Raw genomic sequence first — 72,089 nt, forward strand, 5'->3', positions numbered from 1 at the left:
AAAATTCGGACAGTTCTACTTGACCGACACGATTCACAGTTGGCACGTGGGTCAAGACATGAAGACAATGCAATCTGAAACTAAATTTGACTTAATTGGATGCCTAATTGATTTTTTATGAATTAATAAAAATTTGGACCGAATTAGTAGGCATGTCTAGCCAACCACACCACACGCGTCATCAATAGCTGCGCCATCACGACCACGTAATGGCTGCGTTCAAAAACCATTGCGCGCCTACTGAACGTGATGTTCAGTAGGCGCGCAATGGTTTTTAGTCATGTAACTCTATTGTAAATAAAACATGTAAAGTACTGAAAAAAAAATTCATAAAAAACGTTTTAATAACAAGCTTTTATGTAATGATGCACTAAAAAGTAGAAAATAAATTATAGACTACTATTTAAATAACTATAAAGAAAAGCGTGGGTGTCTTCCTTAACATTAGTAAAGGTATCCAATAGATACTAAAGTGACCCACGCTTTTCTTTATAGTTATTTAAATAGTAGTCTATAATTTATTTTCTACTTTTTAGTGCATCATTACATAAAAGCTTGTTATTAAAACGTTTTTTATGAATTTTTTTTTAAAAGTTTTAGTATTTAAAATGGATTAAAAATCATAACTATATCCCCAGTTACCATCCCCTTGTTGTTTTATATAAGAATATTCGAGAAAGTTTAGGGGAGATCACTACCGGTTTATTGTGCTTAATTCACATAATTTCAAAGTAAAATTTAACACCTTCCTTTTTGTTTGTAATTCACAAACATTTAACTAATAGATGTTTTTTTCCAGAACTGAGTTTAAAGTGAGGTAAATTATATATGTATGTATACATATATATATATATATATATATATATATATATATATATATATATATATATATATATATATATATATATATATGCGTGTCTGTGTGTTAAATGAAAAACTGTTTAATATTCAGCAAACAAACATATGCCGATGATGAAACTGAAATACTAAAGTGACCATTGCACGGTAATAGGTCGCTGTTGATTACAAGTCTGAGGCAACATAATTGCATATACTATATAATAGATTAACTAAAATGTGTATTTGTGCTTTTACGTTTCAGGTTTATTATTGTGATTTATTTTGTGCCTTTTCTGTTTCAAGAGAGACAACCTTTGTCTCTTTTCTCAGGGGTTAGTAATCTCTGGATTACTGCCCCACAGAGGCACATATGTCCCCGGGCGCCGACATTAGGGCAAAATATATATATATTATATATATATATATATATATATATATATATATATATATATATATATATATATATATATATATATATATATATATATATATATATATTATATATATATATATATATATATATATATATATATATATATATATATATATATATATATATATATATATATATATATATATATATATACGACCTTATTTAATTAACTCTGGAAAGCTGCAATATTCAAGATGTCATCCATAAATAACATCACCATTTCTTTTTGATCATCGCCACTCCCCCCCCCCCCCCCATCTCCCTAGCCTCCAACCCCACAATCGTTACACATTTATACAAAAGGCCCGACTCCCACCTCTAAAACATCACACTCAAACACAGATTATTATTTTTTTTACAATTGTTTCTAGAATAATTTCTACCTCGATCAACACTGAGTATAAAAGTCGATTTCTTTTGCAATGTACGAACTCAGCCTTTTAAAGACAGGAAATAACCCCTAAACGTCAGTTTCTAACATTACTTTTCAAATACGACGCACAATAGCCATCAAACTTTAAAGACACGAAATAACCCCTAAACGTCAGTTTCTAACATTACTTTTCAGTTTCTAACATTACTTTTCAAATACGACGCACAAGAGAGCCATCAAGCTTTCTTCAGCCGCCTCTCCTCACACATGGCTACAAAGTCCCGAAACTCCGCCCTTCTTTCTATGAGTGTGACGTCAATTATTGACGTCCTCTAAGCAGGGGCGGAACTACAGTGCCGCCAGACCCCGCAATGCGGGGGGGCCCAGACCAATTGGGGGCCCAAAAATCCTGGCTAAATTATTTTAAAAAAAAAATTAAAAAAAAAAAGGTGGAGGTCGAGTTATCTTTCTTCTACAGTTACAAACAAACACGATAGTCGGCAAACGTCTTTGAGAAAAATGCACTGACTATAGCTCGAGAGACCGCCAGACATATCGACAACTTCAAAGACGAAGCATCTGAAATTTTGACTGTGCCGGAACGCTTTGAAATCGGGCTGGGGAAATGTTGCGGCGAGGCGACTATCCTGGTCTTTTAGACTATCGGAAAAAGTCGGCACTATTGATGTAGATGTTTATCGGCGCTTTCTTGTCCCCTTCCCTTCCCAACTCTCTTCCCCCCCCCCCTCCCCCTACCCCTCACTTCTACCCCTCACCACACCCTTACTCTTACAATAAGATGTAATGCATAGATTAACGAACCGTCTATGAACTGTAAACTGACCACTTCTGCACATTTTGTTAAAGACACTAGTCAGTAGTTGTTCATTTACCTGATGAACAGGGGCGGAACTACAGTCCCGCCAGACCCCGCAATGCGCGGGGGGGGGGAGGCCGTTTAGGGGCCCACGGCTGACCAAATTTTTTTTTTTTTTAAATTTTGAATTTAATTTTTGCCTTAATATTTGGTTTGTAAAAGAAAAACACTGTAGCTGCGGTACGATTATCTTTATTTTACAGTCACTATACCACGCTCTTCCGCAAAAGATAAAATCCATTACACAAACTACAGTGTAAAATATAGGCAACTCTTCAAATTTCGAATGACTTCTTTGACTCGTTGCCCCCCCTCCCTTTGATAGCTAAATAGAGGACACGTAACTGTTTTTTATATTTTTATTTAGAAATTAATTAGAACGTTTAGAATTAATTGAACATTATTAATAGTCATTGAGGTGGGGGTGTGTGAGGGTCTGGCTTTTTGTTAATCCCCCCTCCCCTAAATCAGAAGGTTATCCAACGCGTGACCTGGCCACATACAGTTGTACATGTGAAAAACATTTTTCTCTCTAATATTATTATGCATTACTGCATCATTCACCCAATCGCCATGAAAACTTGGGAAGCTGTTGAGTACAGCCCCGCAAAGGTTTCTGTCATAGGCCTAACAGCTCTGCCGGAAGAAACAATGTGTCACACCCATCACCCGTGCAGTAATGTAACCGGTAGCTCCAAGAGCCCCGTGACTCCCCTGACACCTGGGCCGTCGCAGAGGGATTTACAGCATGCCTTGGCGTGTCTAGTTGGTAGTGTGGACAAACCCGCGCCCTAAGATCCAAGAAATGAACTGCCGACATTGTTAACATTTAATTCAACTTCTGGAAAACAGGGCACACGGTTAGTAACGTTTTGATGAAAGCCTCAGTTTGGTGTGTTGGACTAGATTTAGAAAGGGGCCAGCTCGTGTGTTGGAAAACCTCTGATTTATTCGTGTACCAGATGGAATTTTTTTTAAATTGAGAGCGAACCTTGTTTTATATATATATATATATATATATATATATATATATATATATATATATATATATATATATATATATATATATATATATATATATATATATATATATATATATATATATATATATATATATATATATATATATATATATATATATATATATATATATATATATATATATATATATATATATATATATACATATATGGGGGCCCAAAAAAAATTTTTGCGGGGTGGCCCATTTTTTCTAGATTCCGCCACTGCCTCTAAGGGGATATTAATAAATTATTAAGGACATGGACGCACTAAGTATCACTATAGGAATCTTAAATAATCAACTTCGCGCCTTTTTTGACGATTTTACCCCCTTCCACCACCCTTCGTAACACATCGGCACAAAAAGCCAGACCCCCACCCACACCTAAAATGACGTCACACCTCAGCCTACATTCCCCCCCTCCCCCTTATTCCGAATTTATTTTTGAACAGGAAGTCTCATGACCGACCATCGACATCAAGGTCAACGCTATGCTGATATAGAAGCATGCAACAATCCTTAGAATTGCATCAGATGAAATGTGTGTTGAGAATTAAATATTGGCGGTTAAAAAGTCTTGATCAAGAAGCAGATCTACCCATACTACAGAAGCAGTTACCACTTATCGAGACAGCTATCTGCACGCTACTGAAAGGATAGGGTTTGTACATTTAACATTAATTAAAATATCTGTGTATTGCTTATTATATTAGTTTAGTAAATCTAGAATCAAGATCTCGATTTAGTTTTAATTCACAACAAAACTACCAGCGTATTTTTGTGATCGTCATGGCTGAGGTATAGTCTAGATTTCTAGATCTAGATCTAGATTCTAGAATCTATAATAAATTTAATTTATGGTAATCTATCCCCCTATCGTTTTTACGGACGATTTTACGTACCTAAAACGATAGATTACCGATCTATATTAAATATTTAACAACAGTAATTTTTAGTATCAATTATATTTTTTATAATTGTGGAATGTAATTTTTTTTAACATTAAGACTAAGAGTGAGAGATCTGAGCCTGATCTGTTGACCCGCTATCAATGTACTGACTCAAACATTGATCTAGCTAGATCGATGTTCATGGCATATATGATATAGATCTAGAAATCTAGATCTAGGAAGAGAAATGTTTTTTTAAATGCATTAAAATAGCAATATAAAAAAGTTTATAGTATAACTCATCGTCATGTTTAGATGGTATCTACTTATGTAGCCACAATTATATGCAGCCTCAACTGTAGATAGCCAAACTGTAAGTAGCGAAAATTGTGGGTAGCCAAAACTGCTGGTAGCCAGTGGCGTAGCGAGGTTGGGTGTCACACGGTGCGGCATTTAATGGTGTCACCCCCAAGAGGCACTTAATGGTGTCACCCGGTGCGGTCCGCATCCCCGCCCCACTCCCCCCCCCCCCCCCCCGCTACGCTTCTGCTACAACTCTTGGTAGCCAAAACAGAAGATATCTAAAGGTTGTCACAACTCTAGTCAGCCATACATGTAGGTAGCCACAGTTGTAGTTGGCCTCAGCTGTAGGTAGCAAGAATAGTAATTGTAGATGGCCTCAACTGTAGGTAGCAAGAATAGTAATTGTAGATGGCCTCAACTGGAGGTAGCAAGAATAGTAATTGTAGATGGCCTGAACTGTAGGTAGCAAGAATAGTAATTGTAGATGGCCTGAACTGTAGGTAGCAAGAATAGTAATTGTAGATGGCCTCAACTGGAGGTAGCAAGAATAGTAATTGTAGTTGGCCTCAACTGTAGGTAGCAAGAATAGTAATTGTAGATGGCCTCAACTGTGGGTAGCAAGAATAGTAATTGTAGATAATAGATGGCCTCAACTGAAGGTAGCAAGAATAGTAATTGTAGATGGCCTCAACTGTAGGTAGCAAGAATAGTAATTGTAGATGGCCTCAACTGTGGGTAGCAAGAATAGTAATTGTAGATAATAGATGGCCTCAACTGAAGGTAGCAAGAATAGTAATTGTAGATGGCCTCAACTGTAGGTAGCAAGAATAGTAATTGTAGATGGCCTCAACTGGAGGTAGCCACAGTTGTAGATGGCCTCAACTGTAGGTAGCAAGAATAGTAATTGTAGATGGCCTCAACTGGAGGTAGCAAGAATAGTAATTGTAGATGGCCTCAACTGTAGGTAGCAAGAATGGTAATTGTAGATGGCCTCAACTGTAGGTAGCAAGAATAGTAATTGTAGATGGCCTCAACTGTGGGTAGCAAGAATAGTAATTGTAGATAATAGATGGCCTCAACTGTAGGTAGCAAGAATAGTAATTGTAGATGGCCTCAACTGTGGGTAGCAAGAATAGTAATTGTAGATAATAGATGGCCTCAACTGTAGGTAGCAAGAATAGTAATTGTAGATGGCCTCAACTGTAGGTAGCAAGAATAGTAATTGTAGATGGCCTCAACTGTGGGTAGCAAGAATAGTAATTGTAGATAATAGATGGCCTCAACTGTAGGTAGCAAGAATAGTAATTGTAGATGGCCTCAACTGTAGGTAGCAAGAATAGTAATTGTAGATGGCCTCAACTGTGGGTAGCAAGAATAGTAATTGTAGATAATAGATGGCCTCAACTGAAGGTAGCAAGAATAGTAATTGTAGATGGCCTCAACTGTAGGTAGCAAGAATAGTAATTGTAGATGGCCTCAACTGTAGGTAGCAAGAATAGTAATTGTAGATGGCCTCAACTGTGGGTAGCAAGAATAGTAATTGTAGATAATAGATGGCCTCAACTGTAGGTAGCAAGAATAGTAATTGTAGATGGCCTCAACTGTAGGTAGCAAGAATAGTAATTGTAGATGGCCTCAACTGTGGGTAGCAAGAATAGTAATTGTAGATAATAGATGGCCTCAACTGAAGGTAGCAAGAATAGTAATTGTAGATGGCCTCAACTGTAGGTAGCAAGAATAGTAATTGTAGATGGCCTCAACTGGAGGTAGCCACAGTTGTAGATGGCCTCAACTGTAGGTAGCAAGAATAGTAATTGTAGATGGCCTCAACTGTAGGTAGCCACAGTTGTAGATGGCCTCAACTGTAGGTAGCAAGAATAGTAATTGTAGATGGCCTCAACTGGAGGTAGCAAGAATAGTAATTGTAGATAATAGATGGCCTCAACTGAAGGTAGCAAGAATAGTAATTGTAGATGGCCTCAACTGTAGGTAGCAAGAATAGTAATTGTAGATAATAGATGGCCTCAACTGAAGGTAGCAAGAATAGTAATTGTAGATGGCCTCAACTGTAGGTAGCAAGAATAGTAATTGTAGATGGCCTCAACTGGAGGTAGCCACAGTTGTAGATGGCCTCAACTGTAGGTAGCAAGAATAGTAATTGTAGATGGCCTCAACTGGAGGTAGCAAGAATAGTATTTGTAGATGGCCTCAACTGTAGGTAGCCACAGTTGTAGATGGCCTAAACTGTAGGTAGCAAGAATAGTAATTGTAGATGGCCTAAACTGTAGTCTGTAGATAGCAAGAATAGTAATTGTAGATGGCCTCAACTGGAGGTAGCAAGAATAGTAACTGTAGATGGCCTCAACTGTAGGTAGCAAGAATAGTAATTGTAGATGGCCTCAGCTGTAGGTAGCAAGAATAGTAATTGTAGATGGCCTCAACTGTAGGTAGCAAGAATAGTAATTGTAGATGGCCTCAGCTGTAGGTAGCAAGAATAGTAATTGTAGATGGCCTCAACTGTAGGTAGCAAGAATAGTAATTGTAGATGGCCTCAACTGTAGGTAGCAAGAATAGTAATTGTAGATACTAGATGGCCTCAACTGTAGGTAGCAAGAAAAGTAATTGTAGATGGCCTCAACTGTAGGTAGCAAGAATAGTAATTGTAGATGGCCTCAACTGTAGGTAGCCACAGCTGTAGATGGCCTCAACTGTGGGTAGCAAGAATAGTAACTGTAGATGGCTTCAACTGTAGGTAGCAAGAATAGTAATTGTAGATGGCCTCAGCTGTAGGTAGCAAGAATAGTAATTGTAGATGGCCTCAGCTGTAGGTAGCAAGAATAGTAATTGTAGATGGCCTCAACTGTAGGTAGCTACAACTCTTGGTAGCCAAAACAGAAGATATCTAAAGGTTGTCACAACTCTAGTCAGCCATATATGTAGTTAGCCACAGTTGTAAATGGCCTCAACTGTAGGTAGCCACAGTTGTAGATGGCCTCAACTGTAGGTAGCAAGAATAGTATTTGTAGATGGCCTCAACTGTAGGTAGCAAGAATAGTATTTGTAGATGGCCTCAACTGTAGGTAGCAAGAATAGTAATTGTAGATGGCCTCAACTGTAGGTAGCAAGAATAGTAATTGTAGATGGCCTCAACTGTAGGTAGCAAGAATAGTAATTGTAGATGGCCTCAACTGTAGGTAGCAAGAATAGTAATTGTAGATGGCCTCAACTGTGGGTAGCCACAGCTGTAGATGGCCTCAGCTGTAGGTAGCAAGAATAGTAACTGTATATGGCCTCAACTGTAGGTAGCAAGAATAGTAATTGTAGTTGGCCTCAACTGTAGGTAGCAAGAATAGTAATTGTAGTTGCCTCAACTGTAGGTAGCCACAGTTGTAGATGGCCTCAACTGTAGGTAGCCACAGTTGTAGTTGGCCTCAACTGTAGGTAGCAAGAATAGTAACTGTAGATGGCCTCAACTGTAGGTAGCAAGAATAGTAATTGTAGTTGGCCTCAACTGTAGGTAGCAAGAATAGTAATTGTAGATGGCCTTAACTGTAGGTAGCAAGAATAGTAATTGTAGATGGCCTGAACTGTAGGTAGCAAGAATAGTAATTGTAGATGGCCTCAACTGGAGGTAGCAAGAATAGTATTTGTAGATGGCCTCAACTGTAGGTAGCCACAGCTGTAGATGGCCTAAACTGTAGGTAGCAAGAATAGTAATTGTAGATGGCCTAAACTGTAGTCTGTAGATAGCAAGAATAGTAATTGTAGATGGCCTCAACTGGAGGTAGCAAGAATAGTAACTGTAGATGGCCTCAGCTGTAGGTAGCAAGAATAGTAATTGTAGATGGCCTCAACTGTAGGTAGCAAGAATAGTAATTGTAGATGGCCTCAGCTGTAGGTAGCAAGAATAGTAATTGTAGTTGGCATCAACAGTAGGTAGAAGAATAGTAATTGTAGATGGCCTCAACTGTAGGTAGCAAGAATAGTAATTGTAGATGGCCTCAACTGTAGGTAACAAGAATAGTAATTGTAGATGGCCTCAACTGTAGGTAGCCACAGTTGTAGATGGCCTCAACTGTAGGTAGCAAGAATAGTAACTGTAGATGGCCTCAACTGTAGGTAGCAAGAATAGTAATTGTAGTTGGCCTCAACTTTAGGTAGCCACAGTTGTAGATGGCCTCAACTGTAGGTAGCCACAGTTGTAGATGGCCTCAACTGTAGGTAGCAAGAATAGTAATTGTAGTTGGCCTCAACTGTAGGTAGCCACAGTTGTAGATGTCCCCAACTGTAGGTAGCAAGAATAGTAATTGTAGATGGCCTCAACTGTAGGTAACAAGAATAGTAATTTTAGTTGGCCTCAACTGTAGGTAGCCACAGTTGTAGATGGCCTCAACTGTAGGTAGCAAGAATAGTAATTGTAGATGGCCACAACTGGGGGTAGCAAGAATAGTAATTGTAGATGGCCTCAACTGTAGGTAGCAAGAATAGTAATTGTAGTTGGCCTCAACTGTAGGTAGCAAGAATAGTAATTGTAGATGGCCTCAACTGTAGGTAGCAAGAATAGTAATTGTAGTTGGCCTCAACTGTAGGTAGCCACAGTTGTAGATGGCCTCAACTGTAGGTAGCCACAGTTGTAGATGGCCTCAACTGTAGGTAGCCACAGTTGTAGATGGCCTCAACTGTAGGTAGCCACAGTTGTAGATGGCCTCAACTGTAGGTAGCAAGAATAGTATTTGTAGATGGCCTCAACTGTAGGTAGCAAGAATAGTATTTGTAGATGGCCTAAACTGTAGGTAGCAAGAATAGTAATTGTAGATAATAGATGGCCTCAACTGAAGGTAGCAAGAATAGTAATTGTAGATAATAGATGGCCTCAACTGAAGGTAGCAAGAATAGTAATTGTAGTTGGCCTCAACTGTAGGTAGCAAGAATAGTAATTGTAGATGGCCTTAACTGTAGGTAGCAAGAATAGTAATTGTAGATGGCCTCAACTGTAGGTAGCAAGAATAGTAATTGTAGATGGCCTTAACTGTAGGTAGCAAGAATAGTAATTGTAGATGGCCTCAACTGTGGGTAGCAAGAATAGTAATTGTAGATGGCCTTAACTGTAGGTAGCCACAGTTTTAGTTGGCCTCAACTGTAGGTAGCAAGAATAGTAACTGTATATGGCCTCAACTGTAGGTAGCAAGAATAGTAATTGTAGTTGGCCTCAACTGTAGGTAGCAAGAATAGTAATTGTAGATTGCCCCAACTGGAGGTAGCAAGAATGGTAATTTTAGTTGGCCTCAACTGAACGTAGCTAAACTTTAGGTAGCTGAAAATTGTATGTAGCCAAAAATGTGTGAATTTCTCTTCAATGCAAAATTTCTTTCAGTTTCGTCTTCTCCGACCAGATCTTGTTATGCTAATCATTCTTATATGTTGGTACTTGATAAGAATTTTTTTTAAAAGTTATGAGTTCATTTTCAAACTATCATCAGAAGGTACGAAATCATAATGTTAACTGATGATTAAAATAAAAGTTTTTGTTTTCATTTGTTAAAATTTGCCGATTAGCAGTGTGACGTTCTAATCCCCTCCCCCACCTCCACCTTGTCACACACCTAGCAGTGTGACGTTCTAATCCCCTCCCCCACCCCCACCTTGTCACACACCTAGCAGTGTGACGTTCTAATCCCCTCCCCCACCCCCACCTTGTCATACACCTAGCAGTGTGACGTTCTGATCCCCTCCATCACCCCCACCTTGTCACACACCTAGCAGTGTGACGTTCTGATCCCCTCCCCCAACCTTGTCACACACCTAGCAGTCTGACGTTCTGATCCCCTCCCCCAACCCACCTTGTCACACACCTAGCAGTGTGACGTTCTGATCCCCTCCCCCAACCTTGTCACACACCTAGCAGTGTGACGTTCTGATCCCATCCCCCACCCCCACCTTGTCACACACCTAGCAGTGTGACGTTCTGATCCCATCCCCCACCCCCACCTTGTCACACACCTAGCAGTGTGACGTTCTAATCCCCTCCCCCAACCTTGTCACACACCTAGCAGTGTGACGTTCTGATCCCCTCCCCCAACCTTGTCACACACCTAGCAGTGTGACGTTCTGATCCCCTCCAAAACCTTGTCATACACCTAGCAGTGTGACGTTCTGATCCCCTCCCCCACCCCACCTTGTCATACACCTAGCAGAGTGACGTTCTGATCCCCTCCCTCACCCCACCTTGTCACACACCTAGCAGTGTGACGTTCTTATCCCCTCCCCCACCTTGTCACACACCTAGCAGTTTGACGTTCTGATCCCCTCCCCCAACATTGTCACACACCTAGCAGTGTGACGTTCTGATCCCCTCCCTCACTCCACCTTGTCACACACCTAGCAGTGTGACGTTCTGATCCCCTCCCTCACTCCACCTTGTCACACACCTAGCAGTGTGACGTTCTGATCCCCTCCAAAACCTTGTCATACACCTAGCAGTGTGACGTTCTGATCCCCTCCCCCAACCTTGTCACACACCTAGCAGTGTGACGTTCTGATCCCCTCCAAAACCTTGTCATACACCTAGCGGTGTGACGTTCTGATCCCCTCCCCCACCCCACCTTGTCATACACCTAGCAGAGTGACGTTCTGATCCCCTCCCCCACCCCACCTCGTCACACATCTAACAGTGTGACGTTCTGATCCCCAACCTTGTCACACACCTAGCAGTGTGACGTTCTGATCCCCCCTCCCCCACCCCAACCTTGTCATACATCTAGCAGTGTGACGTTCTGATCTCCTCCCCAACCCCCACCTTGTCACACACCTAACAGTGTGACGTTGTTTATAGGTGACCCCAATGTTGAGTTTTTAAAAATAAATAATCATTTGATTGCACTGTGGCTGTTAATTTATTTCTCTATATTAGTAAAGAAGTATGTAGACCGATAGACTGATATGTTGGCAATAACTTCTAACACAACCGATCAAATGCCTGATACACTGAAACTGTGGGCCTGACTTTCGTTTGAAATATACTTCCTGCAGTCCATCTAGTCAAATGTGACACTCTCCCGAAAGCCAAATATCTGATGGATATTTTCCCTAAGAAAAATAACTGATCAAAATAAGAAAAAAAATTATGATTGCTAGCAGTGACGTCATGAGATCGGATGGCACTCGGTGCAGTCATTTTTAGTGTGTGACTACAACTCTGGTTGATAGTGTCATGCCTTGATGGATGATACATTTAATAATCTTCCCTTTAAGGTTAACAACTGTCTCCCTTCTTACACCCAGCTAGATAATATCAATGTGACTTTTCGATTTATGAAACAGTAATCAGTAGATTTATCAGATAAATATGCACTGCTTCACGTTTGTGTATTGTCGTATGTGGTGTCACCCGTTGAAGTCCGAAAAAAAGCGCCACTAGTTTAATATAAAGATGCCAAGGCTTTTTAAACCTAACTGCATGTACCCACACAATCTTTTTGTATACAATCTATATATATAATTCTCTTCTTCGAGCCGTTAGAAAACAAGCTGCAAACGCTCTCCCTACCTCCCCACCCCTACATGGTTTTAGTGAGCTGTGTTCACTCTAAATGTTTACAAGCAGAGCCAACAATTTTAAAGGTAGGGGGGGGGGTATGGTCCTTAACGAGCTACTTATAGTGTTTTAAAGAAATATTTTCAGTGTCAGCGTTGGTACTGTCGAATTCACAAATTATGAATTATTGAAAATTAGAAACAACTAAATAGCGGCGTATGATACGCAGCGGGTCGGCTCGTTTGATTTATTTTTATAAGAAAATATCTTGTATCGCATATATTGTGCGTGTGGGATACGTCTCCAAAAGTTAACTTTCTTAATGGATAATTGCCTGAAGAAATATTAAAGCCCACATTTAGTGTGTACATTTTAAAAAAATGCTTCTTTAAAAGTAAAAATTAATTAAAGTATATTTTGTTAATATTTACAAACTTCTGTTTTTGTATGCGTAAATGTAATGCAATTATTAAAATTACAAATACGTTACCATTGCATGTTGTACTTCATTAAATATTTTTTTTTTTTAAATTTGGGACATTTTTGGGAAAATTTTGTTACCATAGTCCCATATTGTATTACGGACAATCTAGCCTGAATGTCCTTCTAGTTTTTTTACATTATTGCAATGTTGTTTTATTGGAAATAACAAACAATAATATTGACCATTGACTTGACTGTTGATTTTAAAAAAAAAAAAAGCTCTCAGCCCATTATTATGAAATAACTTTTTACAAGATCTTCTCCATTATTATTAAATTTAGAATTTTTGCGATAGTTATCGTTTGTTACACAAATTTAATGTTAAAAGTTATCCATATAAATAAAACGTTATTACGGTCACATTTTCGTTTGACTATTCAGACAAATATCAGGTAAATTTTGACAATTCTTGTTTTATCTATTAAACAACATACGGTCATTATTTAACGTTTATAACTTTGTTTGCAGATACACATAGGATCTTCTGAATTGTTGTAATTCACAAACTAAACTTGCCTGATTGTGAACAATATTCAAGCGTAATGGCTTCATTACTTATAAGGGGAGTGTTTAAAACGCGCCCTATGCTATTGTTGACGAAGTGTGAAACTTCCATATTGTCCTATGAGAATTTTTCTCCTAAAAAACAAATTAAAAAGTTTTTTTACTCACAAACAATAAAACAACATGAAGTAAAAAGTTTCAACATGCATCAAAGAGACCAAGTGTCAAGAGAAATTTATTTTTTACTTAGTAAAATACTCAAGTGCAGCCAAGATGAAGTTGAATCACTTACAAGAAAACATCCACGTTTGGAAACAATGTTTCTCCAACTGTTAGAGGAACAAGTAAACTTGCTGTTGTCTTACAATTTACCTTTGTCTCTGATTACAAAAAATGTTAGGCCATTGCTAAACACTTCACACGATGAACTTAGCAGGAGGTTGGAGCTGTTACAGGCTAGATCCTTGTTGACTGACAATCCTGTTAGAAGTCAGGACAGAGTTTTTGATTCTTTAGAATGGCGTATCGAAAACTTTGATATTGTTCACAAGAACATGTGTGATGAGCTTGATGCATTAGAAGAATGTGCCAATAAATTTGAACGTATTGCTGAAATATTTCGTTGCAATCAAAAGGATGTTGATTCACTTATTACTCAACATCCATATTTGGGAGCCATGTCTATACCACTGCTAGAGCAAAAAGTAAACTTGCTGTTGTCTTACAATTTACCTTTGTCTCTGATCACTAAAAATCCGAGACCTCTGTACATTTCACACGAGGAACTTAACAGGAGGTTGAAGCTGTTACATGCTAGGTCCTTGTTGACTGACAATCTTGTCAGAAGTCAGGACAAAGTTTTTAATTATTTGGCATTTGATGGCAAGGAATTTGATATTGCATACAGAAACATGTGTGATGAGCTTGATGCATTAGAAGGATGTGCCAATACAAAAAAAATTACAAAAAATGTTAGGCCATTGCTCCATACTTCACACGAGGAACTCAGCAGGAGGTTAAAGCTGTTACAGGCTAGGTCCTTGTTGACTGACAATCCTGTCATAAGTCAGGACCAAGTTTTTAATTATTTGGGATGTGATGGCAAGAAATTTGATATTGGATACAAGAACATGTGTGATGAGCTTGATGCATTAGAAGGATGTGCCAATAAATCTGAACGTATTGCTGAAATATTTCATTGCAATCAAAAGGATGTTGATTCACTTATTACTCAACATCCAAGTTTGGAAACCATGTCTATACCACTTCTTGAGCAAAAAGTAAAATTGCTGTTGTCTTACAATTTACCTTTGTCTCTGATCACTAAAAATCCGAGACCTCTGTACATTTCACACGAGGAACTTAGCAGGAGGTTGGAGCTGTTACAGGCTAGATCCTTGTTGACTGACAATCCTGTCAGAAGTCAGGACAAAGTTTTTAATTATTTGGGATGTGGTGGCAAGCAATTTGATGTAGGATACAAGAACATGTGTGATGAGCTTGATGCATTAGAAGGATGTGCCAATAAATCTGAACGTATTGCTGAAATATTTCATTGCAATCAAAAGGATGTTGATTCACTTATTACTCAACATCCAGATTTGAGAAGCATATCTGTACCACTGCTAGAGAAAATAGTACAGCTGTTGTCTTTGTCTCTGATCACAAAAAATGTAAAGCCATTGGATAAATATTCTGTGTGTAAATTAAAACAGAGATTGGAATTAATGCAGGCTGCAGGTATACCGGTCGATAACTACTTAAAGCTTTGTGAGAAAAATGAAACTTACAAGAGATTGAATGCAGATCTTGTTGCTTTAGGAGGCTGCAAAACAGAAAGTGAATATTTACAAAAGAGACTAAAAATTTCTAAAGAAACAGCTGATAAATTTCTCTCGTCTACTAAGCTAAATGGCACCAGTATCAGCAAGATAAAATCTGTTCTAGATTTCTTTGATGTCGGAGATTAAAATGCATCCAGAATACATTTTAAAACACCCGAGTCTATTTAAACTTTCTGTCTCTGAGTAGCGTCAACGTTTTAAAACACCCGACTAGTTTGTTGGTTTCTCATCAATATTTCCCATTACGTCCGCAATGGAACAGGATGTCAACTCACATCATAATTTTGTCTGTATTTGGTTTTTGTTTATATTGATTTTAGTTTCGTGTAGCCTATTCATTTAGTCACAACTTGTTTATGTTGTGGTTAACTTTTTGTTACAAGGCTGTTGCTGTAAATTGGTACTTGAATACAGAATATTAGAATTGTACCCGTTAGAAGTTTATCTATGTAAAGATTATGCTTTGCCTTATGTTAGATAATGCGACGTGTTTACTATAGTAGATCATTCATGTAACTGTTGGCTGACTGGGAACATGATCATCTATGGAGATGTGATGCCGTGTAAATAGGCTTACATTGATTGGAGACTCCATACTGTTGTCTCCACAAAAAATATGAGTATGCGTGCAGATTTGTCTTGTTAGCAGATTGGTGTCATGTTAGCAGGCTGGTGTCTTGTCAGATGATTGGTGTCTTGTCAGATGATTGGTGTCTTATCAGATGATTGGTGTCTTGTCAGATGATTGGTGTTGTCAGCAAATTGATGTCTTGTTAACAGATTAGTGTCTTGTCAGATGAATGGTGTCTTGTCAGCAGATTGGTGTCTTGTCAGATGATTGGTGTCTTGTCAGATAATGGTGTCTTGTTAGCATTTTGGTGTCTTGTCAGAAAATTGGTGTCTTGTCAGCAGAATGGTGTCTTGTTAGCAGATTGGTGTCTTGTAAGCATATTGGTGTTTTGTTAGATGATTGGTGTCTTGTTAGATGATTGGTGTCTTGTTAGCATGTTGGTGTCATGTTAGCATGTTGGTGTCTTGTTAGCAGAATGGTGTCTTGTTAGCAGATTGGTGGTGTCTTGTCAGCAAATTGATGTCTTTTTAACAGGCTGGTGTCTTGTTAGCAGATTGCTGTCTTTCCCATAGGTCGTTGTTAGACTGACAAAGATAATATTTATTTTGTTAGCATTTTGTTGACTTTGATTCTTTTAAAATTCTTACATTAAAGTATGTTTCAAAAACTGTCATTTACTTGTGTTTATTATGATCCATGTTGGGTGGGTAAGTTTATTTCATGCTCACAATTTACTACAGTCATCATGGAAGATAGATTGTGCACCATATCTGATGTTAACTAGGTCTAAATTTGGTATTACAGACAGATATTATTCACCTGTCTATCTAGTAGTTAAAATAAATGTGTTGTGGGAGGGTAACACAATTGTCTCACACTACCACTAATCTCTCAAAATAAAAAAATGTCTCGCATATCGTGATTAGCAATGGTTCAGTGTAACCTGCCGAAGAATGGATGTCACATCTTTTTAAAGATAACCAAGTGATTACTACAAGCAGGGTTTCTTTCAGTTATTTTTTTTTCTCCAGGTCAGAGACAGGCTATAGAAACTTTCTTAAGGGAGTGGGGAGAACAAAAGTTTAGTTACAACTTCTATATAAATAAATTTTTAATGATTTCCTTTCATTGGGAGGGAGTGTGTACAAGTAACCTACACACCAAAGAATCTAAGTGTTAATGATATTCTACTGTCTGTGTCAATGTTTAGTTCTGTAATTCCTGCAAATATTTTTGACAACAAATTCTACAGACAGACGGAGAGATGCATATATCAAATATACATGTATACATATTATATATATAATGGCCTATATATAGGTCTCTCTCTCTATATATATATATATATAGTAAGCTTTTTAATTTGAAACAATGTCTATATATATATAGTAAGCTTTTTAATTTGAAACAATGTCAACAAAATTCAGACCAAACAAATTGTTTTTGTAGAAAATAGCTCCGGTTTTTGTTTCCAAAACCCGAAAGAGACACAAGTCATACTGGCTTCGTTTGGAGACTAGTGCAAACCGTCTTAGTTCTTACAGACACACATTATACGGCCTTCAGCCTAATTATGTAGACCAATAAACATATTAAATAGTCATGCAGTTTTATACACGTTGGGATCCTACAGATTATTTACCTGGTGATAGGGAATTTACATTTGTTGGGAAAAGTTTAAATAAAAGACATTTGATCTCTGAACGTTAGTTTAATGCACACATTCTTCTTCGGATTCTTATCTTTCGCAAAAAAAAACCTTTTTTTTTTCAGAATTATATTGAAAATTTGTTTTTAAATTAATTTTTAAATTATTAGAGAAAATAAAAACAAAAAAATCCCAGAAAATCGATGCCATTTAATACGTACCCAGGGAAGCCAGAACCAGAAGAGCCTGTTGGGCTTGTTCAGTCGGTCCTTACTGGCACTAACAGAATGTGACATGACGCTCTAGGCTTGACGTTACTGGCACTAACAAAATGTGACATGACGCTCTAGACTTGACGTTACTGGCACTAACAAAATGTGACATGACGCTCTAGACTTGACGTTACTGGCACTAACAGAATGTGACATGACGCTCTAGACTTCTTCACTCGGTCGTTACTGGCACTAACAGAATGTGACATGTTGCTTCCCCCTAAAATTACGTCACACCTCATCGTACAAACATCCCCGCCCCCTCAAAATTTCATTTGAATTTTTCTGAAAACATCGATTATTTTTTTTTCCAAAATTTAGTCTGAACTCTGTCAAGATAGAGTATTTTAATCAATTTCTATTATAACTTATTAAAACAGTTTTCTAAAATGCGAAATGACGTCTAAAATTCGTTTTCTGACGTCACACCATATCAACTCCCTTCCACCCCTCATTACACATAGTCACAAAGTTACGGAACCCCCTCCCACTACGAGTAAAATGTCATTTATGTAGAATAACTGACGCTTCTTATTACCGAAAATCGCGGTAAAGTTGAAAAAAACTACTAATTTGATGTAATACTTTTATATGTAATTTCGTCAACTTCGCTGAAACGGTGCTAAAGTTATTATGTTAAAGTCAGAGAGACTGACTGACAGACACACGGACATACGGACACGATTGCAAAATTAAGTTTTTACGACCTAGAGAGGTGTAAAACGTCGATATTTCTCAAAATGCATCCATTATTCTCCGAATAGGAGAAAGTGAACACGAAAAATGTGCGCATAATAGCGCGGTAAATAATGCTTTACATAGGTAATTTTTATTAATTCTAAAATTAATAATTAAGTATCCAATTAAGTCAAATTTGATGTCGGATTGCAATGTTATCTGGTCTTGACCCACGTGCCAGGTTTAAGAGAAACTGGTATGTCAGAAGTGGTCGAAATGTCGCTCGCCAGTTTTTATCGATGACGACAAAAGACAAAAGAGAGACAGAAGAAGCAAGTTGAATAAAATCGTGTAATAATAAAATAAATTGTAACAAATACGAATCGCCATAATGCGAAATTACTAAGCCAACTTACACAGTCAAATGAATATTTGCTGACAAATTATTTTTTTCTGGTGTCATTCTCTGGTCTTAATACACAACATTTTTAATATTATAATGTTTATCTAAGGAAATCTATTCTAAGACATTATCATCTGCATTATATTTCATCGCATTACTACATTCAAGGAAAACTAGACCTGGTTTGTTATAATTGTTTCTTATCGTTAAATTTAATAAAAAGAAATGACTTCAGTAACGAATTTTTCTCTAGTCGTTTTTAACTTGTTAAACAGTACTTTAACACTATATCTAATCTATAAAGTACAAGAAGAATCTAGATATTGATCGATAGACCTAGGTTAGATGCTTAGTAAAAGTAGTAAGAAACTTTAAGAAAGACTATTAGCTTGTTAAGGACTTTCCTAGTTTGTTGGTTCCTTAGGCCAAAAATGAATTAGAACAGTTAATGAGTGAGGCGAATTCAGTAGAGTAGTCACATTCATGATTACTAGATTCATCTGTATTCAAGTGGATCTACGAGGCGAAAACCCCTGACAACTATAGCTGAGTGTTATAAAAAACAACAATTTGGTGGTCTTAATTTCAAGTGTCAGATTATAGTAAACTCTATAACATTTTAGGCTCATCTTTTTATTTCTTCAAAGAAAGTCTAAACTTCTATACTAGGAATAGAGACATGTGGGTTTCATAAGACTGTGTGTCATATTTCATTAGTTACATGTACCCTAAAACAATTTTGGTAAGAATTTGTCAGAATTAAGTGCATTTTATTCTCTGGCCGAAACTAAGCGACGTTAAAGGACACATTCTTAAGATTTAGGGTAGCAGGAGACAAACTCAAATTTTTCAGCAGCCCAAATGGATTTTTAAACAAATTCATGAGAGCCTTTGTAAAATGAGACCAATGTAAATAAACCGGGAGTGATCTCCCCTAAACTTTCTCGAATATTTTTATATAAAATAACAGGGGATGGGAACTCGGGCTATAGACATGATTTTTAATCCATTTTAAATACGTAAAGTTTTGAAAATAGAATAAAATCTCGTAGACAAAAGAATTGCACACCAAGTGAACGCTAAATAAAAAAGTGCATAATAGTGCGCAATATTATTAGTACTTTAAAAAATTACATTAGTTTTTTGAGAAATCGGAAGTAGCGTAAATTACTACTTCCATTCAACGGAAATGACTCAAAGAAGAGATGCTTGGAAGAAACTCTGACATCAACGTGAGATTTGCGTCTTTGTTTGATGTTGAGTTGAATAAAAGAAGGGAAACAACTACAAAAAATCATGTGAAGCTTATGTCTATGTTCGATGTTGAATTGAATCCATTGGTTCTGTGCTAATGAGTTAACTTAGAGATTTAGGAATGTAGTTATAATAATTAATAATTTTGTTTCACAATATCCATCAGACACGAGTGAACATATAACATTGACTGATTTCCTCCCTCCCACCCCCTCCCGCTCCATCTCCCGGTCCCTAATAATTTCCAATTTTAGTGGGAATTTTTTAAAAGGAATTGTAAATGCGATATAGCTGCTAAAATTTAGCTGAAAAATCACTCTTAAAAATAAAGCATTGTGCGATCTACTCTTCAAACAATCTCACGGGTCCGCCCTCCGCCCCCCTCCCCCGCCCCAGGAATGTGATGATAGTTATTAACGCTGGTACTTACCAAAACGACTTGAAACTGTCCAAAAGTCTCAGTGAGTAGCTACACTCTGGATAGTCTTTAGTGAAAAATTACTCTTATGACAGTTCTTGATGACATCAGGATAGTTTTTGTTGACATGCTACACTAAGGATAGTTCTTCTTGACAGGTTACACGCAGTATAGTTCTTATTGGCAGGCTACTCTCAGGATAGTTATTGTTCTCAGGCTACATGCAGTACAGTTGTTGTTGAGATCTGTAACGTACCTCGGGCATGCCAAAGCGCACGGCACGCACTACAATAATCTCAAGCGTTGACTAACATTAACGGGAGAATGTGGTCATCTTGGTCATTTTTTTTTTTTGCAAAATGCTTGATATTTCACTAGACAGATCTGTAAAAAAAATGTCAACAATTAAAGCTCCAATAATTATAGTTATATGTTTCTATTCAACCAAGCAATACACCAAAACAGGAATTAATTCGAAATACAAACATCTAACAACAAATTATGAATTTTAAAATGTTACCAACGTCAACCTACACAAGGATTGTCAAAGTTTTATTGATGTGCTATATATATATATATATATATATATATATATATATATATATATATATATATATATATAATAGAGAGGAACAGAGACAAAGACACAAAACCAAACCTGATCTACTGCAAGAAATATTTTAAAATACATTGGCAGAGAAACATCCACTATCCCAACCCGTCCGTAACTCCTTCGACCCTTAACCTCAAACCTTCATGGGAGTCTCCACCTCTCTCCCCTCCCTTCTAAATTTTAAAGATCTGTTTATAGAGCAGGTGTAAATAACAAGTAGGCTAGACAACAACCTCCACAACAAACATAAACCTCGCTGTTGTTTTTCTTCTATCTGAAATGGTAAATTAATGACGTCTCAATAAAATTTCACTGAGTTTGCTCTCCAGTAATTTATGTGAAAGCACCTAATAAATCATGCAGACTGATAGAGGTGTATTGTCAGAAGGTGACATAAAGCAGGAGTTGTCTCTGTGTCCTTCCCCAGTGCCAGGAAATTAAAGTCATTCATTTTTCTCTGCAACTTCTAACCAGCTAACAAAGGGAAAATGACGAGCGCCAAGTGACTTTATAGATTGTTAATTTTTGTTACATTTCTTTTATGTAACGAATCGGTGTCTAGTAGAATCAAAGAGTTAATGAGATATTGTGTGAGGTTGTCAGAGTGGTTCAGGGTTGTCAGGTTGTTAGTGTGTCTAGACAGATGGTGGTTCAGGGTTGTCAGGTTGTTAGTGTGTCAAGACAGATGGTGGTTCAGGGTTGTCAGGTTGTTAGTGTGTCAAGACAGATGGTGGTTCAGGGTTGTCAGGTTGTTAGTTTGTTAGTTTGTCCAGACAGATGGTGGTTCAGGGCTGTCAGGTTGTGTGTCAAGACAGATGGTGGTTCAGGGTTGTCAGGTTGTTAGTGTGTCAAGACAGATGGTGGTTCAGGGTTGTCAGGTTGTGTGTCAAGACAGATGGTGGTTCAGGGTTGTCAGGTTGTTAGTGTGTCCAGACAGATGGTGGTTTAGGGTTGTCAGGTTGTGTGTCAAGACAGATGGTGGTTCAGGGTTGTCAGGTTGTAGGTGTATCCAGACAGATGGTGGTTCAGGGTTGTCAGGTTGTTAGTGTGTCCAGACAGATGGTGATTCAGGGTTGTCAGATTGTTAGTGTGTTCAGACAGATGTTGGTTCAGGGTTGTCAGGTTTTAAGTGTGTCAAGACAGATGGTGGTTCAGGGTTGTCAGGTTGTTTGTGTGTCCAGACAGATGCTGGTTCAGGGTTGTCAGGTTGTTAGTGTGTCCAGACAGATGGTGGTTCTGGGTTGTCAGGTTGTTAGTGTCCAGACAGATGGTGATTCAGGGTTGTCAGGTTGTTAGTGTGTCAAGACAGATGGTGGTTCAGGGTTGTCAGGTTGTTAGTGTGTCCAGACAGATGGTGGTTCAGGGTTGTCAGGTTGTTAGTGTGTCAAGACAGATGGTGGTTTAGGGTTGTCAGGTTGTTAGTGTGTCCAGACAAATTGTGGTTTAGGGTTACCAGGTTGTGAGTGTGTCAAGACAGATGGTGGTTTAGGGTTGTCAGGTTGGTAGTGTGTCCAGACACATGGTGGTTCAGGGTTGTCAGGTTGTGTGTCAAGACAGATGGTGGTTCAGGGTTGTCAGGTTGTTAGTGTGTCAAGACAGATGGTGGTTCAGGGTTGTAAGGTTGTTAGTGTGTCAAGAAAGATGGTGGTTCAGGGTTGTCAGGTTGTTAGTTTGTCCAGACAGATGGTGGTTCAGGGCTGTCAGGTTGTGTGTCAAGACAGATGGTGGTTCAGGGTTGTCAGGTTGTTAGTGTGTCAAGACAGATGGTGGTTTAGGGTTGTCAGGTTGTTAGTGTGTCCAGACAAATTGTGGTTTAGGGTTACCAGGTTGTTAGTGTGTCAAGACAGATGGTGGTTTAGGGTTGTCAGGTTGTTAGTGTGTCCAGACAGATGGTGGTTCAGGGTTGTCAGTTGTTAGTGTGTCCAGACAGATGGTGGTTCAGGGTTGTCAGGTTGTTAGTGTGTCAAGACAGATGGTGGTTCAGGGTTGTCAGGTTGTTAGTGTGTCCAGACAGATGTTGGTTCAATGTTGACAGGTTGTGTGCACAAACAGATGTTAATTCAGGGTTGTCAGGTTGTTAGTGTGTCCAGACAGATGGTGGTTCAGGGTTGTCAGGTTGTTAGTGTGTCCAGACAGATGGTGATTCAGGGTTGTCAGGTTGTTAGTGTGTCCAGACAAATGGTGGTTTAGGAGTGCCAGGTTGTTAGTGTGTCAAGACAGATGGTGGTTTAGGGTTGTCAGGTTGTTAGTGTGTCAAGACAGATGGTGGTTCAGGGTTGTCAGGTTGTAAGTGTGTCCAGACAGATGTTGGTTCAGGGTTGTCAGGTTGTGTGCACAAACAGATGTTGATTCAGGGTTGTCAGGTTGTTAGTGTGTCCAGACAGATAGTGGTTCAGGGTTGTCAGGTTGTTAGTGTGTCCAGACAGATGGTGATTCAGGGTTGTCAGGTTGTTAGTGTGTCCAGACAAATGGTGGTTTAGGGTTGCCAGGTTGTTAGTGTGTCAAGACAGATGGTGGTTTAGGGTTGTCAGGTTGTTAGTGTGTCCAGACAGATGGTGGTTCAGGGTTGTCAGGTTGTGTGTCCAGACAAATGGTGGTTCAGGGTTGTCAGGTTGTTAGTGTGTCCAGACAAATGGTGGTTTAGGGTTACCAGGTTGTTAGTGTGTCAAGACAGATGGTGGTTTAGGGTTGTCAGGTTGTTAGTGTGTCCAGACAGATGGTGGTTCAGGGTTGTCAGGTTGTTAGTGTTTCCAGACAGATGGTGGTTCAGGGTTGTCAGGTTGTTAGTGTGTCCAGACAGATGGCGGTTAAGGGTTGTCAGGTTGTTAGTGTGTCCAGACAGATGGTGGTTCAGGGTTGTCAGGTTGTTAGTGTGTCCAGACAGATGGTGGTTCAGGGTTGTCAGGTTGTGTGTCAAGACAGATGGTGGTTCAGGGTTGTCAGGTTGTTAGTGTGTCCAGACAGATGGTGGTTCAGGGTTGTCAGGTTGTTAGTGTGTCCAGACAGATGGTGGTTCAGGGTTGTCAGGTTGTGTGTCAAGACAGATGGTGGTTCAGGGTTGTCAGGTTGTTAGTGTGTAAAGACAGATGGTGGTTCAGGGTTGTCAGGTTGTGTGTCCAAACAGATGGTGGTTCAGGGTTGTCAGGTTGTAGGTGTGTCCAGACAGATGGTGGTTCAGGGTTGTCAGGTTGTTAGTGTGTCAAGACAGATGGTGGTTCAGGGTTTTCAGGTTTTTGTGTGTCCAGACAGATGGTGGTTCAGGGTTGTCATGTTGTTTGTCCAGACAGATGGTGGTTCAGGGTTGTCAGGTTGTAGGTGTGTCCAGACAGATGGTGGTTCAGGGTTGTCAGGTTGTTAGTTTGTCCAGACAGATGGTGGTTCGGGCTTGTCAGGTAGTGTGTCTAGACAGATGGTGGTTCAGGGTTGTCAGGTTGAGTGTCCAGACATATGTTGGTTCAGGGTTGTCAGGTTGTGTGTCCAAACAGATGGTGGTTCAGGGTTGTCAGGTTGTCAGTGTGTCTAACAGTTATATAGAGTTGCTGTTGCCTACGGATATCCTACGTAACGTTACATAATGGGCTATGGGGGTGGTTTATACGGGAGAAATATGTTAATGCCCTCCCGTTAATTACCCCAGGTCATGTCACCATTGTCATTCTCCTCAGTAACGGTGACGGTAACGGTAACGCTAAATCAGAGGCGTAGCGGCCCTTCCCGGCGCCCGGGGACAAACTTTCGATTTTTGCACACCCCCCCCCCCTCGAACTTTTCATTTGCACCCCCCCCCCCCTCTCTCAACTCAAACTTTCTTTTTGCACCCCCCCCCCCCCCACCCCTCGAACTTTTCATTTGCACCCCCCCCCCTTCAAACTTTCAATTTGGCGCCCCCCTAAGGTTCGCGCCCGGGGACATATGTCCCCCCCCCCCCGCCCCCCCCCCTCGCTACGCCTCTGCGCTAACGTTAATGCTAACGCGGTAAGGATAGAATATAATAGAAAATAGAGACTTTTTTAAGTCATGCCCACTCTTGTTGAAGTGTTTGGCCACAGGAAGACCGTCTTCATTGTTGATTGATCGCAGGTGTTGACTAACCCTGTCAGACAATCGTTTCCCCGTTTATCCAATATAAAAGATGTTGCATCGCCTGCACTTGATGACGTAAACTACGTTGCGGGACTCACAGTTGAAGTGATTTTTAATTTTGAGGGTTCCCTTCGGCAGCTGGAGTGATTCAAAAAGGACTTTTGTGTAACCGCCGTTCGGTTTTGCCACAATTTTAAAAAACGCCTTAGTACTGAAACGAGACTAATACTTAAATTTGGTACACGGGCACCCGATGGCTTGAATGAACAGATATCTTTCACCTAACAACCCCCCCCCCCCTCACGCATACACCACGCCCCCAACCCCACCCCTATACGGTGTCCAAGCGTCCTTCTCACGCGTCTTTTCTTTTGGATATTGTGGCTAGAAGACAAGACGTGTTTTCACTGTCGAGCTAAGTCAAAAAATGTGTTACTGTTTGTCTTTATTTGTCTAATCTGTAATCACACTGTTGTGTGCTGACGAAGACCTTGGGTCGAAACGTCCATAGTACTTGTAACTGTCTTTAACTTGTGAGGTAACTAATACTATCTGTTTTATTACTAGTTTTAAGTATGTAGATTGTAATTATGTAAAACATAGTATTAATAGCATTTAATAGAATGTTCTAAAGTCCTCGGTTTTCATCGTGTTTTTTTTTAAATATTAACATTAAATTACCAAGTTCATCTGACTTGCTGCCCTCAACAATAGTTATACTTAGTTCAACCACCTTTACTGCCCACATTTATCACGCTCATTACATAACAAAGCATAGGATCAAAACAGAAAGCCGACACGGTGAAAAAATATTAAATACAAAATTGTTATTTTGGTGCGAATGAATGTTGTTACGAGAGATATGACGAATGCATGTTTGATGACGCGGATGAAAGAGAGTGAAGTTTTGCCATAGGAACGGGTTGTTATAGTATGCAAGCTAGGTAGTTCGGACTAGGGAGAATGTGAAAGATACTTCGTGTAATGTCGATAGTTTTATGTTTATACGAGAATAGTAGTTGAATAATTATTGACCAAGAAAATAATAGGCATTGTGTAAAGTGATTATCGCCTGTATCGTGGTGATGGGAATGCAGATGGTAGTGGTACGCTTTAAATGGTAGTAGATCACGTGATCAAACACGACACTCTCACAGCAGCCCTAACAGTCATGTATAAATGTGTCATCTAGTCCATATGGTCTTTGTGCTAAATTTCTCTTCTGCACATTTTTCGTTGTGTTTTTTCTGGTTGCGCATTTTTCTGTTTCTGTTTGCGCTTTTTTCCGTTTGCGCTTTTTTCTGTGTGCGCTTTTTTCTGTTTGCGCTTTTTTCCGTTTGCGCTTTTTTCTGTTTGTGCTTTTTTCCGTTTGCGCTTTTTTCCGTTTGCGCTTTTTTCCGTGTGCGCTTTTTTCTGTTTGCGCTTTTTTCCGTTTGCGCTTTTTTCTCTTTGCGCTTTTTTCCGTTTGCGCTTTTTTCTGTTTGCGCTTTTTTCTGTGTGCGCTTTTTTCTCTTTGCGCTTTTTTCTGTTTGCGCTTTTTTCTCTTTGCGCTTTTTTCCGTGTGCGCTTTTTTCTCTTTGCGCTTTTTTCCGTTTGCGCTTTTTTCTGTTTGCGCTTTTTTCTGTGTGCGCTTTTTTCTCTTTGCGCTTTTTTCCGTTTGCGCTTTTTTCTCTTTGCGCTTTTTTCTGTGTGCGCTTTTTTCTCTTTGCGCTTTTTTCCGTGTGCGCTTTTTTCCGTTGCGCTTTTTGTTTTGCGCTTTTTTCCGTTGCGTTTTTTTCCGTTGCGGTTCTTTCCGGCCACCCTTGCATAAGACCCTTCAAGCTACATGCATTCTTATTATACCCCCTCGCTTTCCCTCCCTCATCCCTCTTTCTATAGTTAGGTATGCAAATCGGTGACCGGAAAGAAGCGCAATGGAAAAAAGCGCAACGGAAAAAAGCGCAAAAAAAAAAATACGCAACGGAAAAAAGAGAGTGTGTTGTTGTGTGTGTGGGGGGGGGAGGGGGAAGGTTAACAACCAATACTTGCTTGGGGGAGGTTGGCTTAGTATATGTGGCATAAGAAGATTCTGGTTTTGAAGACATATTTTAGAGGATGAAATAAAAAAGGAAAGATGGTACTCTATAAGCACACTGTACGGAAATCATCAAGAATAAATTATTGTTACGAAAATATATATATATATATACATATACATATAATGAAAGAATGAAAACTAATTAAATAATAATTATTTGTTATTGATATTTATTGATGCTGCTCCTTCACAGTCAAAATGTTATATCTTACATAGGCAAGCAAACATATATAGGTATATATTATACAGTATGTACATTGGAACACACAATTGACTCATTACACAATGGCTACATCGTTACTTTCTTCCATCCAGTGACTCCAGACCTATCTGATGACTGGTTAATTTTTTTTTTTAAGTTGTAAATTTAATTTTAAAACAAATAAAAATAAATCAAGGTCATCATCTTTCATAATGCCGTTGTCCGGTCTCTGTCCGTGGTCTACTGAAGGCGTGGTCCATTGAAGGTGTGGGTCATTCAGCACGTGGTGTTGACATGGCAACCCAAACAACAAGGCGTCTGACATGCTCCATCCACAGCGCTCACTGTCAATACAGGAACAAAAGGAGTTTTAAGTTTAGCATTTGTTGAAAACTGCTTAACTATGCAAGATCGTATGTTTCTCAATTCAAGTAAATTAGAAGAGTAAATACTCCAAACCCCTGTATATTGAAATGAGCTATCTATCTAAACTATCGACCATAATACAAGGAGTTGCCAAATAAACAACGAGCAACGGAAATCTTCGCAAACAGATAAATGCGCAAAGACAAAAGCATGATATTAACACTTTCATTTCCGTCATATTTCATGGAAAAATGTTTTCTTAAAAGTTCCCTTGCGCATTTTTTAGTTGCGCAGTTGCGCATTTTTCTGGTCACACTTACAAAGCACTGACATTGTTTTTTAAACGATTTCATAAAAGAATTAAATTTTAGTATATTTTGAAAAGCTCGTAATCTTTTAAGACCTTTACTTTTTAATGTTTTAATCACCGTTCACAATTTAAAGAGCAGTGATAAATTAACAACAATTTTGTCAAATCTAGTATCCGAAGGTGTTAGGGGTTGAAGTGTTGTAGTTACTTTAAATTCTTTATTATAATTAATTTAGATTTTCAAGGTTTCCAGAACAGAGTCTTGATCAGTGTTTCTTTCAGGCACCTCTTCAAGAAGGGGCACCCCGAAGTACGTCTACCCCCCCCCCCCCCACCTCTCCGAACAAAATAGAATTTATATAGAAAATATATACTTAACTATTGTCCTCCCCCCCCCCCCTACACCCCAACCACCGGAGAAAAAGTCGGAAATAAACACTGGTGTTGAATATCAATTACTCTAAAACATCGAGAGATGTAGCTTTGTGTTAAATATTTTAAGCACTTGGGTGTGGTCTAAAACCCAAAACTCACCATAAAACACCACAACGTACGCCGCTGTTCCAACCAAAATTCCAATCATCCGTTTTGCGTCCATGGTGTCTCTATAAGAATAGACAAATAAATACTTTACTCTCAATGATGAGAACTTGGGCTGTAGTGCTCTGACGACAACGCCTCAGAATTTAGGAATAGTTCCAAATTTCGGCCATAGGGCAAGTGAAGTAGAGTTCACCTATTTCTGTGCCCTCGGCATAAGAAGGGATAGTGTAGTCAGCACCAGTGGCGTAGCAAGGTCAGGTGTCACCCGGTGCGGCACTTAATGGTGTCACCCCCCCCCCCCCCAGAGGCGTAGCGACCCTTCCTGGGGACAAACTTTCAAATTTTCGATTTGCACCCGCCCCTCAAGTTTTCGATTTGCACCTCCCCCCTCAAACTTTCGATTTGCAGCCCCCCCCCCCTCAAGTTTTTTGTATATATTTTGCTATTTTTTGCCTTGGTGTCACCCCCCCCCCCTAAATGGTGTCACCCGGTGCGATCCGCACCCCCCGCCCCCCCCCCCCCCTCGCTACGCCCCTGGTCAGCACTATGCCCAGCCACTTTATTTTCCCTAACGTGAGTTAGGTACCCATCAGAGCTGGGTGGGCTCAGTGACGTCGTCTGACTTGAACCCGGATTCGAAAGTGAGACTTTCGGATTAGCAATAGAGCACTGACCAGGCCGTCCCATATTTAGAGATAAGTTTCTAATATCTTAGAGATGGCGCTCTATGTGACAAACCCTTAGTGCCTTAAGCCAAAGGTACCTGGTTGTTCTTTCAGATAAAATCTGGATTCAGAACAAAACAGTACTTTAAAAAACGTAAACATAAACCATTTAAGAAACAAAAATGTAAAAGACATTCCTTAACAATATTATTTAATAGAATGTATTAATTTGTATTTTTGTGGAAAATTGATCACCATTTCAGAATTAAAAAGGAGAAAGTCAGTAGGTAAGATAATGTGTGTAGGAATTCATTAGCTCCAGGAATACATTAGCTCCAGTCAGTGGCGGAACTAGAAAAAAAAGGCTCCCCCGCAAAAAAAAAGTTTTTGCCCCCCCCCCTATATATATCTATATCTATATCTATATCTATATCTATATCTATATCTATATCTATATCTATATCTATATCTATATCTATATCTATATCTATATCTATATCTATATCTATATCTATATCTATATCTATATCTATATCTATATCTATATCTATATCTATATCTATATCTATATCTATATCTATATCTATATCTATATCTATATCTATATCTATATCTATATCTATATCTATATCTATATCTATACTATATCTATCTATATATATATATATATATATATATATATATATATATATATATATATATATATATATATATATATATATATATTTCCTTTTTTTTTTTTTTTTTAATTTCGGAGTTGGGGTACACCTTACCTGGCGACTCTAAAGCCTAGGACTTAGAGTACGTACTATTTTTAATTATTTTCTTTTTAATTAAGTAAATTAAAACAACAGAGGTACACGAAGAGTAGCAAACAGATGCAGCTATGCCATTGTTTAATCTGAACTTTCTCATCATCTCTATAATTCAATTATTTAATTCAGCTAGCTGTTTGCAATTAAAACTTGAGCCTGATAATAATTTAAAATTACAAAACAAAAGCTAAGCGATCCTTTTTATAAGATTTTAAAAATTATTCTAGTTTTGATTTACACTGCAATCAATGTTTTATATTCCTCAAAATTATTTATGAATTTCTTTGTACATTTAGCCATTTTTGGGAGCAAACTTGTAGGTTATTTTTCTTGGTTAATTTAAATTTATAAGTGGAAATAAGCGTAAGCGAATTAATTTTAAAAAGTTCTTTGTTCGGATTTAATTAAATTAATTCACATGAAATTAAAATGAGCAAGATAAAAGCCTACATTTTCCATATACAAATGTATCTATGAATATCAGGGCAAAATTATCTATAATACTGTATTTACGACACTTTATTATATTATATATAGTGTCACATTTAAATTACTGTATTTATAGTACTGTATTAGGAAACATTTTTAAAGGTAAAAACATGCCAATACCACTGTCAGTTTGGTGATGGGGGGGGGGGGGAGAGACGACAAGGCACAAACCGAAACCTTGCTCAAGCTTTACCCTCCCCTGATTTGTAGTGTGGTTTTCTACAAACAGTAAATATTAAATATAAATATCATCAACCTAGCTGTAACGGTACTCAAGTTATCGTGTTTACAGCCACACACACACACACAGACGTACGGACAAATTTGCAAAATTATGTTTCTCCGACTCAGGTAGGTGTAAAACATCGATATCTGTGAAAATCTCGATTTATTATTTTTATTTTTTTTTGCACGATTACAAGACTTTCTCTTTACTTCGTATTTTTTTTTTTTCGAGCCGAGTCCTGCCAGGCGGTGAAACCGCACAAGCAGCATCGAGGACATAGGACAGGGGTCGGCAACCTTTTGAGGCGGAAGAGCCAAAAGTTACAATTTTCAAAATTTCCCTGGTTTTAAAGAGCCACTAACATTATTTTAATTTCAAATATTTTATTTTTTTATTAAGATTATTAGTAATTGTTCAAGGAGCTGGAGAGCCGCATCTTGATATCAAAAGAGCCGCATGCGGCTCGCGAGCCGCAGGTTGCCGACCCCTGACATAGGACGACGGCGCAGCTTTACTTCGTATAGTATATACTAGTATATACGATTTTTTTTTTTTTTTTTTTTTTTTTTTTTAGTTGAGTTCATTATTTATTAGCATTTTTAAAGCTTAACAAAAACTGGCAAATTTCTGTTTAAATTGTAAGAAAAGTGAAACCACTAGGGTGCTCTATTTTGAGCAAAGTCATAAGGCTTACAAAATGACCAGTATCCATAAACTGTTGAAAGTAAGAAAAAATACAACCAAAACATAATAGCTGAATCTTACTATTGAATTACAAATGGATCTAGCAGCTTATTATAGCTTTTTTAAAATTTACATTTTTTGCAGGTCAACATAATACAAAATATCTTTGGTTTTATGAGGTGTGAATACATCAATGCAAAATAATTAACTAATCATTTTAGTTTAGAAAGATACTGATTAGATTGTTAAAAAGGATAAAGATTGTGTGGCCATTGACACATTTTTACAAACCAAAGTGATAATTTTTTCATTAAATTTTAATTTTGTCATGTTTAAATAACAAAATATTTGAACAGAAACTAATACACAACATTGCCAGTTAAGCAAAGTTAAGTTGTAAAACACCAAAGAACTAAACTTTCATTAAGTTACTACCAAATGAAAGCCAGCCCTAAACCTCACAAACACATAAAAAATTATTACTAATATTTAATTATGGTACATAAATACAAGTTTGTTTGAATAATAATATGTATTATGTAAAGCTGTGTGTTTGCTGCAATTTGTTAAAATGATGACTGAAGATAACTGATATTATATACAAAAGTTTTAACATTTAGGGAGGTTTATGTACAATTTTCTTGTATGTTTAAATTGTTTAGCGAGGCATGTTTAGCAGATAATTAATTTTTAGCAGATTTAACCTTTTCAATTTGAGGTGTCCTACTATTAAAAAGACGTAGGAACTGAAAACTAAGTTATAGCACCATGCTCAATAGTTCCCATAATTGAAAAAACTTAAGAACATTTTACAAATATTAACACAACCGAAGTATAAAGAAAAGATATTTATATTAATTTTAAATAGGTGAAACATAAAATGATATTTATAACTAAATCAACTCTTTGATTTTAAATTTCTTTAAAAAGCAAGTGCAGGGAATGTTTAAGTAAATGAACAAAACTAGTACACTAAATTATAATTCTTCAATACAAAACAAAGTTTTAATTTGAAAAAAAAAAAGTTATCATTGAATCATCACTGTTCATCTACAAGAGGCCTGCCTCTTCTCATCTGTCTATACTGGTATTTTAAGCTCTTTGAACGATATGCTGTCAATCCCAGTTTCAAAAGGAAAGCCAAAGATGCAACACCAAGCAAGACAGTGGCCATAACAAATGAAACATTTGATGGGTTGTAGTTTTTGGAAATGATGGCTGCCAATGCCCAAATCATAACAGCATATGGTGCAAGAGCATAACGGGTGTATTTCTCAAAAGCAGTCAGATCTAATATTATGTAAATAGCAAACAAAAATGACAAGACCCCCATGCATATAATTGAAGAATTCTCACTGTAGATTGGGTGCCTCCATTTATATGTCAAAACAACACCAAGATTAATTACGGTTGCCACTGTGGACCATGTTGCGTACATACCAATACCATTTACTACTGCAATATTCAGAAAGTTAAGATCAACATTTCTTCCTTGGTCAACCAAAACATCCTTGAACATGGCCACCCGTATGCAAATAATAGCAAATGTCAAAAACAAAGAAAGGGTAATGCAAGCAAGAAAAACTAAAGAAGCCATAAACAGGATACGATCCCATAAAAACAGCCAACCAATGTTAAACGCTGAACTCAAGTTAAAAAAAAATAAGAAATGCTGGTGAGAGAATGACGGGGTTGAGGTATGCAGGTCCGTTGTTTGTTGTGCGGCAGCTCAAAGCAAGATTATAAATCACCCAAGCAAACTGATGAAGGTAGATAACTCCCCAAATAGAAAAAGCCCAACCGGCTGGAGTGATGTCGAGGGGGTACTGGTAGGAAACTGTTGAAATTCCACGAACAAACAAGCCATGACTAATCTCTGGATTACCAGCGAGGAGATTCAGAAATAGCACTGCAAATAGTAGGAGGGCTGTAAATATAATGAGGCAGATAAAAACTGGGCTATTTCTAAGTTTCTGCTCAACAATGTTGAAAGAGCAGGCTGCTTTCTGACCAATAGTCCGTCTAGTTGCTTCTTTTTTCGGTGCTTCTTTTTTGTCCACAATCTTTTTTGGAGAAGTCATTTTTCGTCTTATCAGTGTTTCTAGGACAACAGCAAAGTCCTCTCTTGATATCGGTAGTTATAATATTATAAAAACACCATACTCAGTAACAACAAAGCATCGTCTGACTGAGCTAATCTACGCCTTGTATACCAGGGGTCGGCAACCTGCGGCTCGCGAGCCGCATGCGGCTCTTTTGATATCAAGATGCGGCTCTCCAGCTCCTTGCACAAATACTAATAATCTTAATAAAAAATAAAATATTTGAACTAAAAAAATGTTAGTGGCTCTTTAAAACCAGGGAAATTTTGAAAATTGTAACTTTTGGCTCTTCCGCTTCAAAAGGTTGCCGACCCCTGTTGTATACGATAAAATAAAATGAATCAAAATCATTATGATTCTATATTTGAAGGGCTCAGTGGAAAAAGTACTTAAGTGTATTTTGAGAGTTTTGAGAAAAATGAGTGCAAAGTTTTTAAATTGTTATTGAAATACCAAAACAGCTGATGCAGAGTATTCAAATTAAGCTACTTCGGTACTTTTTCCAAGGCCCAAATTTACAGGGATGGTTAAGGGGAGGTAGTCAAATAATATACCGGTCTTAACTCATTTTTGAAAAAATGTAACTTAAGTACTTTTTCCACTGAGCCCTTCATTTATAAACAAGAACCTTTACTTTTATAGAAATCAATTTTTAAAATCAGCTAGCTGTTTTAATTTAAAGTTATTGTCCAAATAAAAGTTTAAATTAAAAAAAATTTTAACACTGACATCGTTGTATAAATAAATTTTAATATTTTTAACAAAACAAAAAAAAAACACTAGTTTGCCTTTTATTTAATTATTTATGAATGTATTAGCTTACTTAACGATATTTTGGATTGTAGTTATGAGTTGTCTTTCTTGAATATTTTAAATTAAAGAATTGAAAATAATTCTGATGAATTAATAAATCAATTGCTAGGTTCTGAACTAGATGCATTAAACTTTTTAAAGGTCCTAGACACCGGCCTTTATTTTACAAAATTTCAAAGTACACTGTTCTTTTCTCTAAACAATATTTTCGTAAAATCATACCACTACCAGTGTCGGTTTTGTGATGGGGGCGGGGGGGGGGGGGATACAATGTTTGTATTACATTTTCATGTTTACCGAAAATTGTGGAAGATAATAACAAGCTAACTGGTCAAAATTATATAAACACGTAAGCTTGATTTGTGCAATGGTTTTGAATAAATTCATTTTTATAGATATAGGACTCTTTAGTATGCCTTATTTAGATAATAATTAAGAGAATAAATTGCTTTTTAATTTACATTGTACAAAACTATTTAAATGAGATTTATGGGCACCCGTGTTTTAATTAAGGGCAGTAAGTCATGGAAGTAGTTTGAAAGTTTGCCTATCTTTCAAAGTACACCTCTTGTAGATTTTTTATTTTTCTACGCAAAAGTGTGTGTTAGTTACTGTAGAACAATCACTGCTACAGTAGACCTGTTTGTTTTTTACAAAACCACTATCAAGGTGCACAAAAACATTATTTATGAATAGAAAATTCATTGTTTTTTTGGTCGGAATTGGGCCCCTAAACGTCGTGGGGCCCCCCGCATTGCGGGGTCTGGCGGTACTGTAGTTCCGCCCCTGGCTCCAGTAATACATTAGCTCTAGTAATACATTAGCTCCATGAATACATTGGCACCTCGTATATTTTAGCACCACGATAGAAGCACGTCTGGTGTGAATAAAATGAAATAAAGCTACACTGCAAGGTCGATTTTTATTGCATAGGTAATTCGATGTGTTTAAATAGCAAAGGCGGCAGGGCATGCCACATTATCCCCTTGTATGCTGCGGTCATTGAAACAGATGACATTTACTTCATCTGCACCATGTGTCTTGGGCACAAAGGGGAAAATATGATGATGAAATAATGAAGGAGGGGGGGGAGGGGGGATCGGCCTGGTCGGGTAGGTAGAGCTGAGTGTTGCTTAACCGAAAAGTCCCGGGTTCCAGGCAGACTGGGCTAACAGCAGGGGACAGAAACAAATCAAGAAGGGGAAAAAACTCTAAAATCAATAACTGTTGCCTTGCAGTTTGTTCTTATGGTCAAATGTTATTGAAGCAAATAAAAAGAAAAGCAAGCTGAAATCGGAGTTTACGGCCTATGTAGGACATAACATGTTGACACGTAATACTTAAATGTTGTGGAGGAGATACTGTTCGACATTACAATTAAGAACGAAGAAGAGAGACGGATGAGTAACAGAAGTATCTATGTTATATTTATAAGTAATGTCGATTTTTATTTCAGTTGAAATTTATTTCTAAATTATATATACTTACGTTTAACACATATATTTTTAAAACGAAAAATCTACTTAGAGGTAGCCTGGAGTTAGTATACAATGAAATATCTACTCGGTAGCTAGACAGAAGATATATTACAGCAAAACCTACTCACGTTCACAGCAAGCGACGCACGGTATCAGGTCAGCTGAAGCTCTTGTGACACTTACCCCCCATAATACCTGGCCTTATACAGCCACAAGGTCATTAAATCAAGGATTAGGAGTCTTTGTTTAACTGGCTCTGTGGCAAGGGTTGTTTGTCTAAGAAGCGGTTCATTACCCAAACTGCGATCTTTGACGTATCTCACCCTACAGCTCAGGGGCGGAACTCTGGTGTATTTAGGGTCATCTGTTTATAACGTACACAAAACTGGACCCTGTCCACACGTCTTCACTTTCAACACCCCCCCCCCCACACACACACACACACACAAACACACCTTCGACCGATGTGGACGTCCACAAAAATTTTGAAGACCTCTCAAAGCTTAGTTCTAATTTATTTTTTCAGTAGAATGTATTTTGCATCTATTGATGTTTCTTTTTTTTAAAGTGCAATTTTGAGAAAGATTGTAAACTGAGGTGTAACGTCATTCTGGCTTTTGGTAACGACGTGTAACGTTGGGAGGGGGGAGGAGGAGGAGGTAAAAATCGTAAAACTGCTTGACCCCGTAATCTGTTTACAGTATGATCTCGATTTATTTATTTTTTAAAATTTTAAATGAGCAACGCCGTCTGAATTTTACTTTTAAATGCAAGATGTTTGTTTTAAAATGTAAGTAATTCGACCCGAACCCCCCCCCCCCCACCCCATCGCCCTATGCTCCACAAGAAGCCCACATGAAAGATACTATCTTAGATAGTGATGATCTTAACAGCCTACTATGCCAATATATTATAAAAGATGAGAAAGTGATACCCCCCCCCCCCCCCCCCACCTCAGCCATGTCCATATTTTAATTTGACGTTGGCTCCACCGTCTAGTGTGTGGGCGCGGCAACCCCCCACCACCACCACCCCCTTCCTTGTGTGGTGGACAAAGCCTATCCTACGTCCACGAGTGGAAACGCCCTGAGTTATAGTGTTCTTTTCATTGCCGTCCGCCTTCGTTGTTTCATTCAACTACGTAGGTATTGCACGTAGATATATAATCTTGCGAAAATCAATATATTCACTCAATAGCCGTCACTGTTGCTAAGTGTATCCATACATATAAAAAACGTGATCATAATTAATTATAGAGTATAATTACTCTCATCAGTAACTCTATATTACTATTTTAGGTATCGATGGTCGATTGACCTTCTATCTGCTTAATTGTTCTGTGATGTGATGTGAATGTGTATCGAGATCGATTACAGTAATTTATGGGGTGATGGGGATAAACGATAAGATGGGTTGTCAGCAGATGTTCATGAAACCTTTTACGACTATAGAGACTGCGGTTAAGTTCTCTGGGGTAACTTAGTAATAGTTGTGTGTGTGTTTTTTTTTCTATGAATATGTCTGAGAGGTCGATGAAAAATAACGTCATGTAGTTTTAACCGCATTTTTGCCATCATTCTGTACCCATCACCACAAGCAGAGTTTCTTCCGGGCATCTCTTCGGGGGAAATGGAATTTATATAGAAAACATATACTTTTACCAGCGTCGCCCCCCCCCCCCCCCCCCCCCGGAGAAAAAATCTGGAAGAAACACTGTCCACAAGAAACTCCTCCCCCCCCCCCCCTCAATCCCCCCTAAAAACATACAGCTCTTCTTTACGTTTAGTAGCACACTAGGCATGCTGCCCAGCTTCGCTTAGGCTTTCGAAAACATTGAGAATGTGAATGCTTAATTAATTCGTCATAGGGTCGGTCTACGACCTCAAGAGTTATGAAGAGGTTCCTCCGTGGACATTTTTTTTTCGATTTATAGCTCATATAAGGTACCGGTCAGTCGAGGTCAGTTTTGACCCCCTCATCGTAGACTTTTCGGCCAACCGGCCCCCGTGCTCTGTCGCCCCAAGGCAAGATCCTGCCAAATTTGAAGCGCCTGCGGCGCCGGGAAGTGCCTTATCGGACACCCGACAATCTAGATCTAGATCTAGAATACTAATTGAATTTTTTTTTTTAAGTTTAGTCCGAGCAAAATAAAATAAAAAATACATTACCCAAGTTGACTTGGTGGGTCTCGAACCCGCAACACCTGCGTGGTTTATAGTACACTAACATCTCCGCTATTTAGGCACCTTATAAAATACAGAGAATGAAAGACGTATTTTAAAATCTTAACTTACGCGTATATGCCTATTCTTTCAAATTAATTTTTTTATCCCAAATTAACCAGTTCCAATCAAAGATTTTGTATAAATAAATGTTATGAGCTTAGGCCGGAAAAATTGTATTGTATACATTTCATAGTGTACGTAGATCTAAATCAAATTTGAATGAAATAGTTCATTTCTTTTTTATTTTAAACACGGCAGATGACGTCATTAGTAAGCAATAGTGTCGTCACAGTTTTATGCGTTCTTTTACACATCTATTAATGCTTTTCCGGTTGCATAAATAATACTGTTTCTCTACATTCGAATACGCCTTGATTTTTTATTTTTCTTCTTTAAATAAAACTGTGGTTATACATTTAAAACATCTAACATATTATTTTCAACAAAAGTCCGTATAAAGTTCTCCATATATCGCTGCCGTTTCTGACGTGATGTCCGGCGAAAATTTTTTGCGGACAGAGAGAGAGAGAGAGAGAGAGAGATGTGCGAACGTAGCCCATTATAGTATTAGATTGATTTGAAAAACAATTTCTAAGATATCACACAGATACTGATCCAATTGTGTTAGTGTAATACATTGTAATCTAAATTGTGCTGAAAATGTTCTAAACATTAATCTTGTGTTACGTTATAATTCATTACATTAAGAGCCCTCTCTCCTAAGGTTAAAAAACACAAAACCTTCCGTAACCTGCCATAACTTGTAGTCGGTGTAGTTGTTGGTTGTTTTTTTCTTTGCGTTTTTTAGTTGATTGAAAAAAGTGGCAAATGAGGATATTTAAAAAAAAAAGAAAAAACACTTTTAAACTGCAGAAGCAATTAATGTATTAAAAGTAAGTGTATAAATGAAGTCGGTACCCGACTTGAAATAAGAAGACAACCCATGTATGACCATGCGTAAAATTAACTTGGAAGTTATCTACCTTTATTCAATAAAAAATAAATATTAACAAAGCTAGTTAATTTCACTCAACTCATTTATCGTATGTATCCGAAAACTAAAGCTCTTGCGAAATAGTCATCTTTTTCTAATGTCGATGTTCATTTGTTTGTTTTTTATTTACTATCTTCAGACTAAGATGAGTCAATAAAATCATTGAGTAATCAATATACTTTGCAAGTGTTGTCAGGTAAACATCTTTTGTAGACCAGGAATAGTTAAACAGCTATTGAATCAATAAGAGATGTTGAGTACCCTGAGCGAAAGCAGCTAGACAAAGAGCAACAGCCGTCTGAACCTGATATTACATCAGTCAGTAAATGACCCTTGGAACTTGTAGATTTGTTAGTTTCTTCAAATTCAGCATTAGATTTTCTGTGGTAGACTTTACCATACTTGAGAGGTAACCTTTAGAAAAAGGTAGACTGAGTAATACCATAGGGGCACAAGCCCAGGAATTTAAGTCAGGTTAGCAAAGCATGAGCTCTGGCTTTGCTCACGTTAAGCTCAAACTAAAGGATTGTTCCATATCCTTGAGAGGTAACCATTAGAAAAAGGTAGAATGGGTAATACCCTAGGCTTGGGGAATTCAGTCAGGTTAGCATAGTCATAACCTAACAACAAATGGTAGAGAACACAACTGTATTATGTATATTTAATTTTATTTAAAAACAGAAACAACCAGCAACATGTACATCTGAAATGTATTTGTCTAACTTTACAATACACTCTTGGCTAACACTGTTATTGCTCCACTCTACGGCTAAATGGGGAGGATTAAAATGATATCACATGGAACAAGTCAGTAATGAGAAAATTAAAATCTATCCCACCAACCACCATGAGACTTATGAATGTGGAGATTGTTTCATGAAACAATGAAAGTCACGTGATCGAGATTACAAGTTTAATTATTCACATTCTGTATGGTCAACTGTAGTAGTGTACAGTCACCTGTTTTCTACATCTAGTTTGATTAATGGAGTAGCAAATAAAATAGTTTAAGAACTACTGGTTCAAGAAAAATTAAATCATGTTCAAGTATCTGATTAGAGGATGAAAAAAAAAAATTCTCGTATGGGCTCATGTGGGTTTTTTTTTAATATCATACAGTTGACAGCATACCAATTACACACCCCTTGCACAACAGATGAACCCCTTACACAACAACTTATTTGCAAATCTCTCAAGGTGCAAACAAAACATTTTACCAAAATGTAAGTGCAATAAAAACCTATAAAATATTAAGCATTTTAAAACAAAGTTACAACATTTCAATGTTAATCTAACCTATAAACTATGCTAACAGAAAATGACAATAAAATCTTTCATATTGCCATAAATTCAATGTTTAAAAATATCTATTTGGAACTGATTAACTATTAATGGACAATCCAGGTAGTTTATCAAGATAAGCAAGAGCTAGTCCATTCAATACTATCACACATCACAAAGCAAAAAAAAAAAAAAAACTAATAAATAATCGTTGAATAAAATCTCACAAAGTATTATGTTACACATACCAAAAGAAAAAAATTTGATTAAGTGTCAAAGAATTGTATGGAGAACTTATATTTTCATATGTCATCCCAACCCATTTTAGAATTAAAACTATCACATTTGTTGCATTCAAATGTAGAACAATAACAATGTTCAATTGTTTCAGGCTTTGTTTAAAAATATAAAATAAAAAAAAAAGAAAATACAATTTAAGTTAGTGTGGAGTTGCCTTGAATATGCTAGATTAACTAAGACACTCTGACATGGTTGGTACCTTCTGAAAATAGATTTCTAAAAGCTGGGTTCTATTTCTTTTAGGAGTCAATTCCAGATTTCACTGCTGCAAGACTTTGAAATTAAATTTATAGCTGTAAGTAGAGTTATTTCTTTTGAGCATTGGCAGCAATTTTCTTGAGGTGTGGAGTGTCGAAGGATTTGGGGCGCTCAATCGGGAGGCCAAGAGCACGATCCCATATCAATGAAGCTAGGACTCCCAAAGCTCTTGATACACCAAACATAACTGTGTAGTAATTCATTTCTTTCAAGCCAAAGTACTGAAAAAAAAAGTAACAACAAATCAGGTTAACTATTCCAGAATCACAGAATGGGACAAACCCATCACCAATAAATCAACATGATGCAACAGCCAATATACATAGTATTTTGCATTTAATTATGATCCTGCACAAAAAAAAAAAGCACTATTCACACTTACAAAATGGAGCACAAGAATTGTTTTGAATGAGAAAGAATAATGAATAACTTATTAATTTGCAAAAAAAGATTTTCTGATGGGGAAAATTAAATCAATTTACAAAAAAAAAAAGGTTTATTTTCCTACTCCAAAAATTTTAACCAGAAAAACAACAAAGTAAATTTAGATAGTATTTAAAAGCAATAAGAGAATCCTTGAAGCAGTGTGGGACATTGCTATGGTCTTACTATCCCTAGCACTAAATGGCATAGAAAGTCATCTCCAATTAATGCAATAAATAATCCACAAGGAGGGGGGGGGGGGGGGGGGGGGGGGGGGAAGAGAGAGAAGAATTCAGAGTAAAAAAAAATTATTAACAGACTTTCTCTTGTTATTGTTGGGTACATAATATTCATATTAAGATAAGTTTCTAATTTACCTGTAAGAGCACTCCACTGTGAGCATCCACATTGGGCCATGGATTCTTTACCTTTCCTTGCTCAATAAGGATATCGGGTACTATCTTGTAGATTTGAGATACTAATTTAAACAGTGGATCATTGGGTAAATGTTTAAGAGCAAATTCTCTTTGGCAAGTATAACGAGGATCAGTTTTACGCAGCACAGCATGTCCATAACCAGGAACAACCTGTAGATAAAGAATTATTTTTGAACAAACGGATAATGAATTATTTTACATTATTTTAAACTTAGTATTGGCATTAAAATATATCTAAATTAAAAGGGTCTTGCCTGTCCTGATTTGAGTGTGTTTTTAATAAATTCAGTCAACTGAGCATCTGTTGCATCACCACCAAAGTTTTCTCTAATCTTTGTAATCCAAACAAGTACTTCCTATAAAGATTCATGAAAAGAAGGTTCTAATTCAATAAAATTAGTAAAATAAACAATTGGCACAAAGAGCAACATAAAACATTAACAAAATGGAATTAGTAAAATACAGTAAATCTATGAGTAAATTGTAATTCAAGTGTTGACTTGGGACAAAGCTTCAAGTACCTGATTGGCTAGTCCATGCAGTGGTCCTGCCAGTCCATTCATGGCAGCAGCAAAAGATAAATATGGGTCAGAGAGTGCACTGCCCACTAAATGACAGGTGTGTGCACTGACGTTGCCACCTTCATGGTCACTAGGGAATAAAATATTTTAATTAGAAAAAAAAAACATTTTTACTGCTCCAAATGAAAATGAATTTTTTTAATTGTGATAAACTGTAGCAATTATACATTAGAAAATGTAGTTTAGCATAACACTATCCTACGGTAATAACTTACGTATGAATGGTAAGATAAAGACGCATCAGCTCAACGAAATCAGGGTTATCAAAACCCAGCATACTGGTATAATTCCAGCTCCAATCCTTCTTTTTGTCAATGGGGTCTGGGGGGTTACCTTCACGGTAGAGATTGCGATAAATAATAGCAGCAATAGTTGGAAGTTTTGCAATAAGATCCATAGAATCTTCATAGCACAGCTGAAAAACAAAAGTTACATTTTAATTTGCTTGCCAAAGACTCATGATGCACACTCATGTAGGCTAAACAGTATTTTGGTCATTCTATGAATAAGTTGGTGCCTGACTACAGACTTAACATTATGCTTACCTCCCAATACTTTGATTTGTGCACACCTTCAGCATAAGCTTTGGCAAATTTACTCTCAGTATTCATGGCAGTCACAGCACAACTAAATTGAGACATGGGGTGGAGTGAACTAGGAAAATTGTTCAGCATAGTAATCACATGGTTGGGAATATCTGCTCTGTCATTCCATTCCTGAAAGAAGAAAATTTCATTGTGTGTAAAGGGACACTGCGTGTGAGGGGGTCAACATAACAAAGCTATTTAGACAACTCACTGGCTGTTTATGCATATTATGTTCATTTCCACATTCTAGCCTATTTGAAAACAGGTAAGAGTGAAAGAATTTTTTATTTTATAAATGCTGAAAGAGGATTGTGTAATTATTATGGTACTACATCCATGTGGTGAGATTAGACTGCTGCTTGTGTGTAGTCATTTATAATGTGGCCATGACTGCCAACTTTTATTCATTACACATTTTGTAAAAGTACTGCAATTGCTTTCATCACATTTTAAAACAACATTAGTTTAAAATGTTTAAAATGTTAGAAATAATTACATGTATGCAAATAATTTATAGTGGGGGAAAGATTTTAAGTTTGACTAAATGATTAACCATGTTAAGGACTTAATACCTTGGTAATTGAATTGACTTGCTCAGGTGTAGGAATCTCTCCAGTCACCAGTAACCAAAATAAGCCCTCAGGAAGTGGCTCTTCACCACCAGGAACCTTGGGTAGAAGTTTCTGGCATTCTGGAATACTATAGCCTCTAAATCTAATACCTTCTTCAGGGTCAAGGACAGAGGTCTCTGTAACCAATCCACGGATGCCTCTCATTCCTCCATACATCTACAAATAAGCATGTAACAAATATATGATAATTTAAAAACTTGAAACAACTATCAATACCGCTAAACAAAGTATAGTATAAAGTAAGAAATCTTAGAACTAACCATGTCAACTGTAACCTCACCAACTTTGGTGGTACCAAATTGTTTTCTGAATTCTGCAACTTCCTTTTGCTTTTCAGGAACAATTTTTTCAAGTACTTCTTTCAAGTTCTGCAGGTTCACAAAAGCATTTATGTTAAAAATATCAGGTTGCAAAATAAAGTAGAACATTACAACTTTGTTAAATCTGAGATATTTTTGTAAATGGCATTTTTATTTAAAACTGATTTAATTTAATATTAAAAGAAGGATATGACATTGAAAAAACATTTATGGTTAAATAAAAAGTGTATGTATTACAAGTTCAAAGCATAATGTCCCTAAACATTTTGAAGAAGGGAGAAAAAAAATACATGTGTGAACGTCAATAGTTAATTTAAACTAATCATAGTAAATAAATTCCAAAATATGAAAATATAAAACAGTTATAGTATAAACCATAACCATAAAAAATAACATTAACTTACTGTGCTAGTACTAGCCTGACGACTACCCACTGTGACAGATGGCAACACAGCATTCTGCAAATAAAAATTGTATCAATTTTTTTTCTCTAAGTAAACAATTTGACCAAATTTGAATTTAACACAAAATTTAAAAAGTAAATGGTTGTACCATTTGGGCCTAGCCATTTTATTAAACTTTTAGATAGTGATTTTTATCTGTTTTGTAGCCTAGCATTTATATTGAGAGCTAAATAGAGCAGTACAAATGTATCATGTTATCAAATTTTTATCATTCTCACATCAACAGTTTTTTTTTTATTAATAAGACAACTAAATCTACACCAATCTAGCTTAAATGTCTAGCACAGTGATATCAAATTGTTACAAAGCTCTTAATGTCTGAAGTGCATATTTGTCATAGATTTGACAACTGAATAGGACTATGATAGGAAGTTTCGGACAGATAATTGCAAAAGGGTGTAGATCTACATCAAATCCCTTTCCAGGTAATATAGATTCTGTTCATAGATTTCAGCCAAGAAGAGATAGCAAATGATGTGATTTGTGACACACATGATCCTGCTGGAGGATCAAAAAGGGGTAATCTATCATTTTAGGCACAAAAAATCGACCGAGGCTATAATGTGCGACAAAGTTGCCTCATTATTAAGGCTGTAATCGAAGTATTTTTGACATATTTGTGTAAACTATTATAGATAATTGACTTATAAACCAAAATCAATAGCTAAATATATCAACATAGGCCAGAAATTAACTTTAAATAGCAGTGTTTGCGAGCAACATTTGCTATATAAACAGCAGCCATTTGTAAAATAGAGTGGCTTCCCCTGAATCTCACGCAATAAGTTTACAAAAAAAAAATTAACAAGATGGCTGCTGAAGTAAACGTGCTTTGATGCATCTGAAGAAAACACCGCTAGTCTTTATTTATTAGGCCTACTGAAAAATTTTAATACAATTGTTTAAAAACAGGTAGATCTGCATTAATGAAACTTTGAAACATTTTTGTAACTTTCAAATTTAATGAGGCACCTTCTTTTCACATTACTAGCCTCAGCCGATTTTACATAGATCTACCTAAAGTGATAGGAATCAATATCAATGCTCATGAAAATGCTCACCTACTAAACACCATGTAATATTTTTTATAGAACACCTGATTTAACAGGGAAGAAACACAAAGCAGGCAGATTAAAACCACCACTAGATCTAGAGATTTAGATATAGTGGCACTAGTCCTAACACATGTTTAATTTGCTAAAAATTAGGCCTAAAATAGAGGACTAATAAAAAAACTAGTCAATTTCTCTCTAGAATTCGGCCTAGATGTATTGATTCTTTAATCTAGATCTAGGTAAAACTCCATTTTAGCATATTTTATTTGCCACTTCGTGTACACCTCCGGTTGAGCCTATTTTATTATAAACACAACCGAAACACACATCACAAAAACATTTAGAAAACACTAGGATTAGTTCTAGATCTAGGCCTACTTATTTTTTTATGAATGTGTGATTTAGCCTAATTAGAAACGGTAAAAAAACATAAATAAGCATTACAGTTCCAATAAAATAGCGTGAGAAAAATCCCTACATGGTCGAGAGTTCACAGAGAGTTCACACTGACTTTAATTTTATTTAGGCCTACTTGCAAACGTCATAGCTTGGGCAATTGCTAGATCTAGACGTCTAGATCTATTTGATTCTTGAAATTGTGGTGGCCTCAGTGTTGGGGTCATTGTGAGTTCATGTAGATATGTTTTTTTATAGTATCATGCGTACAAGATACTTTTAACAATACAAACATTACATAACCACCTTGCAGTTATGAGTTTGGTACTCTTCTTAAATCTTTGGAAGTGGCTATTGGGACCCGGGTCCTAATAGCCTCGGCCGCTATTGGGACCCGGGTCCTAATAGCCTTGGCCGCTATTGGGACCCGGCATTAAGTTCAACCTGTATTAAAATTATACCTTTTATGTTTATTTGATTTTTCTTGTGGATTTGCTCGTATTTTGTTGTCTTTTATTGTAATTAGTTATGCGGATTATCTAGCGTTAGTTCTTGTGTTGCTATTTCTAAATACCCTATATTTAGCTGTATATACAAAATCATTAAATACATGTGTTTATCGTAAAACGTCGTGGTCGAGAGGAGAACGCAGTACCTCCCGCATCTCGATCAGTTACGGGATCGGAACCTATCAAAGCTCTAGTTTTTGCGTGAAGTTAAGTGTATTTATCTAAGTTTAATATTCCGTTGAGTTGAAGCTTAAGTGTTGGGTTTTTTTTAAATTTTTTTTTAAAACAGATTATTTTTTTTCTAGATTTAGGTTTTCAAACACGCCAATTATAAAAACATCGTTGCTCCATTGATCGCCAGCTCGCGTTTTCTGGTCAGCGCAAGAACAATACCGACACGGTCTAGCCAGGGTCATTGAGTTCACAGTGTAGGCGTATAGCATACGTCATAGCAAGACCATTGCTATGAGCTTGTCGAGATTTGTCGTCGCCGTATAGCCCCCCCCCTCCCCTCCCAGCAAGAGGGAAAACCGGATTTGGGATCATTGTGAGTTCAAATGTTACGTATTGCTTCTATTATAGTGTACTACAACCCCGCATGCGAGATATTCGTGTTCAAGAAAACGGCCCTGGTAGCTGTAGTCCGCAGCCTATATGAGCTATCTTATACAATATATATATATATATATATATATATATATATATATATATATATATATATATATATATGTGTGTGTGTGTGTGTGTATGAAATCAAATTACGTTTAACAGAAGAAAAAGAAATAAAACACATTTTTACATGCGCGCTCAACATTCGCTCGGCCATAGAAGTTCATACCACAGGGCATAGGCCATAATTCTATTATAGACCTAACGACACCCGCTCATCATAACATTTGTCAGTAATGATATCGGGTATTTAAAGCAAGATCTCAGTATATCATTTAGAATTACAAGGAAAAAAAATCACAACAGAAAAGATATATTATGCATCTTAAAAGAATTTTTGTATAACTAAATCTAAACAATTCTATTGGCTGGTCCCAATAGCGGCCGAGGCTATTAGGACCCGGGTCCCAATAGCGGCCGAGGCTATTAGGAGCCGGGTCCCAATAGCGGCCGTGGCTATTGGGACCCGGGTCCGAATAGATGCATCCTAAATCTGGTAATCTATCGTTTTGGGTACGTAAAATCGCCCGCGGCTATTTATGTACGAAAACGTTACCTCATTGTCAAGGCTTTAATAGAAGTATATTGTCATACTTTTGTGTCAAATATTATAGATAAATGAATAATAAACCTAAATCAATGGCTAAATATATCGATATAGGCCAGAAATTAACTTTAAACAGCAGTTTCTGAGAGCAAGATTTGCTATATAAACAGCAGCCATTTGTAAAATAGAGTGGCTTCCCCCTGAATCTGGCGCTAAAAGCTTATAAAAATAAAACTTAGACAAGATGGCTGCTATAGTAAATGAGCATGGTTGCATCTGTTGGAAACATCGCTAGTCTTCATTTATTACGGAAAAGTTTTAATTCAATTGGGTAAAATCTTAGTTTAGCGTCGTAAATTCCCACGTAGCTAGTAATGTGCGATGAAGGTAACTAATGAATATTTCTTTCATTTGGACATATTTATGTCATATTTTACATAATATAACAGTTAATTAAATAACAAATCACAATCCAAGACAAAACCAGTCATAAATATCCTGGAATAAACTTTAAACTACCCCGTTCGTGACAACAATGAGTAAATACAAGCAGCGGCCATGTTTCAAAAACAACAATAGAGTAGTTTCCCTTGAAAAATTGTCTATTCGCATGTCTTTTGTGTTGATTTTGTGGTTTAATATGATTGTTTTGTATTGTTTTAATATATGCCTGGGGGTCGTCCATAAATGACGTCACACTCGTAGGGGGGAGGGGGGTCCGCAATTTTGTGACGGTGTGTGATGAGGGGGAGAGGGGGGGGCGGTTCAGATGATGCGACGTCACACTTTTGCATTATAAAAAAGCAATGTTAGAAAACGAATTTTAGACGTTATTTTGCGTTTTAGAAAACTGTTTTAATACATTGTAATAACAATTGATTAAAATACTCTCTTTTAACAGAGTTCAGACACGATTTTAGAAAAATATAGCTGTTTAAAAAAATTCAACTGCAATTTTGAGGGGGGGGGGGGGGGGGGGTTGTAGGCTGAGGTGTGACGTCATTTTTTTTTTTTTGGGGGGGGGGTCTGGCTTTTTGTGACGACGTGTGACGGAGGGGAGGGGGGGAGGTAAAAATCGTCCAAAAAAGCGTGACGTCATTTATGGATGACCACTGTATAGTAATTTTTCTTTTTTTTTTTTTTCAATATAGTTGACATGAATGACTAATAGACCTTTTCAGACTTAATAGTGTGCATCCAAGACCACAACAATTGTTGGGAGGTCGAACTTTTGAACACTTTATTTGCAGTAAGCAAATCAATATTAGATCGCTCATAAATGACGTCGCTCATAAGATAGTAATGACAGCGTGCATTATTACAGAACAAACATATTGTTTCAGATAGAAATTGTGATTTGTGGTGGGGAGAGGTTTAGTAGAACTCAGCGATGTGATTTTGGAGACGGGTCAGGTTTTTTTTTCTCGTGAAAACAGGGGATGGTTGTGGGAGAAAGACGAGCTGTAGACGTATGACGCGTCATTCATCGGTGATCCATTTTCTCAGTGGGGACGTTAGAACTATTAAGAAGGGTCAAAAAATGTAAAAAGCTTGCTGAGTCGCATTTCTTGAACCCCACCTTTTTCATTCCCCACTTAGCACATCGTCACCGAGTTAACGCTCGTACGTGACGTCATGTACCGGTACCGCCGACCGTTAGGCTAATTTTATATAAAAAAAAAACAAGCACTGCCGTTTTGACGCTTATGCGACGTTTAATTTGATTACATAAGTTGGTGTTCATCAAACAGCCCCTAACACATCTATCACTCGTCCATTTAAACGTGCGTGGTTATTTCTGCAAGCTTGCTGTCTTGAGACTTTCGGCCGTATAAAAATGTATTAAGCTCTCACCGTATAGAACTAGACTACCCATATTAAGCTCCAAAAGAAGCTTGGTGAAAACAGGATGGCCGTCCGATTTTGAAGCTGCTCTGCGCTTTATAAAAAGCACAATAAACGATAAGATGACACTTATATTAAAGTAAATTATAGTTCTGAATCTTGATACATTAAAAGTGATATTCGGAAATTTAGAGCCAGACAGTCAACATGATATTTCAATTTAAGTCCAAGAAAATAAATTTCCTCAAACGATGGAACATTACTAAATTTTCGCGCAGTTTAGCGAATTGAATTTAAGTATTTACGTCATCTTACAAAGCGCGATAGCCTACTGGTGCTCTAACGCGGCCCATGCTAATTGCCGTATTCCTAACGCCCCGCATTAGACGCGGCTTATTCGTCGGCAGGCATTTGGTGGCAAGCCTTTTTGACGGGGATAATGTGTTGAGGCCGTTTTTCCTAATGTCTTAAACTAGCAGGCTTGCAACATTTGTGATGATTCGTTTTAAGCAAGGTATACGTATACTAATGCTTATTTATCGTTATTTTGATTGAACAAAGCATTATAGAGGTTCTCCATCAACCACCTAGGTATTTTTCCCCGTTCACCTCCTTTCATGAGACCGACACGTCATAAATTGCGGTGCCGCGTGAGTTGACGTCACAAATCTTCACTCACTCCCGTAGCAAATCATATGTGACATCATTTATGGACAACCCCATATCACTCACTTGTGTACTTGATATTGACAATTTGACAACAAAGGATAACCAAAATGTGTCTGGCAGGTGGAGACTTGCGATCGACCATAATGACAACACGCACTTAAGGGATGGACTGGCTCATTGTTTTAGATGATGTTTTACGAGGGAAGCTGGTGGATAATACATTTTGTCTCTCTGTATATATAGATGATGACAAACATTTAATGTTGTCAAAATTATGGTTAGAGATCTTAGATAAGGCAGAGTGAAGCGTAATTTTTTACATTATGACTTATTGTGACATTGACAACAAAAATATGACGGAGGTTGGGGTTTAATTAAGGTAAAGAGAAGTAAAAAAATGTCATAAGTTACGATAGAATCACTAATTGATGAAAAGAAAAACCTGAAATGAAAATAGTGAACATTCAAACAATAAGAAAAAACTCAAACTAAATAGTAATAGTAAGATCAAATAAACATTAGTTTTTAAAAAAAACCTGATTTATGGATACAAGTTGCATCTCACAATGCTTCTAGAATTAATAAAGTTGTTAGGAAATTAAGTTTTTAAAGAGCAGAATTAAAAAAAAAAATGCTTTGTAATACGGACTATACAACAAGACAATCATATTTAACTACAGTTTCATACGAATAGAAATGAAAGGGAAGCTACTCTAAATAACATTTTCTTAAGATGGCTGCTGTTTTTAATAGCAAATTTACTAACTCGAACAGGGTTGATAAAAATTAATTTCAGGATATTTAAATTGATTTAACCATAAATGGTGATCTATTATTCAATTATTTGTAATATTTTATCAAAATATACGAAAATATACTCATATTTAATGACATATTCATTAATTCACTCTCTCCTACATTACTAGTTTTGGCCGAATTTACGACGCTAAACTAAGATTTTACCTTCAATTGTTTAAAAACAGGTACATAAATGAATCAAGGAAACATTTTTAAATTTTTTAAAACATAAATCCTCCTCAAAATGTGAAATAATTATTAAAATTTAAGGAGTCACCTGTTTTTCACATTACAAATCGCGGGCGATTTTACGTACCCAAAACGATAGATTACCCTAAATGAAATCTTTAGCCTACCCATTGCCATGGAAATCTTAACTGACACAACATATTTTCAAGAGTAAAAAAAAAAAAAAACTAAAAAGTGCACATTCAATAATTCCAAATTTGGATTTTTCTGAAGTTTTGACAAAAGTAAAATATCTAAAACTAAAATTCATTGAGAAATAGGCTTAGACTTTTTCTAAAGTTTTTGTATGTTTCGGTTGTTTATAATAAAATACGCTCACCTGAGACTGGAGGTGAACGTGAAGCAGGGAATTAAAAAAAATACGCTAAAATGGAGTTTTACCTAGATCTAGATCTAAGTAAATTAAAATATTTACCTGGTTAAGTTTTAACAGACAAGTTGAAATTTTACGAAAAGAGAGTGCCGTCCTAGACATCTTGAAAATTATTTTTTAACTAGCCTGAATATGAAAAAAATACCAAGAAACCTCGACCTCCACAAATGTGCAGGGGTTAGGACGAGTGCTGACAACGTCACGGAAACACTTCCGGGGTTTATAATATCACGTGGTGCACTCCAAAATCTGTACCGGAGTTTTTATTAGAAATAATAGCAGCGGTAGTCCTAGGCCCAAAGGCAAAGGCATATCTCTGTCATATCTCTAGAAAAGTACTCTATTATATAAACTATTGATACGAAAAGCCAAGTCATAGGACACATGACTGTTACTAATTATTAGGCCTATTTAGATCTATATATATTTCTACCTATAAAGACAGTAAGTGAAGTTTGAGGGGACATTGGCTTAGAAAATAGCTGTCATTTCTATATGTATATATTTTTATGTGGGGGGGGGGGAGGGGGTTCTTAGCTAAATCATCAGTGGGTGATAACCTAAATCTTATAAAACACTTCTCAATTGTATTTTTAAATGAATTGAAGCTTGCTTTGTCTTACTAAGGATGAAAAATATAAAATAAACCTCAGAACACATTATTGTGAAGTAAATCGCATGGTCAAGAAAAGTGCAAAAGAAGACAAAAGACAGTTCATACAAGAGATGACAGCGGAGGCAGAAACTGCAGCACAACAAGGAAAGGAAAAATGAAGAGGCTCTATCATGCAAGAATATCAACCCCAACAAACCAGTAAAGGATAAAGTAGGAAATATCTTAACAAGTGACACAGAACAGAGAGACAGATGGGTACAGCACTTTGATGAGATTTTAAACCATCCTTTCTCATCCAACATCCCTGATATACCAACTGCAAACCACCTACTAAACTTGTGTACAGATCCACCCACAAAGTTAGATATAATAAGAGCAATAAAGAATATGAAAAAATGGCAAAGCAGCTGGCCCGGACGGCATCCCACCAGAGGCACTATAAAAGCAGACCCAGCCATATCAGCATACATACTACATCCTCTACTTAAGCAGATTTGGGAAGAAGAGATAGTTCCATCTGACTGGAAACTGGGATACCTCATAAAACTGCCAAAGAAGGGAGACCTGACACAATGCAACAACTGGAGAGGGATAATGCTTCTTTCAGTCCCAAGTAAGGTTCTGACAAGAATCATCCTAGAGAGACTTAGAGCAGGGGCGTAGCGAGGGGGGGGTGCGGACCGCACCAGGTGACACCATTTAGGGGGGTGACACCAAGGCGAAAAATAGCAAAATATATAGAGAAAAACTTGAGGGGGGGGGGGTGCAAATCGAAAACTTGAGAGTTTATCCCCGGGAAGGGTCGCAACGCCTCTGGGGGGGGGGGGGGGGTGACACCATTAAGTGCCGCACCGGGTGACACCCTACCTCGCAACGCCACTGACTTAGAGATGCCTTGGATAAAAAGCTGAGGCAAGAACAAGCTGGTTTTCGTCAAGACAGGTCGTGTACTGACCACATTGCTACGCTGCGCATCATTATTGAACAGTCTCTTGAGTGGCCATCCCCCTTATACATGACTTTTGTCGACTTCGAAAAGGCGTTTGACAGTGTGAATAGAGATGTTATCTGGAAGTTAATTAGCCACTATGGAATACCCAAAAAATTTATATCTATCACACAGAAACTATATGAAGACTCCACCAGTCAGGTAATACACAAGCGAAAACTAACTAAACCATTCACGGTGACGACGGGAGTAAGACAGGGATGTATGCTATCGCCAATGATATTCTTGATGGTAATCGACTGGATCATGCTGAAAACCACAAAAAAAAAACGACACAGGAATCCAGTAGAGTTTCACCAAAAGGCTGGAAGATCTTGATTTTGCCGATGACATCTGCCTACTATCTCACAAGCATCAACACACGCAAGCCAAACTAAATCGGCTATCTGAAGAAGCCTCCAAAGCTGGACTAAAAATCAATAAAAATAAAACAGAGGTTATCAGAATCAATAACAGCCAGGACCTGCCAATACAGCTAAATGGAGAAGATTTACGAGAAACTAACACATTCACATATCTGGGAAGCGTGATCAATAAGGACGGGGGAGCAGACGAGGACATAACATGTCGTATCAACAAGGCTAGACAGGCCTTCAAATCACTGCGCCCGATGTGGAGGTCCACGGCCCTGTCACTCCGGAGAAAAATTGGGATTTTCAACTCAAATGTCAAGGCAGTGCTGCTCTATGGCTCGGACACTCGGAGGGTCACGAAGACAAATACTGATAAGCTACAGGCATTCCTAAACAAATGCATACGGCATATACTTAAAATAAGATGGCCAGACAAAATATCAAACAAAGACCTGTGGCGAACTTTAAAGCAACAGCCAATAGAGACAGATATCAAGGCCCGAAAATGGGGAGGGATCGGACACATATTAAGAAAAGGAAAAGAAAACATCGCAAGGCATGCTTTGGACTGGAATCCCCACGGAAAAAGGAGGGTGGGCCGGCTAAGGAAGACATGGAGAAGAACGGTTGAAGAAGAGGCGAAAACAGCTGGGGGGGGGGGTAGACTTTCTAAGAGATGCCTGGAAGAAAAACTCTGGCTTAGAGTCAGGAAAGGGTCGACAGCGTTATCGACGGTTAGGACTAAGATAGTTGTAAAAGAGTAGGAATTGCCTACTAGCAAAAATAGCTTCGAATTGGGTTTACATCCTGGAGTCATTTTATTTACCGTCACCGGGTGTAAAACATTACTCCCGTCAATTACCCCCCCCCCCCCCCCCATATATATATATATATATATATATATATATATATATATATATATATATATATATATATATATATATATATATATATATATATATATCTTATACTAATTATGAGAGACATTAGGGCCCACATAAGGTTTATTTTCTACATGTCTTTACACCATCTTATATAGGGTTGACTTGTCTTTTTATCTGCTGTTCTAAGGATATTTTATCTGTGATGCCAAATTGCAGTATTTTCTCTGTAGGGCTGGTACGTGAATGATGTAACCATTATGGCTCTACACAAAACGTATATAATTTATGAGGGGTCCAGTGAAGCGTGTCTGTGAGACCGCCTCCATTACTACACATCCCCCACCTTTGGGCGCTTATAAATGCCGCATGCAATCTGTCACTGGATACCGGTATGCAAAAAGTCAAGGTCGTGTATATAAACAAGCTAGGTTATTTAAAAAATACACCGACAATCTTTCATGTAACAACAAAACAAACATCAGTTTGGCTCCGAACAGATCATGTCTACATATAATGTCCTTCCTTACCACAAATTCTTGTTGTAAGTTTCCTGAAAATCAATAACAGTATTGATTTGCTTTATCTTGCTAAGGAAAACTAGTTAGGTAAGACGGTGTACAGCCGACGTCCTTCTACATTCAACTGTGGGGGATCTTGATAAAAGGCCGACATAGACAAAAGGCCGACATAGACAAAAGGCCGACAGGAAATAACGTTGTGTCTAATGCAGTAAGAAGAAAAAATGAAACTGCGTGTGCAAATAGTGTTCACTACACACGCCCAGGCGCACGCACACATGTACAATGATAGGGACTTTTTTTTTACCTAGAGTTGTACAATTAGTTAACTCCACAATGCTGAGGATGATGTCTCAGACGTAATGTTTGCATCAATTCCTCGACTTTTCTTTGCACGTTGTTGCAGAATGTTGACAGACTGAATCGTAGACTTGCTTCATTTTATGTTATAAGCCTACAGTAGATCCATGTTTGTAATTGTATGTTATAGGCCTACAGTAGGCCCATATTTGTAATTGTATGTTATAGGCCTACAGTAGGCCCATGTTTGTAATTGTATGTTATAGGCCTACAGCAGGCCTATTTTAGTAATTGTATGTTATAGGTCCATGTTAGCAATTTTATTAAATTAATATACGACTCATATACACAACACACACATACACACCTACACACTTTGTTTTATCAAGACCTCAATCTATGTTCCAACAAAATGCATCAGTGGGTCCATAATTTTCTTTTTAAATAGTTTGTTTTTATCGATCAGAATGGCGAATAAACCTGCACTGGAGTGGTGAAGCTTTCTGTTTTAATGGCTATATGGGAGTCTTATGTATTTAAATACATAACTCATCAATGAAAGTAATAATACACACAGCAAGTGTCGATTTCACCAAAGGTTTTTAAAAATTGTCTATGTTGTCTGGCTTGCCCAGGATTTATTTTCTTATGCAGATGACGAAAATATTATTTTCTAGCGGCCAGATGCTCACAATCTGCTCAATATCTTTGACAGGTTGACCAGCCGAGGTTTGACACGTCTCCCCCCCCCCACCCCTTTCTCCGTCTCTTAGTAATTCTCCCGGAATCCAGTAGCCCCTCTTGTATTGATTGTATTGTGTGTCTTTTACCCATTCGTGTGCCTGTTCAATTTAGCCGAAATAAAATTTAAAAAAAAAAGAAAAATGATTCATAATAAATGAGCAATGAAATAACCGAGGCCTTGACGATAATAATTATAAATTCTAATTAGGTATTTTACCGCAACTATAGCACAGCTGAGCACAGTGATAGTTCTAGGCTACTAAATAGTCAAATACGTTTTTTCAATTACGGCTTGTTCTTTTGTCTAGGTTAGAAACAATGGTGTGCACCAAAAGGTTTTGTGAAGCATTGATGAGAGCGAGAGAGAGAGGGAGGGTGTGTCACGTGTGTGTGGGGGGGGGGGGTCACTTAAAACTTCAATGGGTGAACTAGCTAATTTATTTTTGTCTCTATATATCTCTATATATTTACTTTTCTATTTTATCCGGGAGGCGGGGATGGAGGGTGTGCTCTACATCCCCCACCCCCAACACCTTAAGAGAGATGATTGAAAGAATAACTGAATGACATGATGTATCTGCCCATATGAAAGATGTTGAGGTCAGCTCACATAGCCTAGACCCTACTAGAAACGTGTTCGGATCTCGGACTGGCCATTGTCCCCTCTGAGTCCACCCAGCTCTGATAGGTACATGACCAACGCTGAGGCTGGTATATACTGGTAATGAACCTATATATAAAAGAGAAGGGGGTGGCACAAAATTGATATATTTCGCCTCGGGCGCAAGAATGGGTCGCCATGCCTCTGGACTCACGTTATGGTAAACAAAGGCGATCACATACATAATCACAGAAACAGATTAACTCTACTTCATCTACTCTATTGTCTACCACAAGCTCTGACGGGTTCATGACTCACGTGATAGAATACAAAGGCGGTCACATGATCACAGAAACAGATTAACTCTACTTCATACTGACTACCAGGCCAGAAATGGAAATTTTGTTTACACTAGCTCCATGTCCTCGGGTCTTGCGACGTGAAACAACCTAAGTTTATGGTATTATATTTAAGGGAGTATATTATTTGTGACTGGTGGAATGTAAATGTCAGCTATATAAACCTTACTAGAGCCGTCAATCAGTTGCTGGTTTTTTTTTTAAATCACATTCAACTACTCTTCACATACCGGTACACAGTAGGCCTACACACGTGGACAAGCAATTACTACACACGTAGTGACATGTACACGTTATACCCATACTGCCACTGGTCTGTCACAAGTGCATATAGTGAAAAGTTCACAATGCTCACAAAGTGACAAGTATATAGATCTAGTACCAAACTATACAATGCTCACATAAAGACAAGTACACAGTACCCACACTTTGAAAATACACATGGCCGTTACACGGTGACAGATACATAGAACGTTGTACAGCAGTACATACACTATGGCCAGCAAACATTACCAATACGGCAACATGTACACAGTACCTACGGGATGGCATGTACACAATGACAAGTACACAGTAGCCACACAGTAGCAACTACATAGTGCCCATAATGATATGTACACAGTACCCACACAGCGATATGTACACAGTACCCACACAGTATCAACTACACAGTACCCACACAGTACAGTAACAACTACATAGTACCTATAATGATATGTACACAGTACCCACACAGTGATGTGTATACAGTACCCACTCAATTTTATGTACACAGTACCCACTGAATGATATGTACACAGTACACAGTACACTGAACTACACATCTATCACCCTCTACTAAAGTAGTCAGATAATCAGCTTTAAGATAATGCTACTACTATTCTCGTTGGTGACTGTATAGATAAGCTGCACCTTCACAATTTCAGCTGCTTTGTAGTCCTGAGTCCGGCCGGTATAATAACATATAGAGAATACTTTGGTAACCCTTTTTACAACGCAAGTGTAATGGCCTGCACATTACAAGTCCTTTATGCAGGACGTCTTTTGACTGCATATTCACCTCCATGGATGGGGCGTGATGTAATGCATGACTAAAATCTGAACTAGAGCTTGAACGTTGGGTTGCCGCAACCTTTACTTACCGATTTATTATATAAGCATATATATAAGCATATATATATATATATATATATATATATATATATATATATATATATATATATATATATATATATATATATATATATAGCCTATATATTTTCATAGGTATGTATATAGCAACATATATTTTATGTATGTATAATTGTATATATATGTAAGGCCTATAAACTTATAAAGGCTAGGGTTTATAAAATAGCATATATATATATATTGTATGTAAATATATTTCTATCGACCAAAACATGTATATATAAGGCCTGTGTGTGTATGTTTGTGTATTTATATGTATACAATTCAGACTAATGGAATGACATTAAAAGTATTTGCATAAAGTAAAACGTCTATTCTTAGATTAAGGCTGCTGTAATCGTAAACAATGTATGCATCAGAGAACAATTTTGACATCAGAAACAAATAAAGTAGAGTAGCCCCAAATGACATTTGTAACCTGTCTATTTATAAACACGGTCAGGTAAACGTGACAACATTCATGAACATGTCAACCGAATCAATACTATAACATTAAATGGCGGTATTTTTTATGCAAAGCAAATGAATGAATGCTCTAGTGAGTTTAGAACCAGTTTGAATACAGTGAATAACAACAAATATCGGTGAAACATAATGGCTCGTTATATCACTGACTGGTTTGTTTAGATTTTCTACAAGTTTCCTCGCTAGCTGTTGACCAAGGTTACACAAGCTATTTGTATGAACCACGCACATACACTATTTTATTTTAAATGAAACATTTCGCTTACAATGTTTCTTTAGGGCATCTCTTTTCGGGGAGCACGCCCCCCCCCCCTCCAAAGCACTTCTAATCCCCACCCCAGAACGAAATAGAAGTTATATAGAAGATATATACTTTACCCGTATCCGCCTCCCTGGAAAATTTAGTCCGCCCCCCCCCCCCTCCCCGAAAGTTACCGCACCGAGCGATGTTCAACCTAGTGGCAACACTGCCGCTTTGTATTTTGTATATGTCAGGCTAGAATCACAATACACTTTGCTGTCGAGCAATGCCAGCCACAAGACTATCTGGATAAAACTAATATTAGTAGCAAAGGCAGGATTTTGTCGAGGGGGGGGATGTCAAAACCTTCCCCTTATGTAAGCTATATTATATAAGCTATGTTTATATATGTGTTTGTATGCTTAGCGGTGTGTCCATTTTTTTGGGTCCATGAAGGGGGGGGGGGGGTAATTAAAACCTCACTAACGCCACCCCCGTGTCTACACCACTGGGCGTCAGGTTCTGGGTGCTGTGAGAAAGCAGACAATATGACGGACGTAAGCCTATGGGCGAGGACGTACTATTCGAGCTCACTAGAAATGCTGACATGCATGCTATGTTAATTGTAAAGTTGAAACAATGCAAGCCATTTTACGGAAGTTGCTAAGTGCTTATGTATGAAACTAAGAATTTGTGCAACTAGCAGACTTGCTTTCAGTTTTCTCCAGAGATGGAGGGGCTTTGGGGGGGGGGGGACTTGAAACTTGAGTGTGAGACGATAATATATATATATATATATATATATATATATATATATATATATATATATATATATATATATAAATTTCGTTCGGGGGGAGAGGTAGGGGCGGTGGACTTGCTTCGAAGAGATGCCTTTAGAAACTCTTGCAACTGGTTAGAAAGGTTGTTAGGTTTATTTGGTAGGTAGGCAGTAGGTAAACAGGTAGGCGGGTAAACAAAGAACTTCGGAGGGTGTGCAGTCAGGTCGGTAGGTGTACATGAAATCGCTAACAAATAAGGTTACATCATGCAACCTCTAGCTTATCTACAACCTTGACCTTCGCTACAACAATTAGTTTATGCTACATATCACAAGTTGACACAATACGGACCAAACGTTATCTTGAAAAAGAAAATTAGACCTACATTTGACAAGTTGGGGTTTACCTGACATAGATAGGAGTCCCTGGTGACATCACAAGTACTACGGTACTAGTGCCATAAAATGATATTTTTTTGTGCTTAGAAAAACGATTATTACAATCCAGGCATAAAAAATACTACGTTACTAGTTACGAAAGATACTTACACCGTGTGCTCAGAAAGATAATATTAACAATCAAGGACCAAAAGTAGTACGGTAGTGCCATAAATTGGTGATTCCGTGAGTTAAGAAAATTATAACAATCACGGAACAAAAGTTTTACGGTACTGTTGTAAAAATTGATAGTTACGGGTGTTCGGAAAAAACAGTTTCACGAAACAAAACTCCTACAGTGCTGGACCCTTAAGTCTCGGGTTCGAATCCGGGTTCAAGTCAGTACAGAGGCGTGGCGACCCCTCCCAGCGCCCTGGGACAAACTTTCGATTTGCACTCCCCCCCCCCTCGAACTTTTCATTTGCACCCCCCCCCCCTCGAACTTTTCATTTGCACCCCCCCCCCCCCTCAAACTTTCAATTTGGCGCGCCCCATTATACAATATGGAAGAATAGCGAAGGAAATATCGATCACGATATATTGAATATGTGTTTGTGTCGAAGTTTGATGTATTTTATTCAAGTATATTAAAGTGCGTTTACGTTTACACATAACAGCAGATAGTGGCTGTTTTATTTTACTATTTAGTCTTAATGATAACAATAAAATCAGTTGGATAGTCTTCAGATGGGCCTCGTAACATAGAAAAGCAATTCAAGGGCAATAATCTCAGATCAATGAAATCATGCCAACAGAATTATTTGTATGAACCATCTTTAGAAGGGCCTCGGAACAGAGAACAGCAATCCAAGGGCAAGAATCTCAGATCAGCATTAAGTCCTGCCAATATTCTCTTCGGCCCTAATTTTGACAGGCAGATATTTTACCCTAATTGTCTAAACCTATTACCGAGTCAATTCGGATATTCTCCGGCACTTGAAACTTCCGGGAGAGAGAGAGAGAGAGGGGGGGGGGGGGGTTGTCGGCGGAAAAATGCCTAATCTAGTCACTTTAAAAAATCAGCTCGTAACCCCCCCCCCCCTTCTGCGTTTCACCTCCCTGCGCGGTAAAAAAAAAGTTCGATTAAGGATTAGCGGAGTGAGACAGTGTGATAGAGTAACCATTGTGTGCTGTGAAATCTGTTACCGGCTAGATATTTACACAACACACACGAAGTGATGAACTCTAATCTATTCGATAGAGCTTGAAGCATTTGGTGTTTCTTGTATTGAACTTTTGCCAAATCTATTTTACCGTGTTTTTTTTAATGCAACAGTAAGCTGCTGTGGGTACTAGTTGTCATATCTTAGATGTTGATGGGAATGACAGCAAGCTGACAGTGAATGGCAATTACCTGGACGCCTAAGGGAAGAGGAACACAAGAAGGCCGAGGGAGACAGTAGATAACAACTGACAAAGAGAGAACTATCTTTGAAAATTGCCAGAGACCGGTAAAACTGAAAGAGCTTTATTATCTTGGGCACACAATGATTGATGAATGACAGTGAAAACAAGGTAATTAAAAAGTCTAGTGACAATTTAGCGCAATTTCCTTATGTTATCTAAAAATAGCTCTGTCGTAGGCGTAAATCAAGAGCAGGGTTAGTAAAACCATTGGTTAGTTATTAAAACGTTTTTTATTAATTTTTTTCAGTATTTTACATGTTTTATTTACAATAGAGTTACATGACTATAAACCATTGCGCGCCTACTGAACGTGATGGCGCAGCCATGGAACGCGATGGCGCAGCTATTGAACGTGATGACGCGTGTGGTGTGGTTGGAAAAAATGCCTACTAATTCGGTCCAAATTTTAATTAATTCAAAAAAAATTTTTGTGACCGAACGAAAGGATATTTTTGAAAACTTTCTTCGGCAATATTGTTCTAAATTATGGCAGGGAATCGATTGGTACATGTTTCAAGTCGCTAAGTGTCTGGTTGCCGAGATATGGGCCAAAAACTGCATTTTTTCGAGGTATTTTGGCTTTTCCGGGAAATCCATGAAAGAAACCCGTAATTTTTATGGCCTATGTTCATCCTCGTAACTTGCTTAACATATTGCTTTTGGAACTAGTCATCGATATTGCTTCGTTGAGGAGGAGATACGACTTAAAGGCCCGGACACACATTCATCCATTCATCCATACATTCATTCATCCATTCCCAGAAATGACGAGTAGTTAATAAACGCAATTCTCCAGAATGGAAATTGCGCTAAAAAATAAGCTATAGAACAGGATTTTTAACAGGAGTTATTATGTGTCTAGTAACAGTCTTAACATGCGTGGAGCTGAGGGAGTTATATGTTACATTAAAGCTATGTATGATCAGTGGCGTCACTAGGCCGGGTGACAATCGGTGCGGTACCTCATGTACTTACAATTTCCGGACGGTGGGGAGCTGAATGAACGCAGGTTAAAGTACATATTTTCTAAATAAATTATATAATTTTTCATTTCGTCCACTGGGGAGAGAGATAGACAAGCTCCAGGTTCGCGCCTCCCCCCCCCCCCCCCCCCCCCCCCCCCACGAAAAGATGCCTCAAAGAAATTCTGAGCATAAGTCCCCGCAATCAGAGTTACTTCTGCCCCCCCAACGAACGAAATGGAATTTAGAAAAATATATATATATACTGTTACCAGTGTCTCCCTCCCCCCCCCCCCCCCCGGAGAAAAAAAAAGTAAGAAAGAAACACTGCACGCAAAACCAGGGACCCGTTCTCTGCACAGAAATAGAATCATTTAGTGAATATGTATCTGACATCGTATGTTGTGCCTTATCAGCAGGTGCGGTGTCAACCCATTGATACGAGCATTCCGATAGATAAAGGTTATCTTGTCAGGTCATTTCTACACATGTGTCTACTGAAGCGACAGTGACGCGACGTTTTCGGAAGCCAATCAAATCGCTTGTATTATACACACCCACTGGGTATGATGTATGCTGATTTGAAATGAATATTAAACATAGTTTTACTTAATACACCGTGTACTGTCTGTTATAAAGAATAAATGTGTAGACTATAACTAAGTTAATGGCCTATATTTTGGTATTGGTATAATTTAATGTCTCATGTTAATCATAAAAAAAAAACCCAACAGGATTTAAATTTCTATAATTATCTTGGCTTGCATCACGAGTGAAAGTATGTATGGTTAATTCTGTCACAGAGAGTGTAGATCGGCAACATACCAAGCACACAACCCTAATGGGTGATATGGTTAACTGGTTCCCGTGTTATGGGCTACCGGGGTTACGGATGGGTGACCTACCGACCAACTACTGAATATGATTCTAACTACCTAGTTCAGTCTGTTGCACGTAGTGAAGTGGGGAGGGGGGGGGGGGGGCTTGAAACTTCAGAGATTGTTTTCTTTCGTCTGGGGTGGGGGTGTGGACGTGCTCTTGAGAAAAACACAGCTGTCCTCGTTATTATCAGCAAAAGGTCAGTTTGTTGAATTGTCGCAACACAAATGTGCCCTCAAACAGTCATGATAACAGTTTGTTACAATGTTGCGCAACAAATGTGCCTTCATTGAGTTATGATTGCTTTGTCCCTTCATTTAAAACTAAAATAAAACAACAGTATAAAAATGATATGCAACGTAACAAAGTCAGCACTCCAGGATACATTTATTTAAACCACTTGTCTTGGGCTATTTATAACAAGTGTGATTAACATTCACATTTTAACACTGTTCCTTTTCTCTGTGTAAGATCCATCATGAGTCAACAAATATATTAAGTATCGCAGTTGAAGCATACACAAACATGGACAAATGGAAACAAGTAAAATGACACTATTCGTTTTTTATCCTTTCAAATAAAGGTGATTATCACAAGCATACCGTTTTATTTCTCAATGAGTTATGTGAAAAAAAAATAAACATGATCAAAATTTGATTTCCAAATTTTAAAAAAAATGACTACCAAATTTTTTCATAATAATAGGGAGTACTTCGCCGTTAGACATATCCCTAACAATAAAAACTTACAACTAACTTAACATGTCAGGGTTAAGGTAGAAACCTTGCTATCAAACTACTAGTTAATTTTAAAAAGGTACCAAACAGTCTAATCAACACACATGGCAAATCTACAATAACTTTTTTTGATGAATTTTTTTTATCACAGACACAACAGCAGTAGATTATTACAAGCAAAGAGAAAATCAGAAAAATGCCATAAATATTAAGCAAATATTTGTAAAAATGCATAGTAAAGTAAGAAAAATGTTCTGAATAAGGTTAACAAAATTATTTAAAAAAAAAAAACTGGTAGAAATGATACTTGTTAGCTATTAAGAGGATATGTCTGTTTTAAAATAAATATTACTTAACTTGCAGTGTTTTGTACTTTTTAAAATGATACTGAAATGAATAAATTAATGTGAAATCTTTTAATAGTATGGGGGGGGGGGGGGGGGGGGGGGGGGGAGAGAAAGGAGGGAGGGGAGAGAAACCCTAATAAAAACCATGATAGGTATAGCACCTGCATTGTATAAAACATTCTAGAGTAAAGTATAGCTATTTTGTATGTGCAAAATGCTAATCAATAAAATGTTACTTAAAATTTTTAATCTAAAATTTAAAAAAAAAAAAACTAACAGAAAGATTAAGTAAAAACCCAAAATTAATGAAACAATGCATAAATAATCACAGTATACAAAGGTTTCTTTACATATTTCTATACAAAGTGAAAGATTATAAATAATAAGTTTAACAAATAAATTGTGTGATTCTTTAAAAAAGAGCAATACATTTAACTATGCTGGTCAAAACAAAAACTACATTCATGCAACATATAAAAAAAAGAAAAAGTACAAATTACTGAGTTACTCTCTTCTGATAAAAAATAATAGAATGCTCTTTATCAGTTTATTTATATCTGTGATGGTAGATTATGTGATAAATAATATTTTGATAAAGAGGACAAACAACTTATCTGACTACATTAGAATATAAAAATTAATTTCAAGAAGTTATCTTTAATGACTGTTATAAGTGAAGCGTAAAATTTTTAAAAAATATACACAAGGATTAGATGATTGCTATGAATAACAAAATAATTCTGAACTACGATTATTTTATTCATAATTTATTTGAAAATTTAAATAGATTTTTTTTGAGACATGATATAGTTGCTTTCATTTTTTAAAAACTGTCTTTTTAATTGGATTATAAAGTAGCTAAAGAATTATTGTAGTGTAAATAAATAATTTGGAAATCCCCTGTATTTAAAATGTCACACATAAAAAATCCCTTTTCCAATTAAAAACAAATATACTTTTTTAACGAAAAGCAATATAACATTTGTATAGAATAATAATTATAAATATAGCGTGTATGTTTAATTTCTAAATGCGCTGCAAAATATAAAGCTATCATATACCCTGTAAACTACCTATGAACAACAGGACAACTTTTTTGCTGATAAAGAAATTAGAATAGGCAGAAGACAGACCGCCAACCCATATCACCAGGTACAATTTAGGGGAAATCAACGAGGAAAGATAAAGGTGTCGACCAAGAAAACCTGCAGACGGGATATTTAGGCTGAAACTACAGAGATGGGCTTCACATGGAGTCAGGTTGATCAAATGGTACAAGACAGTGGTTGGCGGCTCATACCCCAGCAGGGGGTACAGGCAGTGATGATGATGACACCCTGCACACTATAGCTTTTTCTTGGGATAACCAGAGAACATTCACCAACAACCGTAACGGTCAATGATTAAACAGCATCTAACAATTTATACACTCAACAGCTTCCAACAATTTTAACATTTATTTAACAGCTAAAATGAATGCAAACAAGCTAAATAAAAAAAACACAGACAAGGACTCAAAATGTTTTGTCTGTACATTGATTCTACAATTAACTAAAATTCTCATACTCCACACTTTTAGTTTTCAGACAGGCTATTGTGTAAACTCGATGATAAGCCTTGTGTATAAATTATATCAAAATTCTTTGTTGTTAATGTGGTATAATAACTAACAGTTGATATTGTTTTAATTTATATTATATTATTACAGTAGATATATCATGTATGCATGGTCACACCATCAGACCAAGACTTCTTATCTAGTACACTAAGTAGTGTGACGTAATTTACAAATACTAATCGTGATGTGCAAAATAATAAAACCTTGGTGTTATCAAGTATGAACATATGGGAGATAACTCTTAAAATCTACTACAATTCACTATTTATTCCAGATTATCTCACCATAGTCATTATTGCAAATTAACAAGTAAATGGAACATAGTTACAATTTTAAGAAAATAACATTGTAAAAAACGTCATTCACAGCACATCTAATTTTTATACAAAAAAAAATCATAGTTATGTTTACATATTAAAGCTAAAAGTATTATTTTAATTTTTCAGATTTTGATATAAATTAGTAGATATACAAATAACATCACAGCACGTTTATTTTTTTTTTTTACTTTCATCTCTTGAAATGTATGTGAATGTTACTGCTATCAAAATGTTATATTCCCAACTGAAATACTACTAACTTAATGTAATTAGTATTCTAAAATAAATTGAAAAGCTTCAGCATATTAATTCACAATAATTAAGATTGTCTTTTGACTAAAAGTAATCTTACATCAACACTCTAAAGACAAGCAAACATAAGTACTTCACTTATGTTAAAAGAACTGAATTTTTAAAATTTCTTTTATTCATCATTATTAAATCTGTGCAACATTTACAGAGCACCTAAAGCTAGTTAAATATTTATTGAACAATGATTTCAGTAGTAAATGAATAATGCTAATTTTTTCTTCTTCAAATTGCTGGATAATGAAAAAAATCAACTATAAAATCAGCAGCTCAAATCTATACAACAATTAAATTTGATAGTTATTTGTAAAATATTATATTTTTTTGAAACTCAAAATATCAAATACTTCATATTTCTTTATAAGAAAGATTTGTATGAAAGAAACTATATGCTAATTTTTGACAAATATGGTGTTTTCCAAAATAAAAATGGAATTGACATTTATAAACAATATTCTTTTTAAAGATAATTTATTCATTGCAGAAAGGTGCTAGCTCCATATAGAAAAAGATATGCAACTGTTCAGTTTTTTGATAATTAAAAAATACTTTAAAAATTAAAATAATTTTGAATTAATAATTTAGTTTCTCCTAAAAAAGAATATAAAAACATCAGCATTTCAAGATATGTATCAAAGCAGCAACATTATTAATAAATTATTTGATATATAAATACAAATATACATTAAGTATAAGAATAAACATTCTAGAGAATAAATATTTTTTAACATCTCAAGCACAAATCATATGACTGCTAAAGGCAGCAAGTAAAATACCTTTAAACATTAGCGAAATCTGAATTAAGCAATGCTGGATTATTTATGGTAAAAATGCAATCATACCAAGATTTTAAAATCTTACATTAAATATTTATATTTATGTTGTGCTGTGCCCTGAGCCAAAAATTTTTTTTACCAATATACATCAGCAGTGCGATACATTTTTAAATATTGTATACAGCTAAATAACAACTTTTATAGATTTTCTTTAATGTTCAGAATATTAATTTAAAAGAAATTTTATAATATTAATTGTTCTTAGAAAAAAAAGGAATGTTAGCATGATAAGATGCTAATTTAAAAAAAAAAATACGGCTGAAATGAAACTCAACAGAGTGCATGAGGGTATTCACTTTTACACTGTATACAGTATATCAATTGTTGCCAGCATTTTAATAATTGATGAGAGATCATTACATAAAATGAATGGTCCAATTTACAAAAACAAATTGAAAATCAACTAAACGTCAAAATTTGGAGATATTCTGATAAATTTTTTTTGCCTTGTTTAGTTAAGAAAACTAGAATTCAAAATTAGCTGAAAAAGTATGGAAAGTTATATTCTTTACATGGGTAAAACACATATTCCAATGTTGTAATCCTGATTTTAATACATTAAACTACTATGCTGTAGATTTCCAAACAACTCATTAGAAATAATGTATTATAGAATCATTAGTATTACAATCCAGGTAGCTCTCAATAATATATTGAACTGATGTAAAAAAGCAGAATTATTATGGATAGAGGGCAGTGGATTAAATTTGTAAGGGCTCTATCCATCCAACTATTCCCATGAATAAAATAAAAACACAAAAGAATTTTTATTTTAGTCTAAAAATACTTTTAAAATAAAAAAATTGTCAAAGTAACTGTGTCTATTTTGAATGGTTACTTTAAAAACTATCGTAATTAATTATGCAACTGCATAGAATCAATACATACCTACAATAAAACAGTAATTTTCCTGTTATTCTGTTAAGAATCTTTGCTGTGCTTAGAGGTAGACCCTTTTCTGAATAGATGGTTTGGTTGTAGAGAAGATAAAAGTTTTTTCACTTTTCCTTGCTTCTTTTTAGAGTGTGGTCCCTGTTCAAATTTTTCCTTCTCCTTATCCCTTATTGCTCGCACAATACCATGAAAAACATCGTCAATACATTTCCTTAAATATGCAGAAGTTTCATAGTAGCGACAACCCAACTGCTGTGCCAGGGCAACACCTTCTTCATATTTTACCTACACAGAATATAATAAAAGAGTTCATTTTTCCAATATAAATACTACATATGATTTTAAGCTAAAAAGTCAATTTTTTCTTTAATTCTATTTCAGATGTTTATAAAATGTAAATAACTTTCAATGAAGCTTTAAGATAATAAATTCCCAACCACTGCCACACAAACCATGGAAAATTTTGACCATACAATTATTTGTAATATTATTACATTAAAAAAAAATGTATAGAGAAAATTAGTTTAAATATATATTAAAACTCCAGGCCTAACCAACTGTCAATAAACAAAACATTATGTCTGTGATCAACTAACCTTTCTCTTCTGTTCCAAATCACATTTATTACCAGCAATGATGACAGGTATATCCTCACCTGACCGTACGCGGTTGATTAGATTTTTGTAAGTGATTAACTCATCAAAGCTACGTCGGTCAGTTATAGAGAAACAAAGAACAAAACCTTCACCGTTTCTCATGTATTGTTCCCGCATTGCTGTAAACTCCGTCTATGATAAAAAAAAATATTTTTTAGTAAATAAAAACTCTACCAGCAACATGTTTAATTTTTCCTACTTCAAAAACACAGCTTCAACTATGTTTTTAAAATGTAGTGACCTTACATAGAATGTTATAGAGTGAATTTGTGTTACACATACTAAAGATTCTTTTAGAGTTTTCTACACTGTTATTTTATACATTTAAACTTGAATTATTATTAGCAAACAATACATGAACAAAAATAATAAGCCTGGTTTCACATCCACACACCACATTAAGATGTAAGCACCACAGACCTGGCCAGCAGTATCCAAAATGTCAAGATGAGCTGGTTCATCATCAATGCGACACTGCTGTTCAAAAGAATCCTCTGAAACGTTATCATATATAGGCACTTGAGTTTGTTGAAAACAGATACTACACAAGTGATTTCAATAAAATTTCTCTAAAACTAAAAATGTACATAAGAAACTAATTTTAAGAACAACTTGCAGAAGTAACTATTAAAAACTATAGCTGATTTGATTTAAATTTTTTAGATATTGTTTATCTTTTCAAAATTTTAAATCTTTATCAATGATTGAAATCTGATTCTGTATTGAAAACCAACACTTGTTATAAACATATATTGTCAAGTAACTTAAAAATGTTAATCAATTGAATGAATTAAGGAGAACTGTAACTTGGACACAATAATATTGCACTGATACATTAAAATAAGAATTTCATTGGCAGGGCAATACAGAATTGCATTGAGTTTTAAATTTATTCTGGGGATTAGGGTCAAAATGATGTGCTATAAACAACATGTCACACTGCCAGAGAACAGGGTAGTGCTAATTTTATCTTATGAAACAGGAAATAAATGTGTTGCTTATTCCGTCTTAAGGCTGTGATTATTATTATTACAGTAAGACAAAATAAGCACTTCCAAAGAACAGAGAGTTGCTATATTTTTAAACCTATTTCAAACCTACCAATTGTTGGATCATGGTATTCTATAAATCTGTGACTCACAAACTGGATGACCAAAGCTGTAAAATAAAGGTGTTTTACATGGTTACAGAACATGGCATGTCTATTTAACACTTTATATGATTTGACTTATAAAGCAAGTATAACAGGCAATTAATCCAAAGCCAACAAAATACTACTGACATGCATTTGCAGCCTTAAGCAGGTAACTAACTTTGAATGCAGATTTACAAAGATGTATATGCAAGATATACACATTACTTGGAAAATTCATGTAAAAAAAAACTACTTGGCCTTGAGTTAAGATTTTTGTGTTTTATTGAATGGTAGATACTTTTAGAACTATGTATATTTTATCATTGTGAGATACAGAGATAATTATGATCTATAACAGTGGTTCTTAACCAATCTCAAATGATTTGGGATCATATTTTGCAAGTGCGGATGATAAAATTAGTGGCTGATGACAGTTTAACACAGTAATAATAAAGTGTGCCAGAATGAGATAAGTATAGTGGCGTGATATTTCTATATCCTGGAACCTTAGATGTCAACACACATGCATCACAACTCAATGCAAACTATATAGACATGTAGTTAATCTTATACATCTCTGCTATGACAAACATCCTTTTTATTTCTATAAAGTATAAATGTGTCTGGAAGGTGTCATATTATTATGATATTACTAATTAATTACTCTTAAAAAAGGCCTACGGCTGTCCTACTCCAGCTAGAGTTGTAGAGTTGAGTACCACAAGACTTTATCTTAATATATATTTATTAGCCTATATTTAGGTTTAACTATAATAGTAACTAGATTTCTAGATCTGGATCTAGAATAGAAGAGTATTTATTCGTAGTTCACTTAAGATGGCTATTTGTAGTGAAGTACAAATAGCGATGGAGGTTATTTGTACATTGACCAATCAGATTATAGGAAGTTATCTGTACACTGACCAATCAAAGTATAATGTAAAATACCGCCCAGTTTAACCTTTCTACTCGTGATACAAGTTTAGAGACGCACACTCTACAAGAAAGTTTATTACAAGATGGACGCCATTATTTTGAATCATTCTTAAACAGCTGTTTTGAAAGCTACAATTAGTTGGAGGCTGCTATTTAAAGCTTTGGAGGAGTTGCAGAACTGTATTTTTATTTTTTAAAATTCAATAATAAAAGCTCAATTTCTGAGTTAAGTATGTTTCTTGTTAATTATGTATGAATAGTAGCAAACAAATCAAACATTATTTAACAGAACAATAAACAGTTTTATAATTTAACAGTAAACAGAACAAATTAAAGGATACCATATCTATCATATGTAAGAGACAAGTGACTCATCAGTGGGAACAACATGGCTACCTTGTACGTGTAGTAAAATAATAGCTGCTTTATATAAAAATTCCTTAAAAAATCAAGTGGTCTGGGTATCTGATCTTGTATTGATACATGTTTTTATTGAGAGCAACAAAAAAAAAATAATAATTCAAAACTACTTGCTGATTAACAGCTTACAAATATTCAAAAACTAAATATGCATTTCTAAAACACAAAAGTATTGTCACATTCTGGACCCTCTTTGGATGTAGTGTAAAAGCTGTTAATGGTCATCCTTAAGCCTTAAGATTTTAAGGCGATTTTTACCTCATTATCACAGATGCCAGACCCCCATTCTTATCTATAGTAATAGTAATCATGAATTATCTTTTGATATCTATATTTCTTCTATATAATATAGACCTGTGTAATTTATTTGAATATAATTATTCAATAATTATTATAAATAATTAGGCCCTAATAATAAAATTAGTAAATAATTATTTAATAATTGTTGTCTAAAGACAGTAGAATCTAGTTAAGTAATTACAGCTAGGACCTAGGCGACCTAGCCAAATGTTTAAGGGAGGAGCGGGGGAAATGCTGTGTACAAATAGTAATAGCCTTCTGAAGGCTATTGGCACTGCACTACAAATAGCCTTCTGAAGGCTATTCGAAGTAGAGTGTGAATGGCCCCAAATGAATAGAACATTAACATCACTAGATCTAGTCCTAACATTCATATTGGATGATTATAGATACCAGTGTCCATGCCATA

General features: G+C 36.6%; 3 protein-coding genes, 2 long non-coding RNA genes and 1 pseudogene across 5 annotated transcripts in view; 1 reads left to right on the top strand and 5 right to left on the bottom strand.

Moving 5' to 3' along the window:
* Positions 1 to 4,118: 4,118 nt before the first annotated feature.
* Positions 4,119 to 16,268, top strand: LOC131956172 (uncharacterized). Its single transcript, XM_059320597.1, has 2 exons — positions 4,119 to 4,205; positions 13,223 to 16,268. The coding sequence occupies exon 2, from the start codon at positions 13,297 to 13,299 to the stop codon at positions 15,226 to 15,228; it is 1,932 nt and encodes a 643-aa protein (XP_059176580.1). The 5' UTR covers positions 4,119 to 4,205; positions 13,223 to 13,296; the 3' UTR covers positions 15,229 to 16,268.
* LOC131956176 (uncharacterized) lies at positions 14,566 to 21,102 on the bottom strand. The gene is made up of 4 exons (XR_009388938.1): positions 21,005 to 21,102; positions 20,359 to 20,730; positions 15,049 to 15,083; positions 14,566 to 14,671 (listed from the first exon to the last, which is right to left on the bottom strand). It is a non-coding gene; the product is annotated as an uncharacterized LOC131956176 (long non-coding RNA).
* Positions 21,103 to 27,292: 6,190 nt separating this feature from the next.
* On the bottom strand, positions 27,293 to 35,982 carry LOC131956175 (uncharacterized). Its single transcript, XR_009388937.1, has 3 exons — positions 35,941 to 35,982; positions 28,532 to 28,602; positions 27,293 to 27,665 (listed from the first exon to the last, which is right to left on the bottom strand). It is a non-coding gene; the product is annotated as an uncharacterized LOC131956175 (long non-coding RNA).
* On the bottom strand, positions 31,320 to 33,621 carry LOC131956174 (uncharacterized; annotated as a pseudogene).
* A 3,693-nt stretch (positions 35,983 to 39,675) lies between the features above and the next one.
* LOC131956173 (putative citrate synthase 2, mitochondrial) lies at positions 39,676 to 51,646 on the bottom strand. Its single transcript, XM_059320598.1, has 10 exons — positions 51,467 to 51,646; positions 44,255 to 44,308; positions 43,791 to 43,898; positions 43,471 to 43,686; positions 42,857 to 43,027; positions 42,527 to 42,726; positions 42,252 to 42,381; positions 41,985 to 42,086; positions 41,671 to 41,880; positions 39,676 to 41,091 (listed from the first exon to the last, which is right to left on the bottom strand). The coding sequence occupies exons 1-10, from the start codon at positions 51,524 to 51,526 to the stop codon at positions 40,918 to 40,920; spliced, it is 1,425 nt and encodes a 474-aa protein (XP_059176581.1). The 5' UTR covers positions 51,527 to 51,646; the 3' UTR covers positions 39,676 to 40,917.
* Positions 51,647 to 67,897: 16,251 nt separating this feature from the next.
* The window catches only part of LOC131956167 (GTP-binding protein Rit2), a 5,995-nt gene continuing 1,803 nt past the window's right edge, over positions 67,898 to 72,089 (bottom strand). Inside the window, exons 2-5 of the mRNA XM_059320591.1 lie at positions 69,991 to 70,047; positions 69,310 to 69,383; positions 68,830 to 69,021; positions 67,898 to 68,518 (exon numbers count right to left, since the gene is read on the bottom strand). Coding sequence (XP_059176574.1) covers positions 68,261 to 68,518; positions 68,830 to 69,021; positions 69,310 to 69,383; positions 69,991 to 70,047 — 581 coding nt within the window. The 3' untranslated portion in view covers positions 67,898 to 68,260. The remainder of the gene's footprint in view (positions 68,519 to 68,829; positions 69,022 to 69,309; positions 69,384 to 69,990; positions 70,048 to 72,089) is intronic.

This window comes from Physella acuta, unplaced genomic scaffold, assembly GCF_028476545.2.
Source record: "Physella acuta isolate Inbredline_101_S28 unplaced genomic scaffold, ASM2847654v3 ptg001131l, whole genome shotgun sequence".
NCBI classification, from domain to species: domain Eukaryota; kingdom Metazoa; phylum Mollusca; class Gastropoda; family Physidae; genus Physella; species Physella acuta.

Excerpts from the sequence above, each read along its gene's own strand:
- LOC131956173 (XM_059320598.1), bottom strand. The coding sequence starts at position 51,526 with ATGTCTAGGACGGCACTCTCTTTTCGTAAAATTTCAACTTGTCTGTTA. Across the intron at positions 43,899-44,254 it reads GTCAGGCTAGTACTAGCACA|AACTTGAAAGAAGTACTTGA; the intron begins GTAAGTTAATGT and ends GTGAACCTGCAG. Across the intron at positions 41,092-41,670 it reads ACAGTGGAGTGCTCTTACAG|TACTTTGGCTTGAAAGAAAT; the intron begins GTAAATTAGAAA and ends TTTTTTTTTCAG.
- LOC131956172 (XM_059320597.1), top strand. The coding sequence starts at position 13,297 with ATGGCTTCATTACTTATAAGGGGAGTGTTTAAAACGCGCCCTATGCTA.